This window comes from Artemia franciscana, chromosome 1 (genome assembly GCF_032884065.1).
Source record: "Artemia franciscana chromosome 1, ASM3288406v1, whole genome shotgun sequence".
Lineage (NCBI taxonomy): Eukaryota > Metazoa > Arthropoda > Branchiopoda > Anostraca > Artemiidae > Artemia > Artemia franciscana.
Window position 1 is genome coordinate 68,276,106 of NC_088863.1, and position 59,064 is coordinate 68,335,169.

Genomic DNA, 59,064 nt, shown 5'->3' on the forward strand with positions numbered 1-59,064 from the left:
TGTAAAAAAAAACACAGTAAAAATAAATTTCTGAAATTATACATACAAAACATTTATGAGCTATTTTCGCTTCAGTTTAAATGACTGCAGATACTGAAGATATTTAATGTTTTCTTTTATGCCAAAATCTATTGCCAAAAGCTTTGATTTTGAACCAAAACCGTTGATTTTATCCCAAAACAGTTGAAATCGTGAAAAAACCCTTGAATTCGTGCAAAAACCCATGATTTAGTTTCAAAACCGTTGTTTTTGTGCCAAACCTGTTGATTTAGGACCAAAAACGTTGAATTCGTGTGAGACCGTTGATTTTGGGCCAAAACCGTTGATTCCAAGCCACAACCGTAAATTTTGTTCCAAAACCGTTGATTTAGTACCGAAAGTGTAAATTATGTGTCAAAACTGTTAATTTAGAATCAAAATCGCCGATTTATTGCCAGAGTTGGTGAGCTCATATAGCGAGCTCCATGAGGAAAACTGACGAGAACATTAATTACGCCTTTTTTACTCAGTAAATAAACATAAATGAAAACTGGAAAAATAAAATTGTGTTTAAATCAGCAGATACCTTCCCACCCTAGATTTGAGACTAAATGATGAATGCCATATATTACCCACATGTGAGATTATGATTTTGTTTTTCTTTGGGTATCTTTTGAAAGTTAGCCTAAGCTTTCTCTGAGAACACTCGAACTACGAGTTGGATATATATGATAAAGGTTGGCCCATTAGCTAACACTAAAAGCATTTTAAAAGTATGACCTAATTGACTACTGAACTATAATTGCGTAGATCTTCTATTTACTAATCCAACCCAGCAAACGAAACACAAGTAAATTCTACCTCCATCCAACCCTTTTTCTTTCTCTTTGGCTCTTGTTTATTTATATATTTTTTGTTTTTGTCTTATTTAGTTCCTTTCCTGCCTTGGTATAGACCCTTAGATCATAATTTCTCAAATTTGTATTGTATTATCCTCCCCCTTCCCAAAAAAGTTAAAATTAAAGCCTTACTACACACTCACTAAGCATAATAGCTTCAGCCCAATATTCTCATTAGTTAATGGTTGGTGTCAATTCAATGTATGCTAACTAATAATATTAAGTGAGGCTAATTCAATATTATTTGTTTTATTTTACATTTGAATATTTAATGGATATTTAGCAATTAATGTAATGCATCAATTTAATTTTAATTTATTTTATTCTTAACTTAGTTTATCAATAGTTACATTAAAGGATTTTTCGTTTTTTCAATTTTTTCCGATTGTACCAAAACATTAAAACGATTAAAAGAGACTGGAGTGACATTAAAACTTAAAACGCACATAAATTATCCCGTATATGAAAGTGTCTGTCCCCTCCTCAACGCCCCGCCCTTTACGCTAAAGTTGTTTATTGTTTTAAAAAGTAAAGTTGTGAGAAACTTGTCTTTTGTAAATTTTTTTTGATAAAAAAAAAGCTGAAAAATCCAGTGCCCTTTTCATGGAAATTCTCTTCCCCATGATAAATTCCACCATGGAAAGATCATCCCACATAATTTAAAGGGTTAAAATGAAAACTTTAAGCTAGTAGTAAATTTTTAGCTTTTGATATATTATTATTGTTGATACATTTGTAATGTTTTTGAATTATTATAGTTACGGTTGGTATTATGGCAGAGTTGTTGGCAGGGGAGGGAGGAGGCTGGCCTGTGCTAGTCAAGTTCATATTATTCTCAAGATGAAGGTGTTACGTCTTGATTTCTCTCATCACGTCGTCTTATTGTTATTAGTAAATTATAGGCTACTGAATATTTTACTTTTCATTTTATTTCTCCTTTCTTCCCTGTTTTTTTCGTCATGGAGCCTTTTTTGGAGGGGAGGGGGAGTCAACGTGGTTTTTCACATATTTTGTAACAATTCATTGTTGAATAGATGAGCTCTGAATTCGAGGTAGCTGGCCACTAAAAAAGTTGGGCTACCAGTCAACTAGTCATATGCTAAAAGTTAACTTCCTTCGTTACCTTGGTCAGCTCTATATTAACTAAATGATTATTATCTGGATTCAATTGAACTCTAATACTGCTCTAATACCATTTCTACAAACTAGGTATCGGCAGTTAAGAACACAACCAAGACTTAGGAAAATAATTTTTGACAAGTTTCTGATGGACAGAGCTGAAAAAGAGAGGAAGAGTGAGGACTTCAGAGCTCTTCTTGGAGAGGCCAGCCTTACTGCAAGGTAATTTTTTTTCTTGTTTTTTGGTCTGCAGATTAAAAAATTGCATATCAATCTAAGGCAAATAATTACGTTTACTATATCTACGTAGAAATAAATTGAAAACCACACCACTTTTGCATTATACAAATTTCTACTTGTTGTGTATTGATCGTAATGAATATGTTTTATTTATTAAATAGTTTTTTTTTTCAAATTCCTGCTAGTAAAATATGTTGCAAGGTAAAGAAAAGTTGGTGTTGCTAAAATTAAATTAAATTAATTATTGAAATACTTAAACCTTGGAACCAATTTAGCTCAGGTAATTTGGTTAACGGTTTTAGTACTAAATCAGCAGGTCTGGTACTAAATCTACGGTTTTGGCACAAAATCAGTGGTAATTGATTGTCAGTTTGGCAATTTGTTCAGCAGTTTTAGTTTCAAAATCAACAGTTTTTTTAAAATATAATCTGTTTTGGCGCAAAATCAACGGCCAAAAAATTAGAAAATTTGTAAATTTGATCATTACGGTTAAGAATGCCCATGTTTTGAAGCACACTTTGAAATGCAGATTTTGGTCGAAATTTTGAAACAGTCCTTGTTTCCACTCTTACAAGAGTAAAAACTGGTGCTAATATTGTCGAAAAAACCAGCACCATCTTACATTTGACTTTTCTTAGCCTTTTTTTTTTCAGTTTAATAATACAATGAAGTTAATGTACCTTGCAAAACCTAGTGTAGTAAAAAGTGTTCTACCTCAGTTTCAAACAACATGTAGGAAGTTTGAAAAGTAGTAGTACAATTCCAGCAGTAGTACAAAAGTAGTACAATTCCAGTGTTTCTTTTCTCATGATGAGTAAGAAAGCGGCCAAGTCTTGTTTAGGTTGGAAAGGCATTGCTAATTGGTTGCTAGTCTCTCATTTTATGACTAAAAAGTGCACGGTATCAGTCATAGTAGTATATTGTCTCTGCAGAACCGAATGAAAGGGATAATAGTGACTCAGATGAATATTATTTACAGACATACGATGTTATGCATCTAATACCGAGGTAGAAATACGGTGTTTTTATTAGAAGATTTTAACGCGTAACTACCTACTTGTAACTACCTAGTTACAAGTAGGGATAGATGGTATGCGAGCGTAGGTAAATTTTTTGTAGGAAAAGAAAACTGTACTGGCTACAGACTGCTGTTATTTTGAAATTTTAACAGTATGACATCATAGACTTGAAAATATGACCTGATAAGGATACATTTCGTCATTAAATCTGAATATGAACACTTATATCATCGACACTATAAATGAAGATTATGTAAGGTTATTTCTATTACGTGGACAGAGGGGCCATTCTCAGTTGTCTTTGGAAAAAAGTTGGTGGGAAAAATGAAATTTTTCAATTGGACGAAACGCAGCGGTTAAAAAAAGGTTGATTGATTAAAAGAACTCAGATTTTGCCATTGGGAAAACGTCTAATCTGTAAGAGGGGCTCTTATTAGATTTTTTTTTTCGCTAATGGATGAATCACGAAAAAAATCGTAAAACGCTCCCGCATTATTGGCAAATCTGCCTCAAATTCCTTAAAATTATTAGATGAGAAACTGCTAGTCTAGAAACTCCTGTCAGAGTAACGTAGAGCTTTCGTTAGGCTTTTTTTTTAATTAAATTGCATATACACAGTATTACAAATTTTATATAAAGCCTGGCTTTAAATTTATTATAACCTGTTTAAGAAAAGAGGATACTTAAAGAGAGTAATATGTAGCAGAGTCCAAGTTTCTTTGAAATTAAGAATTTGAGAAATTTTATTTTACTAATTTATTTTAGAATATATTCGTCGGAAGGCCACGAATAGTATTTTCTTGCATGAAGCGCCGTAAAAGTATGGGAACCACCCTTCAATAATTAATTTTTCCTTTTGAAAAATTTTCAATGACATTAGCTAGGAAATTATTAATCTTAAAAGGCTGTTCTAAGCCGTCTGGCAGCATAAATTCTTGAGTAAGAATTGTCAATTTTCCATGCATTTTTCTTGTTTCATACTTTTGCTTAAAATTGCTTCGGAACGTCAGGATGAAGGGAGGGGAAAGCAAGGTCCAGAGGGGAAAACTACCTCCTCCCAAAGCAAATATGGACACTACTTAAACACTTCTGACTTTGAGATGACTGCGTAATTTCATACAGAAGTTTATTTTATTTTCGAAATGTCTCAAATAACTACTATGCATTTTTTGGAAGTCGAGGAGATAATGAATACACATGAAAGCATGTTTTTGAAAAAAGGAACGGAAAAATTGAAGAAAATAATCATAAATGAAAAAAAGGATAGTAAACTTTGTGTGCTTGGCCAGTTTTTCACCTCTTTATAATGAAAACCGCTGTTTTTCCGGAAAAATGCTGCAATAGCACTAGGTTTTCTCAAAGGTGTTACCACAAGAAAAAAGTACCACCAATGGCAAGTGGCAATTCTGACGAGAAGAAACTGATACACTAAATTTTTTTTTTTTTTCATATTGGAGACCAATATATTTTTTGGACTCGATACGAAAAGATCTTTTCAAAGCTGCCAGAAACCGCAATAGAGCATCATAGCGTATCAACTCATGGCCTGTCGATTAAAAAGGTATTTCTGATTGCCGGTTATTTCACATGAAAGCAGCATGTCCAGAAAACAATGCACAATTTTTAAATGGTAAGCTTTAAGGCTTGATCAACTCATACTCTTATTAATTTTTTGATAACAAGCCAAAGCTTATCATTTAAAATATTTAGCCTTTAAGTATTCGAAAAACAGCTGTTTTTATAACAAAAACAACTGTTTTTTATGAAAAAACAGAATAGAAACAGAAACAGGTCTTCTGTTTTTTGTTGACCTATTCTGTTTCCATTCTCTTTCATTCAAGCCCTGTTTTTTTTTTTATCTTCAGAAAAAAGTGCCCATGCTGAATCTTAACGTGCAGGTCGGTAAAAATAGTGATAGATGATGCTCAGCTGGGTAAATCTGGTGTACAAAAAAAAAACTACAATGGCTACAGACTGCTGCAATTTTTTAAGATCAACAGTCTAATTATATAAGTGCAGTATTTGGTTTGGTAAGACAGATGTTCGTGTTAAATTTGGTATTGTAATTTATTTATTGGAGCATGGGCTGATTCGCACTGGTATGACATCATAACTATCTTGCTAAAGAATTAGACATGAAAAGGATACTATGCGTCATTAACGCTAAATATGAATACTTACGTCACCGACTCTATAAATAAACTTGCTTTTAAAAATCGGTTGTCAGTTTTGAAACATAAAGCAATGAGTAATTATCACAAAAAGGATCTAAAGCGAATGAAAAATTGGAAGAGAAATTTTACAGATCAAGGCATGTCCATGCCTATCGAGGCTGAAAATGTTCCCGCCAGATATAAGCCAAGAAAAGGTCATCTAGAAAAAAAGAGTAACCGAGGTCCTAGCAAGATCGTAAGTTTGAGAAAAAAGAAAACTTTTAACCTGAGCTTTGAAAATTCATGCAGGTTAGAACCTGTCAAGCCAGAATGTATTTTTTCCCGATTATGCCATGAAACAGGAGTAAAGATTTCTAAGATTGAACCATCAAGAAAAAGACATTTTGAAGAGATGAGTAACCCATTTAGCAAGGCTGTGAATCGAAAAAAAAGAAAAACACATAACTTGAACTTTCAAAATTCGAGTGCGTTTGTGCCTGTCAAGGCTGAATTTATTCCAGGCCTATTATTGGGCTCATGCAGTTGTAAAATTGAACCTTCAAGAAAAAGTTCTGGACGAGCACCTTTACACGATGCTGCTGCAGACGGTAAACTAGACATGTGTCAGCTACATCTTTCAAAAGGTGTATATATAGACACATTAGACCTTAAAGGTTACACTCCTTTACATTGGGCCGCAAAAACAGGGCAAATATCCGTTGCTAATTATCTTTTAGAAAAGGGAGCAAACCTCCATTTAAGGTCTAAAAATTCGGAGGATTGTGGAAAAACACCTTTACACTTTGCTGCTGCTGAAGGTAAGCTAGAAATGTGTCACTTACTTGTTTCAAAGGGTGCACATATAAACTCTCTAGATGACAAAAGACTTACTCCTTTGCACTGGGCCGTGAAAGAAGAGAAGATTGTTGAAACTAGAAAAAAAGGAGAAGATAAACTAGAAATTGCCAAGTTACTTCTTTCAAGAGGTGCAGATACCAACATTTCAGATAAATATGGCCTTTTACCGTTACATTATGCTGCCAAACAGAACAATCTAGATATTTTTCAGCTGCTTTATTCAAAAACATTCACTGTAACTTTAACGTTTTTAAATTGGGCCGCAAAAGAAGGGCAAATACCTGTAGCTACATACCTTTTAGATAAGGGAGGAATTAAGCTTTTGGAAAACCTCAATTTGAGGTTTAACCTTTACATGGGCGCTCAAGATTCACCTTTACACACTGCTGCTACAAATGGTGAACTAGGTATTTGTCAGTTGCTTGTTTCAAAGGGTGCCCATATAAACATTGGATATAGTCGAACTCCTTTACATTGTGCCGCAAGAGAAGGACATATATCTGTAGCTAAGTATCTCTTAAGAAAGGGAGCAAACCCCAATGTCCAGTGTCGTGGGGACCATTACGGGTACACACCTTTACATGCTGCTGCTCAACGAGGTAAACTAGACATGTGTCAGCTACTTGTTTCAAAGGGCGCGCGTATAGACGCTTTATATGATAATTGTCATACTCCTTTGTATACTGCCGTGATGAATGGGCAATTATCCGTGGTTAGTTATCTCATAGAAAAAGGAGCAAACATTAATTTTCAAATCACAAAAGCAAACGTTGATTTTAAAAATACACCCTTACATTTTGCTGCTGCAGAAGGTCAAATAGACATGTGTCAATTACTTGTTTCAAAGGGTGCTCAAACAGACATTTTAGATGATAGAAGGCGGACTCCTTTACATTGGGCCGTGATTGGACGCGGAGAAGATTATTGTACCATAAAAGAAGAAAATAAAACTGAAATTGTCAAGTTTCTTCTTTCAAGAGGTGTATCTACCGATATTTTAGATAAGCATGGGCATACACCGTTACATTATGCTGCCAAAGCTAACAAACTAGATATTTGTCGGCTACTAGTTTCAAAGGGTGCTCAAATAGACATTTTAGATGATTAAAGGCGGACTCCTTTACATTGGGCCCTGATTGGAAGCGGAAAAGATTATTGTACAATGAAATCAGGAGATGAAGCAGAAATTGTCAAGTTTCTTCTTTCAAGAGGTGCACCTACCTATATTTTAGATGAGAATGGGCTTGCACCGTTACATTATGCTGCCTGAGATAAAAAACTAGATAGTTGTCAGTTGCTAGTTTCAAAGGGGGCGCAAATAGACATTTTAGATGATGGAGGATTGACTCCTTTTTCATTTGGCCTTTGAAAATGAAAATATATCCATAGCTAGTTATCTTTTAGAAAAGGGTGCAAATATCAATTTAAAGTAAGTCAATAGTCCATTCTATAGGTGCGAATATACACCCTTACACTCTGCTGCTGCACAATGTAAACTAGATAAGTGTCAGTTTCAAAGGGCGCGCGTATAGACGCTTTATATGATAATTGTCATACTCCTTTGTATACTGCCGTGATGAATGGGCAATTATCCGTGGTTAGTTATCTCATAGAAAAGGGAGGAAACCTCAATTTTCAAATCACAAAAGCAAACAACGTTGATTTTGGAGGTACACCCTTACACTTTGCTGCTAGACAAGGTCAAATAGACATGTGTCAATTACTTGTTTCAAAGGGAGCTCAAACAGACATTTTAGATGATAGAAGACGGACTCCTTTACATTGGGCCGTGATTAGAGGAGGAAAAGATTATTGTACCATAAAAGAAGAAAATAAAATTGAAATTGTCAAGGTTCTTCTTTCAAGAGGTGTACCTACTGATGTTTTAGATTTTTGTGGGCTTTCACCGTTACATTATGCTGTTGAAAATAATAATATATCCATAGCTAGTTATCTTTTAGAAAAGGGTGCAAATATTAATTTAAAGTATGGCAATAGTCCTTTCTATAGGAGCGGATATACACCCTTACACTCTGCTGCTGCACAATGTCAACTAGATAAGTGTCAGTTTCTACTTTCAAAAGGTGCGCAAGTTGACGCTTTAGATGATAAAAGGCGTACTCCTTTACATTGGGCTGTGAATGAAACTGAAAGTTTTACTAGAGAAAAACAAAGAGAAAAACTAGAAATTGTCAAGTTACTTATTTCAAGAGGAGCGACTGTAGATGTCTTAGATGAAAACGATTTGACGCCACTGGTTATAGCTGTGTCCAAAAGAAACTTTGCTATAGCTGAATATCTCTTAGAAAGAAAAGCAATTCATCATCCCCCAAAAAAAGATTTTCTAGGATTCTAGGATTTCTTTTCCTAGAAATGGCATATTTACAACATAAAGAATCTCATCCCTCAGTCAATTCATCTCTAAATTTTTTTAACGCGGAAAATATTGATGCGAGTCTAAAAAATGGTTATGATGAACAATTTTACCCACAACAACCGCTCACTGAAAACGATCACTTTCAAATTTATTCCAATGAATAACTGTTTCATAGATTTGACTTCCACATTAAAGATTTTCATGTGATTGTCAAAAAATCTAAAAATGAGAAACAAGTGTATCCGAGGGGTTATCCTATAAAAATTGTGTACTGCGCAATTTGTTTAGACAAATCAGTGTCTACATTAACTGAACGTCGGTGAGCAAAAGCAATAATCTTTCAAACTATGGAAGTTATATACAATTCCTGTTTACGATTCCAAAGTTATATCAACTACTGAGAGGTATAGCCATTGGATACGAATATATGCGACAACTAAAGATTTACTCTTGGTTGGGAAAATAAGTAATGAAACATTTAATATACCTCAATAGTTGCATCCAAATGTTAAGATTGATGTAAAACTACAACTTCCTCCTTCCAATATTATTTGAATAGTTTAAATAGAACATTGGGTTTGTTACAAAAAGTACTTGGCACTGCACCTGATGAAACAGTTTCTCTTACCTCAGCAATACATAAAGTAAGAAAATAACAAGTTATGTGTTTAATTGCTTTGGCAGTTGAGAAATTAAAAACTAGTGAAAGTAATATCAAACTGCTCGTTTCGCATATAATTACGAATCAACGACATATTCCGTCGGGTACACGTACCTACACTAGTTCGCCATTTACCAATGGCGAAACATCTTCAAAACCCGCTTTGGCTTTTGTGAAAACTAATAGTCCCATTGGATCAAGGGCAAATTCCCCACATAAATTTGAAATGTTTGAACTTTCATATCTTGTATGTAAAGTAAAATGAATTCCACTCTACAATTTATCCTCTGATAAATCCTTCAGGACTCTATATTAATTGACAATGCAATCCCAAGATCAAAATTCAAAACTACTTGAAATAGTTATATCCAAAGAAATGTTTGCGAAAACTCATAGGATCATTGTACAGGATTTGTTTGGCACTCAAGATATGAGTATTGTCCAAATAGGCACGGTATGTTTAGAGTGTACCTTTGCCAAGCCGTTGGAGCAGAGTGTAGCATTGATCTGGCTAAAAAAAATTTGAAACCTATCGGGAAATTATCCCTGATGGTAGTGTTTTTTTTAGACTTGGCAGAATGACAACAAATCAAATAATCAATGTATTCAATTTAGATCTCTGCATATCCAAATACAAATACTATTATATGACCTTGGATTTCCTTGACCATATTCAAAGTGTTAACAATACCCATATCATTGTTAATAGTCGCCCATCAACAGTTAAGACTGTTTGATAATGATGATAATGGGCCATTGGCTGTGTATTCTTCAAACAGCGAAGAATATTGAATTTTTTTATCCTCTTGGCCAAACCGTATGCTTTCTACCCGTGTCACATTAAAAAATTTTCTTGAGCAAAGTGGAAAATCTATTATTAATAATGAGAAGCGAGTACAAGATTATTTTTCGAAGTCGCTGATATACTTACAGTGAATTTATCAGCATTTATGCAGACGATCCTTGACTGAACGATTTTCTAGTTGAAAATACTCTTTTCCGCGTGTATAATATAAATTTTTCTGTGTCCTCTAGATTTCTTCTTCTATGTGTAGGTAACCAATGGTAATGAAAAGTGGCGGCAGCTGGTCAAGATTCAACATGTATTCATCTTGGGACGTAAAGTCAGGGTCAAATTTTCTGCAATATAATGTAACTTGATTTGTATTATATCTCTTCGAAAAGTCAATAATACTATTTTGATGCATATTATAACATTCAAATGTTTCAATTTGCTTGTTTGAAGCAAGTTCACATACGAAATTATCATATGAAGAATCACTTTCTGTAACAGCCAAATAAAAATAAGTGGATTTATAATGATAGTAGCCGGCATCTTCAGAGTGATTTTATAAAAACTAGACTCTCTTGTTATTCCAGCAATTGAAGCGTAGAAAAGGTTTTTCTTCCCAAAACAATTTAAAACCATGACGATATCAGTCTCTTAAATATAAACTGAAATCCCAATTAGGGTTTTTTTGAAGTCACGCAAAAGTAAATATTTTCTCATTGATCACACTTACCATAGCTACAACCAGAACAGAGGAAACCTCTAGGGTGAGAGTGACGAAGATCTTTAAGACAGGAATTACAGTCTTTAATTTGCGCTCTGTATCCTCTATGCAATTTCCATGGATTGCATAATCTACACTTTTCATTATAGACATCAACAATACTACAATTCTCACATGACGACCAGCTGCTCAATGTATACAAACATAATGGACACACGTAAAACATTTTTTCAACGTTGACTGCCTCGCTGCCAAAAAGAAACAGACTTGCAATCAATAAAATGAATGTCTTGTAGGAGAAGGAGGAATCGAGTGATGTAAAAAAAAACACGTTTAGACAGGATTTTTCGACTTATTTATTTTTGTCTTGCAAACATGGCTGTCTTAAATGAATTTCTAGGTAGTGCTCAAAAGTAGATCTACAATATAATTTTGTTTTGTTGCAATTAATATGTCAATAAACTGAGTAAATGCATCTGGACCACCACGTAAAAGTTTCCTGCAATACCCCAAAGACGGAGACTCATTTTTCATTATATCGTTAGGCGTTCTTTGAGGAAATATTCTCCTCTGAAGAGACTACTCTAGAAAAACATCACCTAGCACCAAATATTTTTCCAAAGTCACTAGATTCCGTAGGATTTTTTTCTCAAATCCACCCATTTTGAATTTTGACACTCTCACTAGCGATTATAGACTAACAGTGAATGAAGATTCTTGCTCGCTAGAAACAAACGAACTCCTTTTTTATTGTTTGATTCAGAGTGATGTCTTCATATATTTCACTAATGCATTTCATCCGTCTTGTAATCTTTGTATATGCATTATATTCACTTTTGCTGCAAAGCATAACTGTTCTTCCAACTTAAATTTGCTTAATTATATTACATGTCGTGCAAACATCTCTTCCCATTGTATGGTTAGCCAGCAACCCCATGCAATTTCTACGGCTACGTTGACACTCTAGCTCTCGTTTTGTCATTCCTAGCGCCTTCAATATCCAATAGAGTAAAATCATGCATTACTACAGAATACGCCAAGAATAATATCTTCAATGTTGATATACTGAACTCTTTTTAAATACTGAGTTGAATGAATTCTAAGATCTAATGTTCACGTGTCCTTCACCGTCAAAACTAGTTTTTACTGAATTCTAAAGGTCCACCAGAACAAAAACAAGTCACGCAAGATTGTGTCATCTTCACCTACAAAAATTGGACTTTATACTGTAATAAATCCGATTACGTAACAATCAAAAGTAAACAGTCCCTTTTACGTGACATCTTGAAGTAAACAAACCCTACTACGTAACATACAGGTGTACTATGCCGTTACAGGTGCACTGCGTAAGACCCAAGTACGCGGAATAATGTCTTTAGGCGCTATTAGCTCTAATAGTATACCCCCTATATGTGCGCCAGAATAGATTGGGACGTCACTTCTCATGGCACCTCTGAAAGGAAATACGATCAATGATGCATTTAAGCACCGAATGCCGGCTATACTACTCGTCAGGGGGAAGCAAACAAATAAAGACTGGGGTAATTTCTAGATTACAAAAGTTATCTATAACTGATAGTGCAGGATTCTGTTGGGTGAACTACGACCTACCTGGAAAATTCTCTTAATTTGAGATTGAAATTACTCGCCAACATAAAAAAAAATGAAAAGTTGCGATACTAAAAGAAAAAAAATCTCACTGCTGAAAATAATGCACCAAGACATACGAAATCAGAATCTTATTAGTTATTGAAGAGCGCCATGCTTCGGCACTACTAAATTATATTAGCCATAGCGGCACCAAGAAACCCGGTGATTCTTGTACCATCCATGCGATTTTCGCACTTATCATGAAACCATACTTCCTACTAGTGAAGCAACCATATAGGGCAGGCATTAGGAGCGTGGCAACAAAAACAATAATGGTGTAGATGACTTTAAATATTAGCATGTTGTATATGAGCTTCGTAAGGGAAGACGCAAGGAATAGAGGGCTCAGAACATATTGAATCACTTCACCAGGATTGAAAAACATGTTGACGATCATCTGTTAGAGATTGATACAAAGATAAATATAGATTGTAGAATTAGAAAATAGCAAACAAACATAATTCATGAAACGAAATCGAAGTGATAAGGACAAAATCCGTGACAGTGTAGCCGCGAAGTACCTTAAAAGCTGTAGAAACACAATGAGATTTTAATAAGACAAAATCGACTAGAAATAGTGAAAAGTTGGAAACAAATTAATATTTGTACAAGCTTTTCAAACCAATTTTTTTGCGATTCTAATTTTCCACTTCTGAAATACAAGTGAGACACTAAAATCAAGAACAACTCCATATCATTCATAAACTGGACTTGTTTGTTGACAGGTATAACTATGATGTGGCTTGGCAATACCCTGCTGGTCCTCCCTTTGACGACAGCTTACTAAACGGGTTTTGGTTACTTTCACAGAAGTGTAAAAATGTCATACAAACTATAGGAGTGAAACCAAAAATATACGCCTGTCGAAAGGCCCATTCCTATGGGATCTTATTAGTACCGAAAATAGCGACTAAGACCAAACTGCCTTTCCATAACAAACAAATACAAAGTAGAAACAATAGGGAAATTTTTTTTAAGACAGTGTAAATCAATTATGTGAATATTTCGGCCCTATATCCAAGGGCCGTCTTCAAGGGAGGAAAAAAATATGTATACATAAATAAACTTACATTAAAATTTGAGAATTAAAACCAGTTACGAAAAGGCCTTTGAGACAGGCTGCCAAAAATGCAAGATTGGCCCTGAGAAATTGCATTTAATAACTTTGTTCTGTTTTGTTTGAATGAATTTATCATCTCACTTCATTCTTTTTGTCATTCCTGATTGAACTTCGTTGAAGTAAGGGTGCTAGGGCTATTCAAAAAAAAAAGTTTTTTTAAAAACATTATTAGTTTTAATTCTTACATTTTAATGCAAGTTTATTTTCATATACATATTTTTTTTTCTGTCTCTTTCTCGCAATGTGTTGAAGACGGCCCTTAGACAAAGGGCCGAAATATTCACAGAATTGATTTCCACTGTCTTGAAAAGATTTTCCCTACTGTTTCTGCTTTGTATTTGTTTATTAATACCAAAATTTAGTTCGAACTGATCTAAGCCAATTAGAATTCTTAAAATAATTTTCCAGCCAATCAAACAATTCTAGGAAAAATTTAATTGGCTCAAATTGGCGATAGCTAAATCTTTTTATTAGTAAAATCTCGTTGTTAATGGACGAAATAAGATTCGGATTTCGGCCGACAAGCTTTTCGTGGAGAGTTTTATTATTAGGGTAGGGATATGGTTCAACTATGGTCAAAGTGATTCATTTTGGATTATTGGTTAACTTAAAAAAAATCTCGTTTCGAAGATACTCCAAAGAAGTATCTTCAGAAAGTGGTTGTGGTTCTGACCTCCTTGCACCAAAAAAGAAGCCATGACCAAGGCAAGATAAATTTCTTGTTGCGAGTTATTGGGGCCAAACCTTACTCCTAAACATTTTTGAGAATATGATTAATAATATTAATTTTTTGTTTACACTTTATTATAAAGAGTAATGGCCTCAGTATGTGGCAGTCTCCCTCATAATAGTCTCTGTTCATTTAAAGCCTTGTCGCAGGTCTTTACTTTAATTGAAAAAAAATGTTTTTCTTGGTTTTATTTCTGCCCTTTTCAGCATCGCATTCTGGTTTTCAAGCCTTTAAATTTTTATTCTAAGCTTCCGCACAATAATGTCCCCTACCATTAACATTGTACTTTCCAATACAGGTAAACACATTAATACAAAATGCGAAATTTTCCCCCAAAATAATTTCATAATTAGACAAAGAGTTGTCACCCCTTCAGCATCCAAAACCAAATAAAAGGGTGGAGGCTATGCGTTAGAGGACTTTTTAAAGCTTCAAATGTCAACTTCCTCCACATCCAGAAGATCCGCTTAACTCCCCCTTAATAGCTGGCGCATAAATATACAATGCTGTATAACTGTGAATATATTCGTCTCATTTTATGGAGACTGCATATGTTAGTCAGACGCACCAACAGGGGGCAGCACAGCCAGTGAAACTGGGAGATAACTTAAATAACTTTTTTTAAGTTTCATGGTAATCACATACTTGTAACTCACTTTGGCCCTAGTCAAGCTAGACTTGTTGTTTCACGACACAAAATCAGCACAATTTCCCAAAAAAATTAGTCCTCAAATATCCACTCTGTCGGAAATTTCTAAAAACTACAAAATTACTCAAATTTCTCAATTACAAAATTTTTCAAATTATAAAAAGGATATATATTGACACTGTAAACGTGCATAATTTTGATTTAAACACTAGGTGTGACCATAATGTTGCCCAACTGTTCTGAAAAGTCATGCAAAATAATTATGTTTGCGACGGCATTATGAGGAATCGCAACAAACAAACAAAGCTATACAACTGCTGAAAAGTAGGAACTCCTGTAAGAATTATTTGTCTAGTTCCTTTTTACATTTAAGGTTAATTTAATCGCATGATGGCAATTTGTAATTTGACTCATTAAAATACAGTTTTGGTTGCAGCGGTAACTGCAACCTAGTAGAGCAAACCACAGCCCCTAGTTAAAAAACGCGTTTAGAAGAAACTAGTGAAAAAAATTCTCCATGCAACTCTGATTCAGGAATGGCCAATATTATTTCGGTTTATCATAAAAGTAAAAGTTTATTGCGAAAAAAAATGTATGGTGATAACACAAGAAAGCCTGAAACCCCTAGGAAATGGCACCAGATCATTACAGTCCCTCTTTTCGAACAACAAGGAAAATCACTTTTTTGCATGGGTAGCACTTATCTGTCTCCTGTCTTTTTTTTCTAGTAGAGCTAGGGGGTGACCAGTAAATCATAGAGAGGTGTGTAATAGTTCGTTCGAACTGAAATTAAATTTGCTAGTACCCTTTTTAAGTGACCAAAAAGATTGGAGAGCAACTAGCCCCCTTCCTTAAAGCTCCCACCTTCCAAAGTTATCTAATCAAAATTCTGAGACGGCCCTTTTGTTCCATATAGTTTAAAGGTCAATATCTATGGTTTCGGTGATGATATGACCCTCCATAGTCCCTCGGAAAGGGCTGTATCGGAATCGGACGTACCGATATCAAACGTATAATATGGCCGTATTGTTATAAGGTGTATTTGTATCGCATGTATCGGGACCGGGCATATCAGTACCAGGTTTTTTTTTCGGTCATGGTTTTCCAATGTTTTCTATGGTTTCCCGATTTCAACTGAAAGTAAGGAGTGACATTAAAACTAAAAACAAATAGAAATTATTCGATATATGAGGGGCTCCCCCCCCCCCCTCCCCAAAAAATAAAATAGATCATGGTAGTGTTGTTTCTACATTAAATTTAAATTAAAAACGGGTAAAAATTAATTTAAAAACAAATTTTTCCGAGGGAGGTAAAGAGCGAAGTTGAAAGTTAAAAGAAACAAATATTAGTGCTTCACAGTAAATCTAACATTAATCAATAAAACTAGTACAAATAAACCTACTAATTAAATTTCCCATGTTTGTAGGATTAGAGAAAACTAGCGTTTTACTGAAAGCACAAAAACCAAGTACAAAAAGCAAGAATATTGATTTATTTGTTAAAAGTAAGTATGCAACATATATATAGAAACTAATCTATAAAGGTTTTCAAAGTCTTACACCAGCTGTGATATAAGTAACTGTAATTGCTATCAATAATTTTCAGTATATAATTAAAATTATCTTAGACATAAGCATAAAATAAATACTTATTTAATAACCACAAAGTCATTGAACAGCATACAGAAATATTGGAATGATTTATCAGGTAACATTCTGGTCTCACCAGCTATAACACCAATAGTGAGTAATAAACAATCTTAAATTGCAAGATTTACGCTTTAGTAATACTCAAAAAGAATATCAAATAAGCCATAATATGAACTCAGGTAATCTGGTAATTTCTCTATATAACAGAGAATTTTCAGTTATGACAAAATTTTAAATCAAGTCTATAGTCATAATAGTATCAAGATGATTTCATGTCGAACTTGTCTACAAACTAATCATGTTGTTCTTATACTATAAAAAGTGTACTTAATCGGTTTACTTTTACTGTACTAAAACTCCTATATTGTTTTGTGTTTTCAGTAAAGCACTAGTTTACTATAATCCTACAAATATATGGAAATATAATTAGTTGGTTTATTTGTACCAGCTTTATTGATATATGTTAGATTAACTGTGAAGCAAAATTTTTCTTCATTTTAAGTTCGAACTTCACTCTTTACTTCCCTCGGAAAAACTTATTTTCTTAGATAATTATTATTTATTTTTGAATCGGAGAATATTGTCAAGGAGAATGTGTCCTAAATACCTCGGAAAAACTGGTGACTTGGACAATTTCATTTGACTGATCCTATTTCTGAGAAAAGAAATGTTTCTGACAGGTTGTAAATTCGTAGCTTCAAAATGTCACAGATGGTCATTTTCTTGGTCAAAATGTCATAGTTGACATTTTCATTTGACCAGCTGAGCACTTAATATGACACAGGTGACTGTTTTTTCGACATGTTTGTATAGACATTATTTTTAACCAAATTTTTAAGAAAAAGTTGAAGCCTCAGTTACGGTAGCACAATTGAAAAAGTTTGACTCCAAGTACGACAGCACAAAACGTGATAGTAAAAAAAAATACTTCATATTTGAATAGTGCCATACAAACAATTAAAGGTGCCATTTTCATAAGTCGTTATTCAATAGATGAGAGAGCATTGATGCCAACTGAAGGTAGAATATTTTTTACACCAGCTCCTTGATTAAAAAAAAAAAAAAAAAAAAAAACAGTTTTTTTTTGCAACTGTACTGTGAGTCCCTTTCTTGGTATTTTCATTGAAAAAAAAATCAACAATAAAACAAAATTGGCCCTCCAATATTTCAAAAATACATTGTATCCCCCCCCCACCCTAAAAGTTTCCGATAATTGGGACCACTGTGATTAAGTAACCGAAAAAAAAATCATCAATCAAAGTACAACAGCGTTATCAAATTAATTATTTCGTCTACAGAAAAACAAATACATACCCAGGAAAAGGACTTTAATAAAACAACATTCAGCAAAGCTACAAAACAAAAGGAATAACAATATTTCTATCTTTTGGATAATCTTCAAATTTTTCCAAGTAGCCTAATATCTGAAAGAAAATAAAAATAAAATTAGCCTTTATAAACCAATGCTCGCTTCAATGGAGAATGACGACATCTCAATTGTGTCGAAAGATTTTATAATTTAATCTTAACGCCTATTGAGCTAAGACTCGTCATAAGTAGGAAAAGAAAGGCAAAAAAGGAAACAGGGTTTACATATCGTGTATGAAGCATCAATTCCGAATGGCTAAGTTGTTTCGAAAATAATAGCAGCAATTTTAGCTGCATAGATGATGTCTGCTAAAAATATCTTACCAGCCCCCATTGCTGCAGGAATTCTTGAAGAATTTGCAAGTTCATGCATATTAGTACGGTCTTTTAGCTGTCATGTGTCTCAAGTTACGAGTACAAGGTCAGATAATATATAATTTGCCCTTATGCATTAAGCTTTATTTAGTTTTGATGAACTCTCTTCAATGCTTGCATGCTATAAAATCTTCCCCCATTTTTTCTAAATTGAAAAGTCTAAAATAATTATATCTATTTCTGTTTTTCTATCAATCTGCATTTAACTATCAAGTTGTTTTTATTTTCAACTGCTATGATCATATCAGTGAAAATGATAAAATCGTGGATAAAAAGTAAAAACTCAAAAGAAGAATATCAAGTATTTATATAAAAGTACTGGAAAGAATGAATTTCTAATTGCACTATTTTTATATACAGTAATGAAATTAATATTATACAAAACCGTCATAAAAAAATTTAACCACTATAATTATCAGCAAACTCATAAAATGATGGGTAAACAGTGGCTTCTCGAACAGAAGAAGAATAAAAGCAAGACAGGAAGCCTTTGAGGCTCCCTTTTGAGGTGCCAAAAAACCTTTGAGGTGCCAAAATTGAAATGGAGTAAAGATAATTGCATTTTGAAAAAATAAAATAAAAATAAAAACGATTATGAAGAATTCAGTGCATCATATTGGCACTTTTGGCAAGCGAAATTGGAATATTTAGAAAATTGGAACTTTGGAAAAGTTAAAAAACTAAAAATTCGAGCTACACGAGCAACTTGAACAGACTATTCTAATGCAAAAGTGTCTCTGTCATCTAATTTGAATTGCCCCTAATAAATCAGCTCCATGTGACAATTTCATATCAAAGTTAAAAAAAAATCTAATTAGTGACGATTTTGAATGAATCTTGTCTAAATAGATAAAATCCTGAATAGAAAAAATTAATATTTGGCAGTCTCTAATCTCTACTTACACAGGCTGTATATTAGTTCAATTGGGTCTAATTAGGCGTGCTCCATTGTAATTGCGGCCTTAAAATGACTAATTGACAAAGGCAAGTCCTTTTAATTTGTAATAAGCAAATACAAATTTATCCTGTTGAATAGAGTTGGCTTTAACTAGAAATCATCTTGGTTATTCAAATAAGAACAGGGTCCAGGAAAGGTCTTACTTCTGTATCACTTTGCCACTTGACGATTTTTTCTGGGGGGGGAGCAACGCTAGATATTGTCCAATGTCTAGGAAGCATAGATCAATGAATTTTTTCATTTGTTCAGTTAAAATACCTAGATAAACATTTTTTAATGAAAATATCCCCACAAAAGTATTTTTCCAAATCTCGGAGAGGGGGGGGGGGCAAAAAGTCTTTTCAAAAAGTCAATCGGGAAGCCCCCTGTCCTTCCAGTTAACGTCACAAACTTATTTCCTTGTGAAAATTTAGTGATATTTGTAGCTTTATAGCAAGAAAAGTACCAGAGAAGTTATGAGAACTATCCATAAATTTAAAAAGACTCATGATTAAATTTTGTGTAAAAAAGCATCTATTTCGTAGCCTTTTCCCTTACTACTCCTACGTTTAAAATGTTCAAGTAAAATCAAAATTTTTACTAAATGTTATTATAACAATGGACGACTCTAAAAGTCCACTCCAATTTTGTATTTATCACCAGATCCGAGGTGAAACCGTAAATAAAGAATGATCTGTTCTGATAGTAACTGAAACTCTAAAAAACAGGTTGTGTTAACAATATATACTATTACTGCTAGTAAACTCACTGGAGCACCAAGCCACCTGAACCCAACACAGCAGCGTCTGCTACTTGTCCATCTCAACCTATACTATACCCAATTTGATGCCACATGGGGATTCTATTTAATGATAAACGATCGCAGATATGAAATTTTCTTTCGTTTTTTCATAACAAAAAGCAGAATTTTGCATATTTCAAAGTTGTTGCACGCGTGTTCGGTCCAAAGAATCGCATTTTCATGAATATGTTAATCAGTGTCAGGAAAAATAATGGATTTTCTTAAAAATAATACTGTCAACTGAATTTTACTTTTTGTGTCTTAAAAACGCGGTTTCAAGACCGGTAGGATGCTCCTCAAACATGGCATAGAAATAAATTATATAAATGCAAAATGCTAGCCACAGGTGAAAAGGTTTTTTGCCCAGGATGAGTATAGAGGAGAAGACCCTTGAACATCTTTTATACAAGTGCTGGGCACTTTTTGCGAAAGAATCCTTTTTTTAGGATAAACAATTATCCAAATTTTTCAGCAATCTTGGAAAAAACCAGGAACAATTACAAAAAAGACAGACGGAAGAAAGTAGTTAATTTTTATCAAGATGTTACCTTTTCTAAGCGCTATTTTTCCTCTTTTTGTGCTAATGCCTTTATGCTAACAATTCCAGTCAATTGGTAACTACATACGTTGGCCATGCTAGTGGTTAAACTCCTGTAATCTTCATACAAAATCGCAAAACTTGCAAGCAGACCGTGCCATGCAAAATTGCATGCCAAGTGGGAACACAAATCTTAACATGATCTGGTTTTTATAGAGTAACTCCTTATTTGCCCTACTGAATACTATTTTGCACTGCCTATTTGGATAAATAGATCATATATCAATATTGCCAACATTTCTTGGGCTAAAATTGCTTACTTATGATGATGTAATGATCCTTGTCCAAGAAAGAGGGCTGCAAACAGAGCAAACACTGCTGCTGTTGGACTCCATGATGCTATGGCGAAGCCACTCCATTCAAGAATTTCACCAAAATAGTTGGCTCTAGTCACGGAATGGAATAGACCTTTATTTGGTATTTTATAACTTGTCTCACCGGGCTTTCTCAAGTTTTTCAGAACATGGTCCGAATGGATACTGATTATCAAACCAGAAAAGAACAGGAATAGCCCTAAAAATAGACATGGATTGGAAAATTGACTAAATAAGCTCAGCATTAGTTGAATAGCATAATATTAAAACTTAAGCTCTCCTTACGAATTTTTTTAATGCTTATTGGGCAGACCCGAAGGAGGAGCTATTTTCAAATAAACTGCAACTAGAACTGAGCCAAAGCACTAAGAAATGCCTCCTAACAGAAAAAGAAGAATAAACTTCTTAGGGACATAGTGACAACATAACTGGATTATCATTATAGTATTCTGAAGGAATAGCAGAAGTCTTCTCCGAGGGTAGGAAGTGGTCTTTCACAATTCTGGTAAGAACAATGTAATATCCGAACTTTGATTTTCCCATGGGAGAATTTGGGTAAACCTAATCCTATGAATGTTGAGAAAATGTGCAGGCGTTTTTAGTAAACGTTTCGGGAAAATTGTAATATATTATTCTATGGGATTTGACTAGATTTCTTATTTAGGGTTTGTTATAGGAATGGGCGCAAATGGAACTTAAAACTTTTTCCAGACTTTTTTTTTCAGGGAATAATATTTTTCAAAGGCCAAAATATTTGATTGATTCTCTACTTTATATTTTACGATTTCTAAGAATAATCAATGCCCAACGGTATGTTTCAGAAGCCAGTTTACTTAATTAGAAGTAAAGAAGGTTATTTGGTCCAATAGGCAAAAAAGAAGCGCAAAGTATATTCTTCGGCAAGGTTAGTTGACTTTACAAGCAATTCTTTATCGCAGGCTTTTCTTTTTCGGTAGCAAAATAGGCTTTAAAAACAGTAGATAAATTGGATAAGACGGACCAAGACTACGCAATACAGTCTAGTAAATTTATAGTTAAAAATAACTATGCAATAATCATATTAGCAAATTATGAAAAAAAATCTAAACAATACTATATTTTTTCCGTTCAATATAATGGGTATCAATTAAGGACATTTGAATGGTAAAGAAAATACTAGTTACTTCCAAAATAAGTCCCAACGCATATGACCGTATTTGGGACAATCTCCAAGAAAAACAAGAGCTAAGAGCTCATATGGCACTTGTGACGAGGCGAGAAGAGCTAAGAGCCAAGAGATCATATGGTATGAGCTCTAACGAGATTCTATGAATCAATAGATTGATTTAAAAAGGAAAATAAGAGGCTTAATGCCGGTCAAGATTTAAAATAAGAGCTCTGAGTCACAAAGTCCTTCTAAATATCAAAATTCATTAAGATCCGATCACCCACTCGTAAGTTATAAATACCTAATTTTTTCTAATTTTTCCTCTCCCTTTTGGCCCCCAGATGGTCAAATCTGGGAAAACGACTTTATCAAGTCAAATTGTGCAGCTCCCTGACACGCCAACCAATTTTCATCGCCCTAGCACGTCCAGAAGCACCGAACTCGCCAAATCACTGAACCCCTCCCCCCAACTCCCCCAAAGAGAGCGAATCCAGTACGATTCTGTAAATCACGTATCAAAGACATTTGTTTATTCTATCCACCAAGCTTCATCCGATTCCTACACTCCAAGTGTTTTTCCAAGATTTCCCCCTCCAAATCCCCACAATGTCAAAAGATCCGGTCGGGATTTGAAATAACAGCTCTGAGACATGAATTCCTTCTAAAAATCAAATTTCATTAAGATTTGATCATCTATTCGTAAGATATAAATACTCCAATTTTCATGTTTTCCAAGAATTCCGGTTCCCCCCTCCAACTCCCCCGAATGTCACAGGATCTGGTCGGAATTTGAAATTAGAACTTTAAAGCACAAGATCCTTCTAAATATTAAATTTCATTAAGATCTGGTCACCCTTTCATAAGTTACAAATACCTCAATTTTCAATATTACCCCCCCCCCCCAATTCCACCAAGGAGAGCAGATCCGGTCCAGTTATGTCAGTCACGTATCTTAGACAGGTTTCTATTCTTCCCATCCAGTTTCATCCTGATCTCACCGCTTTAAGTATTTTCTAAGATTTCCGGTCCCCCCAACTGCCCCCCCCCCAATTACGCTTGATCCGGTTGAGATTTAAAATAAGATATCGGAGTTACGAGGTCCTTCTAAATATGAAGTTTCATGAAGATCCGATCACTCCTTCGTAAGTTAAAAATACGTCATTTTTCTTATTTTTCAGAATTACCCCCCCCCCCCCCCGCAATTGAGCGGATCCGTTTCAATTATGTAAATCACGTATGCAAGACTTCTGCTTATTTTTCCAACCAAGTTTCATCCCAATCCCTCCAATCTAAGCGTTTCCCATCATTTTAGGTTTCCCCACCCCAAACTTCCCCCAATGTCAACAGATCCGGTCAGGATTTAAAATAAGAGCTTGGAGACACGATATCCTTCTAAAAATCAAATTTCATGGAGATCCAATCATCCGTTCGTAAGTTTAAAATACCTCATTTTTTCTAATTTTTCAGAATTAACCCCCACAACTACCCCAAAGAGAGCGGATCCGTTCTGGTTATGTCAATCATGTATCTAGGACTCGTGTTTTTTTTTTCACCAAGTTTCATCCCGATCCCTCCACTCTAAGTGTTTTCCAATTTTTAGGTTTCTCCCTCCCAACTCCCCCCCCCCCAATGTTACCAGATCCGGTCGGGTTTAAAATAAGAGCTCTGAGCCACGATATCCTTCTAAATATCAAATTTCATTGAGATCCGATCACCCGTTCGTAAGTTAAAAATACCTCATTTTTTTATTTTTCAGAAATAACCCCCCCCCCACCCCAACTACCCAAAAGAGAGCGGATCCGTTCCGTTTATGTCAATCATCTATCTAGGACTTGTGTTTGTTTTTCCCACCATGTTTCATCCCGATCCCTCCACTCTACGTGTTTTCCAAGTATTAGGTTTCCCCCTCCCAACTCCCCGCCCCCATCACCAGATGCGGTCGGAATTTAAAATAAGAGCTCTAAGACACGATATCCTTCTAAACATCAATTTCATTGAGATCCGATCACCCGTTCGTAAGTTGAAAATACCTCATTTTTCTAATTTTTAAGAATTACTCCCCCCCCCAACTACCCTAAAGAGAGCAAATCAGTTCCGATTATGTCAATCATGTATCTGGGACTTGCGCTTATTTTTCCCATCAAGTTTCATCCCAATCCCTCCACTCTAAGTGTTTTCCAAGATTTTAGGTTTCCCCCTCCAACTCCCCCCAATGTCATCAGACCCAGTCGGGACTTAAAATAAGAGCTCTGAGACACAATATCATTCCAAACATCAAATTTCATTAAGATCCAATCACCTGCTCATAAGTTAAAAATACTTCATTTTTTCTATTTTTTCCGAATTAACCGGCCCCTACTCCCCCCCCCAGATGGTCAAATCGGGAAAACGACTATTTCTAATTTAATCTGGTCCGGTCCCTGATACGCTTGCCAAATTTCATCGTCCTAGCTTACCTGGAAGTGCCTAAAGTAGCAAAACCGGGACTTTAGGTTTTCCCCCTCCAACTCCCCCCAATGTCATCAGATCCGGTCGGGATTTAAAATAAAAGCTCTGAGACACAATATCATTCCAAACATCAAATTTCATTAAGATCCAATCACCCGCTGATAAGTTAAAAATACTTCATTTTTTCTATTTTTTGCGAATTAACCGGGCCCCCACCTCCCCCAGATGGTCAAATCGGGAAAACGACTATTTCTAATTTAATCTGGTCTAGTCCCTGATACGCTTGCCAAATTTCATCGTCCTAGCTTACCTGGAAGTGCCTAAAGTAGCAAAACCAGGACCCACAGAATTGGCGATTGCTATATGTCACTTCGTTAATACCAAGTGCCATAAAAACGAACAATTGAATACAATTAAAATACTTTTGTGCAATCCAAAACGTGGCTCAGACGAAAGTAACTCAATTGTATATATGCACTGCATAATGGACTGTTATTTTATAGTTCTGTTATTATTATACGATTTCTTTTAGTTCTTTAGCGTTTTCGAGGAACTACTCAATTTAGTAACTACTTGATTTGGCTTTTGAGTTTTGTATACTGTTTGTCTTATTTTTCCCACCGTGTTTAAGCTAGCAAAATATTAGCAGTATACTTTTTTTTTCTGTGAACTAGCATAAAGTTCCGTTTCTGATTATTTTGAGGAATCATAGGCAGCGCAATAGCACTGAAACAACATAAAGAACGATTGCAAAGAGCGGTATTGGCACAAAGTATTATTTATTTAATTTTAGTTTTTTTTCTAAGAACAGGGAAAAAATTATCGAAGGGGTTGTCGTAAAAACTTCAAAAAATGCTCATTCGACAGAAAATTGAGAGGGCTAGTGGCCTTTAAATAGTCAAAAATATCAAAGGGAAGCTAACTCCTCTCCCAAACAGTCATGAAAAAGACAACTGCACGAAAGGCCGATGGTTAGGAAAATGTCGCAGTGGAAGAATGCCAAAGGCAATGTGGACCCAAAATAGTGCCGGTCCGTTTTTAGAAGCTTCCAATTGTCCCAGCTCCTAGTTGGCTCAAAGATTTCTGTATCTACAGAATGAGAAAATTCGTCTTGCTGTTAGCCAGTGAACTGACACCAATCTAGAATCAGTAAGCCATGTTCCTCTACAATCTTCGAAATTCATCATGAGAGCCTTGGAGCAAACAAGAAGTTGGAAAGTATTTTTTGAAATCTCAACCTAATCAAAACATGTCTCGCCACTTGCATAGAAATTGTCAAAGCTGACGAAGACAATCCCTGCCACTGTGTTACGTTCCGTAGTACAGATTTACACTTTTAACACCAAGTCAGGGTCAAGCCTATGTTTCCCCTAAGTATGGACCAAGCTTTGCATTGATTCACGACTGAGCTTATTTTAATACCGAGCCAGACAGTAGGCTAGGCTTTCCTTGTTTTAACACTGAGCAGGGACTTGGCTCATTTTTCGCAGTATGTCACCGAAAATTCCATGACTTGGACTTAACCCATTTTTTTGTATTAAGGCAGGACTTAGCTCTCTGGGGGAATAATGGAAAACTACGCAGTTTCGACTTATTTACGCGCGTTTTTACACAAAAGTGCCACCCAGACTATCTCATTCTGGAAAATAGGCTACTCAGGGCCTGTTTTGTCTTTGTCCCTAGCGCCCAGGGTTACCTATGGTCATATAGATTGAAAATTCTTGTATGATTCCGGTTCAAATAAGGTAGAGAATAACTACCTACTAAAAAGTTGGCAGCGAAGGGTAGAAGGGTGGGTTCGGAGCAGTGCTGCAACAAGTACTCCAAATTTTTACTTAAGTATCAAGTATTAAGTGCTCATTATTTTTTACTTAAATATCAAGTAATAAGTACTTTCCAAATTCTTATATAACGGTATTATATACGTATAATTATTATATACGGTATAATTCTTATAACGGTATATATATATATATATATATATATATATATATATATATATATATATAAATATATATATATATATATATATATATATATATATATATATATATATAATATATATATATATATATATATATATATATATATATATATATATATATATATATATATATATATATATATATATCAAACAGTTCGTGGGAATGAACTGTAGAAAGGAGCAACAAGGCTCAATAGTAACCGAGTTTTTTTCCTAGGGGTGATCGTATCGACTGAGTGATCCTAGAATGTCGCGAGAGGGCTCATTCTAAGGGAAATTAAAAGTTCTAGTGCCCTTTTTCAGCGACTAAAAAATTGGAGGGCACCTAGGCCCCCTCCCACGCTCATGTTTCCCAACATTCACCGAATCAAAATTCTGAGATAGCCATTTTATTAACCATAGTCGAAAAACCTAATAACTACGTCTTTAGGGAAGAGAAGTGGTACTTAAAAAGCAACGTGGCAAATCATAATCCTCCTCCCCTCCCCCGTGTGTGTGCCTGATTGCATTTAAGAAAGGATATATTTTGTCTCTTTCATTTAAAAAGGTGTATTTTGTCATATAATTTCGTTTCCTTTTTTTCAGCTAGCAGAACGTCCAAAGGACTTTGAACTTAGAAGTTTAAATTTGTTAATTTATTACTGTGTTTGTGATACAACATTCTATGTTTTTATTGTTTTGTACTATTTTTTCTATTCTTATTTTTGTAAAAGAAGAGATGGCTTTCCAAATATATATCTCTCTTGGAAATCTTAATCAAGAACCAGAATTACCGTTTTATCGTTTTTAACCGTTTCCCTTGTTCGGCTGGTAAACACCCAATGAAGTCCAAGAAAATAATCTTAACCAATTTTCAACACAACGGCTTGCAAGGAAAAGACTCAAAATGTTTAAGCGCAGTCAAAAAACTCTTGATTGGATCAGACATATCACATGACAGGATTAACACAGTGTACGTAGAGTTTAACTTCTGGCGATTAGTGTTCAATCAAATCTGGCACATTTGAAAAAATACAGGGTTTTTCTGAAACATGTGGGAATGATGGAAAAAATCTTGAAAGTATTGTTTTCCATTCTTTGGCTGGTAAACACCCAACGAAGTCCAAAAAATAATCTGAACCAATTTTCAACACAGCGGCTCGAAAGAAAAAGACTTTCAAAACAATTAAGTGCAGTCAAAAAATTCGTGATTGGATCAGACAGATCACATGACAGGATTAACACAGTGCACGTAGAGTTGAACTTCTGGTGATTAGTGTTCAGGCAAATCTGGCATGATTGAAAAAATACACGGTTATTCTGAAACATGTGGGAATGATAAAAGAAAAATATTGAAAATATTTTTTCCCTTGTTTGGCTGGTAGACACCCAACGAAGTCCAAAAAATAATCTGAACCAATTTTCAACACAGCGGCTTGAAAGAAAAAGACTATCAAAACAATTAAGTGCAGTCGAAAAACTTCTGATTGGATCAGACAGATCACATGAAAGGATTAATACAGTGCACATAGAGTTGAACTTCTGGCGATTAGTGTTCAGTCAAATCTGGCACGTTTGAAAAAATACAGGGTTATTCTGAAACATGTCGGAATACTTACTTACTTACTTAATGCTCTGCCGAAATGCTTCCAGCGTCGAGAGTGATGTGACATGGTGCCTCCATTTGGACCAGTCTCTTGAAAGGATGTGGACATCCTCTTGAATATTTGCCATGACAAAGAAGGCACCTGTTGTGTCCTTCCATCGGGTTGGGGGACGACCCCTTGGGCGTTTCCCGCCGTGTAGCACGGGATCAAAGTCAAAAATCGTTCGTGTGGGAGTGTCGGGGGGCATGCGAATGAGATGTCCGTACCAGTGTAGTGTCCGTTGGGCGAGTTGGACTGAGAAGGGCGTTTGACCAGTTAACGCTAGGAGGTTCTCGCTGGTAACAAAATCGTGCCAGCGTAGTCCTTCAATGCGGCAAAGGTGTTTTATTTGGGCTATATTTACGGTTCTAAGCACAGACTGAGTGGCCGGCCAAGTTTCGGCTACATAAAGAAGCACGGATCCCACCGAAGCATTGTATATGCGCATCTTGGTCCTAAGGCTGATAGAAGGTTTCCTCCAAAGGGCACTTAGTCTTCCCACTACTGCTGAGGCTTTGGCAATTTGGTGCATTAGATCTTTAAGGATTGATCCGTCATTTGAGAGGATAGAGCCAAGGTATGTAAATTTCTCAACAATCTCAGCTGGTTTGTCACCGACCATTAGGACTGGCGGGGGATGCGGCGAATTATGGGGTTCAACAAACATCACTTTTGTCTTCTGCCAATTAATCGACAGTCCTATCTTTAAGGCTTCATCAGCAAGGATTTGTAGGGCTTCTGTGAGCTTCGACGTAGAATCGGAGACAAGAACAAGGTCATCGGCATAGTCAGCGTCTGAAAGTACTCTATCACCGTAATGCAACCCAAACTGGAGGTGGTTTATGGTCCGAGTCATAATGTAGTCGATGACACAGTTAAATAGTTCTGGGGCAGCAGCACAACCTGCTGCTGCCATTGACTTGCACGCACAAAAGATGGGCTGCGTCTGCCATTGACTTGCACACAGCTCTCAGTCCCTTCGCGGAGCCGCTCGAAAAGGTTGCAGTACTTCGCTGGTAGTCCCGTTGTTTTTAATATGAGCCAGAGTGATTGCCGGATGACAGAATCGAAAGCAGCCTTGAAATCCACAAAGGCAACATATGCTCTTTGTTGAAATTCTCGAGTCTTTTCTATCAGCTGCTGCATTGTGAATGTTTGCTCCACGGTGGACCTTCCTGGCATGAAGCCAGCCAGTTGAATTCTTCTTTGGCTTCTGAGAAAAGTGGTACAGCGGTCCAGGAGGGTCATAACGAAGAGCTTCCCGGGAACAGAGAGGAGTGTGATGCCACCATAGTTGGAGCAGATTCTGCGACTGAACATGAAGCCAGCCAGTTGAATTCTTCTTTGGCTTCTGAGAAAAGTGGTACAGCGGTCCAGGAGGGTCATAACGAAGAGCTTCCCGGGAACAGAGAGGAGTGTGATGCCACCATAGTTGGAGCAGATTCTGCGACTGAACATGAAGCCAGCCTGTTGAATTCTTCTTTGGCTTCTGAGAAAAGTGGTACAGCGGTCCAGGAGGGTCATAACGAAGAGCTTCCCGGGAACAGAGAGGAGTGTGATGCCACCATAGTTGGAGCAGATTCTGCGACTGCCTTTCCGTTTCCAGAGAGGCAGAATGATACCCGCTCGCCAGTCTTTTTGAATCCATTATGTACGAAATACTATGGAAAACAGTACTTGGAGCCGGAGAAGGGTCGCTGCCCCACCATATTTCAGCAGTTCTGCAGGGATACCACAGACTCCTGGGGCTCGGCTGTTTTTCATCCGTTTCAGAGAATTCAAGATTTCTGTAGAGGTGAAGGGCTGGTACACACTTTCACACGGGGCCTCAAGGGTGTTGGATGCAACTTGAAGAAGGTCAGGGTCGGGCTGGCTAACATAGTCCAGGGTTAGAAGTGATCCTTCCAGGCGGACAGTTGAGCGCTCTCGTCAGTGATAATATTTCCATCATTAGATATGATCGGGCCTAGAGAGGATGGCTTTCCATCTGTAAGATCCCGAAGGTGTTTGTGCAAAGCGCATGTGTCACCCTTTCTAGCGGCCTCCTCGAGATCAGCGGCCTTTTTCTCGGTGAACAGCTTTCTGTCTCTGTGGAGGAATTTATTTCTTACGCCATTTAGACGTCTGTAGGTAACCATGTCCTTCGCTAGGCGTGCTTTGCGACGCTGTTCAATAATATCTAGAGTTTCCTGCGATATCCAGGACTTTTTTCTGGGCTTCAGACGACCGATAGTACTTTCGGCCGAAAGCAATACGCCGTCCATGAATAGTTTCCATGCTTCTTCAGATTCTGAAATTTGACCAAGACAGTCAAAACGGTTTGAGATGGAGACAGCATAGACCTGGCACGTGTTGGAGTTTGTGAGATTGTTCAGGTCTAATTTGGAAGGACGGTGGTCACTTTTCTGGGCTTTCAGGCGTAGTCTAAGGTTGGAAACGACAAGCCTGTGGTCGGTGTTTCCCAATTCTGCACTTCTGTAAGTTCGGCACCTTTAAAAGGAAACTGCCTCAAGTTTTTAAGTTAAATTTCAGACACGCTATGAAAATGTATGGCATCTATATCCTTTGGCTGGTTTTCACTCAAGCAGGCCGCATTGTGTGTAGTCAATTCAGATGGTCGGTAAAACTCCCTACAAACATATATTATAAAATCACGGGCCTGCAGCAAGTCCGCTGATTCAGACGTATTCCATATGGATGGTCAAATTGCAGAATGAATGAATGAATGAATGAACTTTATCATCCGTGAAAGTATAAGAAAAAACACAAAGTATGGAGTATTATAAATAAACAAAAACGAAAACAATAAAGAGCAAGAAAAAATTCAAACTAACAAAAGACAACATGGACTAATTAACCAGTATCAATATGGATAAAACGATCCAGAGGGTCGTAAACGTGAATAAAGTAGATAGTCTTTTTACAGTGGAAAGTGTTGTGGAAGTAGTGGAAAGTGTTGGACCGAAACACAGACCAAGCCAACTAACTAAAGAAGAACATGGCAGAATTGCCGTCCCAGCAGCGAATGGAGCGACCGCATAAGGGTTATTAAAACAAATAAACTCGCATTTAGACGCATTAACTGACAGTCCAATCTTAGATAGCACATTGATTAATATTGTAAAATTGGAAAGCAATCCACGGCGAGTCTGGGCAACAAGAAGAACGTCGTCTGCATATGCAACAGAAGACAAACAGAATATTACCGTAAGAAACGGAACTTTTAAGGGGACGCAGGTACGATGCAAGCACACATTTAAATATACTAGAAGACAATACGGCAGAAGTTGCAACCTATCTATTTCTAGCAGCAGTTTTCATACCATGAAGTGGCAAAACTTTGAGACGAAGTCGAAAATCTTCTGAGAAAAAAGGAATAAAACAAGAGCTAAGAGTTCATATGGCACTTGTGGCGATGTCAGAAGAGCCAAGAGCTCATATGGCATGAGCTCTAGCAAAACTATAAGAATCAATAGATTAATTTAAAAGAAAAATGAGAGGCTTAATGTTGGTCGGCATTTAAAATAAGAGCTCTGAGACACAAGGTCCTTTTAAATATCAAAATTCATTAAGATCCGATCACCCCCTCACTAGTTAAAAATACCTCTTTTTTCTAATTTTTCCTCTCCCTTCAGCCCCCCCCCCCCTCCAGATGGTTGAATCGGGAAAATCAACTTTATCAAGTCAATTTGTGCAGGTCCCTGACACGCCCACCAATTTTCATTGTCTTAGCACGTCCAAAAGTACCGAACTTGCCAAAGCACTGGACCCCCCTAAACCCCAAGCAATGCTCCACAGAAATCTGGTTCAGTTGAGAAGATGACAAAACACAAACACTAATGTCTGAAATATAAGCCCAAATTGACTACAGTATGCAACATTTAGCACAAAACAAGGGATTTTAGTTCACTGTCGACCCAGTGAACTGTGAAATAATTTCAATTTTCTTTGTTATATAACTTTTAAACAAAAATTAAACTAAGTGTTAATCGTACTATAATTTTTTTCGTCAAAAACAATACCTTATTTCATATCCAAAATAGGGCATGGAGCTATATCTGAGTTTACTCTAAATCTAAAGGGTGATGTTTTCTTGTACATTGCCAAAGCACAGACACAAAAGCTAAATCTGAGTTTGCTCTAAATCTGAAAGGTGATGTTTTCTTGTACATTGCCAAAGCACACACACACAAAATTTTCGAGTCAAAGGTAAAGTATTTGAAAAACAAGTACATTGAAAGTATCTTAAGTAATAAGTATTTCGTAATCTTACTTAAATATCAAGTAATAAGTACACCCTCGAGTTTTTACTTAAGTACAAGTACAAGTAATGGAAAATTTTACTTAAGTAGTGCTTCAAGTAAAAGTGCTTCAAGTAAGTGACAGCACTGGTTCGGAGGAGGTTACAAGGTCAATTTATACCTACAATCATGCGTATTTGAATTACAAAAACGTATATGTGAATTTTTATGTACTATTTTAAGTGAGATGTTTAACCCTATCTGTGAGCTATAGCCACGCCTACTGGAGTAGGGAAATATTAACAATTTGGTGCAATAGCTAGGAGACTCTCAAAGCACAGCAGAATTTTGTAACATTTGTTATCACAGAATTATAATCCCAACAGTTGGAAATCACATAGAGGTCAATCTGTAGGGATATAACATCTGGTTTTCATTCAATACAGCTATGCAGCTTTACAGCATCTACTACCATCGTGGTATTTCAAAACTGTGCTGCAGATGACATTTCACTGATTGATACATTTAACAATACTGGGTCAAGACTACTTCCCTGAGGAACCCCATTTGGTATCAGAATCAAGAACGAATTTTCAGCCCCAGCTAACAATTGCTGGGCCCTTCCTGCTAAATAGTGAGCAATAAGAGACAGTTTGGTAGCCTACGTTATAATTTTGGCATTCCAGCAGCTGTAGATTGATTGGGACGTTATCAATGGTCCACAAGAAATTAATATGTAAGCGACCAAATTTCAGCACCTGATCATCGATTTCTTGAAAGTTGTTGACGACTTTTAGAAGCTTCGTTTAGCAAGAACAATTGTTCAAGAGTCATACATAGTAATAGACAGAGTTCATTCTGCTTAAGGAATCTCTGAAAAAAGATCTCCAATAAGTCTTTTCCTTACATGATAGAAGAGACAAGTATTAGAAATAGGTCCGCAAATTTGAAAAATCGGATTTACATATATTCTTAAATAAAGACTCAACTATTGTTTTTCCAAGAGAATGGACAGAAGGCAGTGACAAGAGAATGCTTGGTCAAAGTAAATGGTTTAGACAAAACATAACCTAAATCTTTAGTCAAAATATTTACAAGACCTTCAGTGTCAGGGGCTGATGCTCTTCACTAAATCAATGCTACTGCACGGACTGATCAGAAGAAACGCAATTTCCCCATTTTCAGGAGAGATGTCATTTCAGTCACAGGTTGTTTGAGCTACTGTTACATAGGAAAGGGAGGCACAGGGTCACCTTCGGCCTCCCACTAATGATTTTCCTGATTTTCACACTTGGCAACTGTCTATTAACTTTTTCCATTGGATTGCTCACTCAGAAAAATAATTTACACCACCTGGCGAACTGGTTGGATGGGGCACCGTAATCCAGGCTATGTTATAAAAAATTCTTTTCAATGAGGTATAGTCAGAGATTTTTTTTTTTTTTTACACATTCAGCACTTTCTAGAGCTGAAGCTTCAATATTTCAACCATTCAATAACTAAAAGTAAAACTCATCTTTTTTTTTTTGCTGTGCAATAACTATTATAGCTTCATCTCTCTTTCATTGTTTCAACCCACTAAAAGTTTTAATCCCCAGTCTTTATTATTATTAAAAACCTTTTCTTTTTTATTTTGCATAAATTAATTTCTTGCAAAAACTAGATAAATTTTACACCCACTTTAAACCATAGATTTTAGCTACTTGTTGTGTTTTTTTAGGCTCAGACTAAGAAAAGAAGAAACTAACAAAGTAAGTAACAGACTAACTAAGAACAAGCACAAAGTAACAAAAGAAAGCATTACCAAGCACAAATCTCAGATCTGAGAGCCAATAATCTTCATACTTGCAATAGTTAACCAAATAGAACCCTTGAATAAAACCATTGAATAGGCAGAAAGCAACTGCAGCAAAAAAAAGGTGAGAGTGGTGTGGCTTTTCCTCCTCTTATAAGAAATGGAAAGATTAAACTCCTACAAAAGAAAATAGTATAATATAAATGACTATAACTGAACATTATAAAAATACAAAACATGTGAAAAAAATACAGGACAGTAAGACAGGAAGCATAAAAAGGTTTCATCCACTATAAAACCATTCCACCCTCAAAGCAAACCTATCAGAACTATCTTTCAGCTCCTTTCATTTATAAAGAAAACATCCCATGCTTTCTATTTTTACAGAAAGTTTAGTCTACTTTATTGGCTACATTCGAATCATCCTTAATACTATACATCTTCAAAATGAACGTTTGTCCTTCAAGCAATCAAATTAATTGGTTGAGATGGTCAAAATCAGGAAAGTAAATCAGGAAAGAAAGACAGGAAGTACAAAAATGTAAGTACAGCAGAACATATATCAATAAAAGGAAAAAGAACCAAAGCCCATTATTTTATCAGCACCTTGTAGTCTTGTCAAATTAAAAACACATCTGTGAAGCAAAAAAAGTCAACTGTCATCTGGCCTACAAAATAAAACGAGTTAACAAAATAAAACAAACCAAAAATTACTTGAATGTCCTTACATTTTTTTTCCTTTTAATGGTTCTGAATCCAAGTTAGAAAAGGAAATTTTCTATCATGAATAACATCTAAGAAAATGATTCTTTAGGAGCTGCCTTCCCTGCTGTAACTCTTTTTTTTGTAAAATTATGAAGTTGAATTGCTAAGGATTCTTTTTTTTCAAACCAGTTAAGCTAGAGCTATTTTCACAACTTTAATGATGTATGCAATATATGCAGTATTTCCATATTGCATTTTTGGCTGTAGATATTAAACAAAACTAATAAAATTACAACTGGATTTTAGTGCTAACTAAGTGAGCAATATTTGTGAGCTTACTAAAGATATTTTGCAGAATTATAGGGCTATTTTGAAAGAGTCTAAATGATTTTAAGGGAAATTAGGTACTCAGATGTTAAAGATCTATGAAAGAACCATATACGCTATAAGAACAATGATATTGCGACCAGAATTTCGTTTTACATTAGTCTATATATTATCCACTACTTCAAACCAAGATTTAATTAGGCCATTGTAATTTTTCATAGGTATGCATTGAATGGTGTAAAAATAATGTAATGATCCTAGGCCTGCATTATTTTTCCATGTGCTCTCATAAAGAGGAATTAACGGACGTACCCAGTCCCTGAAATACCCCCGCCCCTTCCCAAAAAAAATGAAAATCCGATAATTTTTTTGAGCATTCATGATACTCCCCTGTAATAAAAGGTCTATCAAACACATGATATCCATATAAAACGGTTGCACACTTTCTCTCAATGGGAAGGATTTATGCCATATCTGGATATCTTTAGGATAATTCAAGATAATATTTGGATTACAAAAAGCCCATAATGGCTAAATTTAAATTTGCTAACCTTTAAGCTTTCATTTACATAGACTAGAGAAGAAATTGCCACAGTAAATGAATTACTGATAGGTGGAGCTTTAGTTACTTTGACTGTAGTCTTGGACACGTCTCATAATTAAAAAAAGGAATATCCTTTAAAAAATAGTGTTTTTTTGAAACAAGTGGCAAAATTTAGCTACGTCATTGCTTCAAAGACTTGCAAAAAATGGGGCCACTACGACTAATCCTCCTCCATTGACAAAAACAATGCCTGTAAATGTGTTCTTACTCTATGACTATTGATTAAATTAGTGAAATTATGGGATGGTATATTATGGGGTGATATTTTGATTACATATCTATGAAGCTGTTCTGTTGCTTTCCAAAAACAAAAGAGAAACAAAATAACCCACTAAATAACAGCTTAGTTTTATATCTAAAATCTTGGTTTACTGCAATAAAAATTAATAATAAACTGAAGCAAGGTAGGATATCTTTCAATGTGTTTAGATTTGTTTTGTTCAGTAATGTGACAAAAGCTGAAGATATCAAATTCTACTTTTAACGTTAGGAACTTTTTTCATACTGGGCTTCCCATGCCACTGCCCTTTGTAGATAAAGGTGGTGAGAAACATTCCTAATTTTACCAGGTACAGCACAGTATTTACACAATCACTGTAAAAGAAGATAGGGTCATTCCATGTCAAATCACCGTGTAAATAAATAATTTGAAACCCACCTCTTTAGATTTTGATGAAACTTGGCACAGTTATTGCATTTGCTATTCTATTGATAAATACCAAATTTTATTTCTCTATCTCTTATAGTTTTTTTTCTACAAATTCTTTAATTTTCTTAATTTAACGTGATTTTAGGCCTTGGATTTTGCATCTTGCAATGTAGCTTGTAGCTTAAAAAATAAATATCTTGAAAACTAGTTGAGATATCACCATGAAACTTTGCATAATATTTAATGAATATATTTAAAATAAAGAAAAAATACATTCACTAACCTATCTCAACTCCAAAAAATAATAAAAATATTATAATCAAAATTTTTTTTTTTATTTGTAAACCATTGTCGGGATTTACTAAAATCGCAATATCTCAGACCTGGTAGAGTGTTCATATTTTTTTTTACAAGCTTCTAGATACATAGGCTAACAGATAAACAAAAAAGATGTATGGCTTTTTCACATTATTATACGATCTTTTTCAAAAATTATTCAATTCTTTTATTATCTACTATTTTCTCAGGTACGGATCTCTTTTCTGACCTGTCGGCGTATGTCCCATGTGTGGAACTCCTTTCCACCATGTCAGCCCTTAACTCTCCCAATTTGAACCCACGCCCACTTTTGTGGACCAGAACCAGAAAAAGAACTGAAAAAAGCACTCTAAAACGGTGGGTTATATTCACTAAATCAAGGAAATAAACATCAAAGCATGTGACAGGAACTGACCTAGTTTGATATATTTATATATATATATATATATATATATATATATATATATATATATATATATATATATATATATATATATATATATATATATATATATATATATATATATATATATATATATATATATATATATATATATATATATATATATATATATATAGGCTATATAGCCTATATTATACATACTAAAATCCAAAAACACAGGAGATATTTAACACTGTTAAAAGAGTAGCTGTGCAAAATATTTTTGCTAATATATGAGCTAGATATAGTGTATTTCAGACTAAAATCAACCGTATTTATTCAACAATACAAACTGAAATTAAAAGCTTTCAAACAAAAAACAATTTCTCAATGCTTATTTCAAACACATTTTATGCCTGACTATTTAAAATTAAGAGTTTGAGTCAATAAAACAGAAACAAAGAATTTATAAGCTCTTAATTATGAACCCAAAAAGCAAAGATATTAAGACTATTAATGGAAGTATTACAAAATACTTTTTACGGAAAATAGCCGAAAAGGCATAGAATCTTTAATGCAATAATCAGCCGTGTTTATTCAAAAATCGAAAAAGAACTTTCAATTCAATATTTTCTATAGCCATTTTGAACACAAAGAAATAATTAATTGCCACAGGCAAGTTTCAGCTTAGTTTCTCTTTAAAGTGTTGCTTAGTGAACGCAGTTCACGCCTATAAATCTTGATGACTCATCCTATTTGCCTCGTCTCTGGAAGGGATTACGTTGGCAAAAGAGGAGTTGTGATCTCAATTTCCAAAATTTAGAGGGACGGAAGGGGGGTTCGCTGACAATAGCAAAAAAGGCAACTTTTAATGAAAATATCCCCAAGACTAAATGAGGGGAAAATCAGGGGTAAAATTTTCAATGCGATTTTGTGATGCCTCAAGACATTGAGGATGCTTCTGCAAAGCAATCTTTCTTCTTAAAGCGTCTGTTCTAACAAATTCAAAATGTTGCCAAGAAATTGCTGTCTTCTTCTATGAAAAATCAGTTTGTCATTTTCTATACTCTTTAAACACTAGAAGAAAATAGTGCATTTAAGCAGCATCAGATTAGGAATAGACCTTTAATATAAAACAAAACATGTTACTGATGGTTTTGACACAACTCGGCAAATTTTCTAAAATGAACAGAAAATAACATGTTACGAATTATCCACATGCTTCTCTAGCTTCATTATATTTTCTGCAGATATTGCCATTAGATCTGCTTATCAAAAGGTAGTGATTTCGAAGAAGCCCTTGTAGTCTAATAGAAAATGAACAGCCAGAGATATCGTAACTGAATAAAGCAAATCAACATTTTCAACAATTTCCAATCCACAAAAATTTTAACAAGAGCTAAGAGCTCATATGGCACTTGTGACGAGGCGAGAAGAGCTAAGAGCCAAGAAATCATATGGTATGAGCTCTAAAAAAATTCTATGAATCAATAGATTGATTTAAAAAGGAAAATAAGAGGCTTAATGCCGATCAGGATTTAAAATAAGAGCTCTGAGTTACGATGTCCTTCTAAATATCAAATTCATTAAGATCCAATCACCCACTCGCAAGTTATAATTACCTAATTTTTTCTAATTTTCCTCTCCCTTTAGCCCCGCAGATGGTCGAATCTGGGAAAACGACTTTATCAAGTCAAATTGTGTAGCTCCCTGACACACCTATCAATTTCCATCGTCCTAGCACGTCCAGAAGCACCAAACTCGCCAAATCACTGAACCCCTCCCCCCAACTCCCTCAAAAAGAGCGAATCCAGTACGATTCTGTCAATCACGTATCAAGGACATTTGTTTATTCTATCCACCAAGCTTCATCCCGATTCCTACACTCCAAGTGTTTTTCCAAGAATTCCCCCTCCAACTCCCCCCAATGTCAAACGATCTGGTCGGGATTTGAAATAAGAGCTCTGAGACATGAATTCTTTCTAAAAATCTAATTTCATTAAGATCCGATCATATATTCGTAAGATAAAAATACCCCAATTTTCATGTTTTCCAAGAATTCCGGTTTCCCCCTCCAACTCCCCCCAACGTCACAGGATCTGGTTGGAATTTAAATGAGAACTTTAAAGCACAAGATGCTTCTAAATATCAAATTTCATTAAGATCTAGTCACCCTTTCGTAAGTTACAAATACCTCAATTTTCAAAATTACCCCCCTCCAATTCCACCAAAGAGAGCAGATCCGGTCCGGTTATGTCAGTCACGTATCTTAGACAGGTTTTCATTCTTCCCATCCAGTTTCATCCTGATCTCACCGCTTTAAGTAATTTCTAAGATTCCCCCCCCCCCCAATTATGCTTGATCCGATTGAGATTTAAAATAAGAGATCTGAGTTACGAGGTCCTTCTAAATATGAAGTTTCATGAAGATCCGATCACTCCTTCGTAAGTTAAAAATACGTCATTTTTTCTTATTTTTAAGAATTAACCCCGCCCCCCAATAGATCGGATCCGTTCCAATTATGTAAATCACGTATGTAAGACCCGATCCCTTCAATCTAAGCGTTTACCATGATTTTAGGTTCCCCCACCCCAAACTTCCCCCAACGTCACCAGATCCAGTCAGGATTTAAAATAAGAGCTTTGAGACATGATATCTTTCTAAATATCAAATTTCATTGAGATCCGATAACCCGTTCGTAAGTTAAAAATACCTCATTTTTTCTAATCTTTCAGAAATAACCCCCCCCCCCCCAACTATCCCAAACAGAGCGGATCCGTTCCGTTTATGTCAATCATGTATCTAACTCTTGTGTTTATTTTTCCCATCAAGTTTCATCCCGATCCATCCACTCTAAGTGTTTTCCAAGTTTTAGGTTTCCCCCTCCCAACCCCCAATGTCACCAGATCCGGTCGGGATTTAAAATAAGAGCTCTAAGACACGATATCCTTCTAAACATCAAATTTCATTGAGATCCGATCACTCGTTCGTAAGTTAAAAATACCTCATTTTTTCTAATTTTTCAGAATTACACCCCCCCCCCCCCAACTACCCCAAAGAGAGCGGATCCGTTCCGATTATGCCAATCATGTATCTGGGACTTGTGCTTATTTTCCCCATCAAGTTTCATCCTGATCCCTCCACTCTAAGTGTTTTCCAAGATTTTAGGTTTCCCCACCTCCAACTCCCCCCAATGTCATCAGATCCGGTCAGGATTTAAAATAAGAGCTCTGAGACACAATATCATTTAAAACATCAAATTTCATAAAGATCCCATCACCCATTCATAAGTTAAAAATACTTCATTTTTTCTATTTCTTCCGAATTAACCGGGTTGGTTAATACCAAGTGCCATAAAAAAGGAATACAGCATTGAAGGAAAAACTACACTAGCGTAAATAAAATATTAATAGTCTAATTTCAAATTATTGTAGAAGATAGGTTACAGTATGCCACGGTTTCTTAGATCAAATTAAATAATAAAAAAACTAATTTTTTTAACTGAAAGTAAGGAGCGACATTAAAACTTAAAACGAACAGAAATTACTCCGTGTATGAAAGGGGCTGTTCCCTTCTCACCACCCCGCACTCTACGCTAAAGTTTGACTCTTTCTCTCAGTTCTACTTTATTAAACATTAAAAAACTTGCAAAAATCCGTCTTCAATTGATCTGTCTTCTTGCAAAAAATACGAAATTCCACATTTTTGTAGATAGAAGCTTGAATTTTTTGCAATATGGTTCTCTGATAAGATGAATGCTATGGTGTGATTTCCATTAAGATTCTATGACTTTTAGGAGGTGTTTCCCCTTATTTTCCAAAATAAGGCAAATTTTCTCAGGCTCGTAACTTTTGATGACAAAGACTAAATTTGATGAAATAAATTTAAAATCAGCACAAAAATCCGATTCCTTTGGTGTATCTTTTAGTATCAAAATTCCAGTTTTTACAGTTTCGTTTACTATTGTTCATTACTACAGTTCGTTACCACGAACTGTTTGATTCTTTGAAAATTTGCTAAATTGAAATATATTATACTTTCCATATGAAGTGTATTATACTTTATACTTATAAACGAATACTTTGAATGACAAGACTAAATTTGATGAAACTTATATTTTTAAAATCAGCACGAAAGTCCGACTCTTTTGATGTATCTTTTAGTATCAAATTCCGTTTTTTAGAGTTTCGTTTACTATTGAGCCGGGTCGCTCCTCACTACAGTTCATTACCACGAACTGTTTCATTTTTTGAAAATTTGCAAAGTATTGAGCTTTCCAAGGCTTGTAGTGGCAAAAAAAAGAATATTTGCAAAGATGTAAGATACATCCCCCAAGGATGATAGATCTTTCTCCACTGTTCAATGGGAAGGTCATCTCCTACCCCTCAGATTTTTTACTCCCCTACCAGATTAAAAAAAAAAACACCTTTTTTGGTATTTCGCTGGAAAAAAAAACGAAAAATAAACAAATTGCCCCCCCCCCCCTCTCCCTGATTTGATACTTCTTGTTCCCTCAGCCCAACACTTAAATTGGTTGAATTGGCGCCATTGGCTGTCATACAAGGAGTGTTTTTCATACACGGATGGTTGTTCTACAAATGACTCTTTGTCCCAGTGGCAACCACATTTTCAAAAGCCACTAATAGGCTATGGGTCATCATTATCGTCAAACAAAAATCAAAATTCTTGTTTGAATCGAGGTTTCCGAGTCTTATAGTCACAAAAAAAAAGAACACACAAAAACGAAAAGAACACTTATAGACAATGACGTGCTTCAACAATTATCTCCTATATTATTAGTCAAATTATACAACTAAATTACATTTAACAGACTTAGAAATTAGATCTTACTGGGTAGAGGCAGGGTGACTGGTGACCAATTGTCAAAGGAGTGGGCGGCGAGACATTAGGAAGTTGATTTGTAATGTGAGGTGGAAGAGCACCAGATATTGGCTACGCATACATTAAGCGTGTCTGAGACTGCGCCATTGGCTGAATACAATTCTTTGATGGTGTTCCTCTTTGCATCATGTGATAGGAGGGCTGTGCCATTGGTGTTTGATTTTGAGCATTTCCGCCACCTACAAATATCAATTATATTGGAAACTATTTTCAAATAAATGTCGGCAAAATAATTATTTATTAATTAAAAGCCCGTTATAACAAAAAAGAAAAGAGACATATATTTGTCAAACCCTTCATTTAAAGAAGACAAAAACAAAAGCAAGAATAATAAAATATCACCGTTGTTTTGAGAGGGCCTTTTTCAAATTAGTGTTTGCTCTGTTTCAATTTGTCCTTAGGAATATCATTGGTATATTTTTTTTTACTATTTCTTTACTTTTTTGCACTGAGGACGGTCGAGCCAAAGTCTCAACGGAAACATCTGCACATTCATCCTTCCTTTCTTCACTGGCTATAATTATCCTCGTTTTTTTCTTCTTCGAAAGTTTTTTACATTTTGTCAAGAATAGCTGGAGTGGTCTTAGAAATTAGTTATCATTGTAATACTAACGTCAATAGACTAGAGCAATCCCAACCAAGTGGATACCACACAGAACTTTTGATCCTATGTCCTTCAGGGTGAGGGTTCTATTCCCGGTGCTGGTAATCTCAATGCCTAGTGTGTAACGGGTTGGTGTGAATCGGCAAGCCCAGCCTTCTAGGATGTGAAGGCAATGAACCTTTAAGGCTTGAACTTCGATAAACTCGGGTCTAGTCCGCCACAAATTAAGCTTCTTTTTCTTTAGATATCTTTACAAATATGAAAGCCTTCTAATGCATTTTTTTCTTTTTCTTTTTTCAAAGAAGTATGAATAGAATCAATCATGTAAATGAAATGTGTGACTAAGGGAATAAATATTTTCTGATAACTTAAATTTAATTATAGTTCAAGTTTTAGGTAGCAGAAGACAAGAAAAGGTGGCCACATGAGTGGTAGGTGGTGAACATCAACACAAAATGTAAGTCTAAGGGAATAGATTATTGGTAATTTGGCATCAGTGTAACTATAGTTCTATTTAAATGCCGCATCACGCCACACCCACTGATCATAAAACGTGGTAGGTTGTAAGGTGAATAGATTTGTTAAAAACTTGGCTTCAATTTAATCATGGTTATATTTAAATGCCTCATCAGACCCACCAGTTGGGCATAGGAGGTGGTAAAAATCCAAGCCACCAAATCTAAGTCTTGAAGATAATTGATTACATAATTGAATTCATGGCGAAAGAACAGATTTAACAACGTGACTCCAATTTAACTTTGGTTTTAGTTTAATGTAGCAACAGGCCACTATGGGTGACCGTAGAATGTGGCAGTTGGAAGGTATTAAAAATCTAAATGGAAGTCTTGGATGTAAATATTAACATTCAGACCCCAATCTCTGCTTTCATTTACAGATATATAAGCTTCTTAGACCAAACTTGCTATTCATTTATACTTAAAACAAAATGAAAATATATTAATGGGTAAAACCTTTAATTAAGACGGAGATATAAGTCTTAATTAAAAGGTTTATCCACTGCTGTTTGATTTTCATTTCACTTTAATTAGTTTTTAAAAATAAATACTTCGCAGTAATGTTTATAATTAACAGTTCAATTTAATGATTTATTTAAAACTTTAAATTATCTACTACTCAAAAAAAGGATGTCCACACATGCTCTATTTCAAATGGAAATAAAGGAATTTCCCTAAAAAAAAAATGCCCAACATTAAATGTTATGCTATGTGACGTTATTTCATTTTTTATCAGACTAAGACATAATAAGCAAAGATTCCACATAAAATGAGAAATATGAAGAATAAGACATGAGAATGGAGGATAAGAAGAGTGATAAATATGAAATGAGACATGAGAATGAAGAAATAAGAAGAATAAGCACAGAAGAATTCGAAAAGTATAATAACCTTGATTAGGACCAGCAAAAATAGTTGAAAAACTTTTCAAATTAGTTTTCAAAAGCTCAGGTCTTCCAGGTTCATGCACAGCTCCCTCAGTCCCGTCATTTAGTTGAATAGCATTGGCGGAGGCCAAATCCACAGCCTGAACCAGCTGTTGATTGTCCAGAGCTTGACAAATGTTTCTGAGATCCTTCCCCAATCCGTTGATTAAAGAGAATTGTCTTCTCTATGGAATGAGTTGTAACAGCTGTTGTAAGTGGAAGCTGAGGCAGTACTGGAAAAATTAAGAGACTAATTACTAGAACCTAAATTTACTGTTAAGATACAGACAGCTGAAAAAGTTTAAGTTGCAAGGGACTTAAAAGTGAAGTTGAAGTTTAGGCAGTACTGGCAGCACTAAAAGATCAATTACTATAAACTAAATTTACCAATAACATAGAGAAAGTTGTAGAGGTTGAACTTAAGGAACTAATTGAACAATTTTAATGATTGATTACTAAAACCTTAAAATTGCTCGTAAGTTACAAATATTGAAAAAGTTGTTGAGGCACTACTGTAAATATTAAATGAGAAATTACTCAAAACTTAAATTTGCCAGTAAGATACAGAAAGTTGCTGAAGTTGAGGCACTAAAAGAAATTAAATTAATTACTAGAACCTCAATTTGCAGGTAAAATACAGAAAGTTGAATAAGTTTAAGTTGAAGTTAAGGTAGTACTGGAAATATTAAAAGATCAATTACTAGAGCCTTAATTTGCCAGGAAGGCACACAAAGTTGAAGTTGACAGGGTCTTGAAAGTAAAATTAAATAAAAAAAGGTTTTTTTTAACTGAAAGTACGGAGCGACATTAAAACTTAAAACGAGCAGAAATTACCCCGTATATGAAAGGGGATGTTCCCTCTTCAACGGCCCGCTTTTTCGCTAAAGTTTGACTCTTTCTCTCAACTCTACTTTTTAAAAAAGTAAAAACTTTAGCGCAAAGAGCAGCGCGTTGAAGAGGGAACATCCCCTTTCATATTCAGGGTAATTTCTGCTCGTTTAGGTTTTAATGTCACTCCTTACTTTCAGTTAAAAAAAAAAAACTTTTTTTTTTATTTAATTCCTGAACATTTTTTAGTTAATCCATGTTTTGATTTCGGCTCCCGCAGATGAATAATTAAAGCAAAATTTGCATATTTCTTTATTTGGCTAAATGGCTTTCCCATAGTTTTGATCGAATGATTCTGACAAAAAGGAGGGGAAGGAGGCCCGGTTGCCCTCCAATTTTTTTTGTACTTAAAAAGGCAACTAGAACTTTTAATTTTTTAAGAACGCTTTCATTAGTAAAAGATATACGTAACTAACGAATTAGCTTACGTAACAAACTTCTATATTCGTAGGTTTTTATCAAGGAGGCACACTCATGCCTCTATAAAGAGGCGACACACGACAATGTTAAGCGATCTTCGGTTCCAGTGGTCGCAGAGGGATGGGGAGGGATGCATTTCGTAGCCCAAGCTCCAACTAAGAAACCTGCAAAATTTCATCCCCCTCCAACTTTTCCTTCATGGGGAAAATCTGGCCGAAAGTTTCGACCCGTCAACCCCAGCCCCCCTTTAACGTTGTCCGATCGGGCTGAAATCCACAAGTTAAGGTCCCCTAGGGCCCAGGAGCTTATCCGCGAAATTTCAGCTCGATCCGATAACTCCTTCCCTGTTTTCCAGAAACCACGCATAGCCACTTAAAATTCATGTTCTTTTTTTTCCTAGACGCCTACAGGTCACATCCGACATCGGATCTGGGTGTACGAAGACTCATTCGATGCGGAATTCTCCGAGTAATTTTCCTGGAAAGTTTCGTAGGAAACTCTTAACCCCCCGAAAGTTTCGACCCTCCAACCCCCCCCCCCTTTTAACGTTGTCTGATCGGGCTGAAATTCACAAGTTAAGGTCCCCTACGGCCCAGGAGCTTATCCGCGAAATTTCAGCTCGATCCGATAACTCCTTCCCCGTTTTCCAGAAACCACGCATTAGCTACTTAATTAACGATTTCTCTCCATAAGAGCCCATGTTAATTTGAAATTTTTAAAATTTATTGAGAAGTTATATTTACACACATGCAAGTGATTAGCTCAGTCGGTAGACCGTGGGACTTTTAATCCTCGGGTCAAGGGTTCAAGTCCCTTACGGGCGGTTTTTTTTCACAACATCAAAAAATTTTTGATAACACCTGGACAGCTTATCATTTGAGAGATAACAGAATATTAGCTTCTTATGAGCAAAAGAAACATTTCGGTCATTCTATCTATTTTTTTTTCTATTTTATACAATGATTTAAAAGCGGGGGGGGGCGGAAGCCACCCAAGTTCCTCTCCTAATTCCTGTACGAGGAGTACAGGAATTATTAAATTACATCCACCATGGATTGTAGAAAAACGTACAGAAATAATATGAAAAAAACTTCGTTTTCTTAAAGAGTTAAAGAGGCTGCGTCCCAAAGTCGAACCTTAAAACGTACAGGAATTAGAAGAGGCAGTTGGGGGGCTGCCGCCCCCCAAACCCCCAGCTTTTAAAGACTCTTTTGTACAGGTTTTTTGTTTTTCTGCTAACCCCCCGCTCTTGGCTTCGGAAAGGCCCTCTTTTAATTAACAAAAAATTGAAATGAATGAATAATGGAATAGCTTCGAAAAATGTTAAACACAAGAGGACAGGAGAACCATTGCGCCGAAACTAGTAATTAGTAACAATGAAGTCCCCCCACAAAAAAAAACCTGTACAAAAGAGTCTTTAAAAGCTGGGGGTTTGGGGGCTGCCGCCCCCCAACTGCCTCTTCTAATTCCTGTACGTTTTAAGGTTCGACTTTGGGACGCAGCCTCTTTAACTCTTTAAGAAAACGAAGTTTTTTTCATATTATTACGTATATGAGAGGGTTCGCCCACTTGTCAATACCTCGCTCTTTACACTAAAGCTTAAATTTTTTCCCCTGAATCACAAAGGCCATATATTAAATAGTTGAAATTACTAAAAATACTTTAGCGTAAAGAGTGAGATATCAGGAGGTGAACCCATTATATGCGTAATATTTTCTGTTCGCTTTAAGTTTTAATGCTACTCCTTACTTTCAGTAGAAAAAACTTTTCATATTTATTTTTTCATTGTTTTTTTAAATAATACTAGAAAATGCTGCACCCCCTTCATGGAAATCTTCTTCTCCCATGACAAATTCCTCCATGGAAAGTTTCCCCCACATAACCCCCTCTTCTCAACCCCTCCTCCCAACCAAAAAATCCCCCTGAAAACGTCTGTACACTTCCCAATAACCATTACTATATGCAAACACTGGTCAAAGTTTGTAACTTGCAGCCCCTCCCACGAGGACTGTGGGGGAGTGAGTCGTCCCCAAAGACATAGTTATTAGGTTTTTCGACTATACTGAATAAAATGGCTATCTTAGAATTTTGATACGACGACTTTAGGGGAAAAAATGAGTGTTGGAGGGGGCCTAGGTGCCCTCCAATTTGTTTGGTGACTTAAAAAGGGCACTATAACTTTTCATTTCCGTTCGAATGAGCCCTCTCACAAAACTCTAGGACCACTGGGTCGATACGATCACCCCTGGGAAAAAGAAAAAGGAAAAGAGAAAAAAAAGAAAAGACAAATAAACACGCATCCATTATTTGTATTCTGGCAAAAAAATCCACATTTTTGTAGATAGGAGCTTGGAACTAGTACAGTAGGGTTCTCTGATACTCTGAATCTGATGGTGTGATTTTCGTTAAGATTCTATGACTTTTTGGGGGGTGTTTCCCCCTATTTTCCAAAATAGGGCAAATTTCCTTGAGCTCGTAACTTTTGATGGGTATGACTAAACTTGATGAAACTTATATATTTAAAATCAGCATTAAAATGCGATTCTTTTGATGTAACTATTGGTATTAAAATTCTGTTTTTTTGAGTTTTGGTTACTATTGAGCCAGGTTGCTCTTTACTACAGTTTGTTACCACAAACTGTTTTATTAAAAGTTGAGGTAGTACTGAAAATACTGAATAATACATTGCTAGAACCTCAATATAACAATAAATTAAAGAGGCAAAAATTTATGGATGTGACCAACCAATAAATTTTTTATAACATAGATAATATCAGGTAGTCCTTGACAGATATGTACTCTGGTTTTTCAGGCAAGGAAAGTTAGGAAAAAATAGAGGAATTACATAAATATGTACAGAAAATTCAGGAAAAAATTCCAACAATCTTGCAATTTCTGGGAAATACACATTTGGGGGAGAAGGATACATGCACACGAAAACATTTAAGAGGGCAAATAAAAGAAATGGCAACAAATTCCATTCATTCGCAGATAAGAAATTTCAATTAAGAAGATATACATGACATACTACCAACCCAAGGATAAACATACATTCCAAGTCTTTCCAATTTATTGTCTCTTATTGGGCAGTAAAAGAGAACTGGTTTTCTCTAAAGAAATTTTTAGTGGATGCATATTCAGCAATCACAGAGGAAGCAATCACATCTGTTCAGCAATCATGTACACATAAATTTATTTTTTTGGGAGAGCAGATGGGATTAAAAACCAAGAGGCAAATTAAGCCTTTGTGAAATGTCTTATTTTAAGAGAGTTACAAACATCAATTTCTATCTGGGTAATGTTGTCTAAAGAGCTATGTCCTTTTCAGAAGCCTGTTTGTTCATTGGGAAAGAGATTATTGACTACAGCAAACCACTCAATTCTCGATAGGACAAGCCTTTCCAGAACTTTACGGAAGGCAGGTAAAGCCAATATAGGATGGTAAGACTTAGGATCACTAGATGAGTAAGACGGTTTTAAAGCTGGAAATATCTGAGCAATCTTCCGAGCATCTGGGAACTTTTGGCTTGACCAAATAAGATTATAAAGACTTCAGAGGGCAGTATGAATCACCTTTGGGGACTCAATAATCCACTTCACATAAATACCATCAACACCTGGGGAAGACTTGATATTAAGAGTTAAGTGCAACACTGAATTAATCTTGGGAAAAAGGTTTCATAAGGGCGACTTTATATGAACAGGTAAGAGGCAGAGTGCAAAAAGGAGGTCACCTGGAATGAAAATCTGAGCAGTCATTCTTATAGATATTAGTAAACATATCTGACTTCTTTTTATCTGAGACATTTGGATAGCCACCATGAATGATATCATATTTACAGTCATCAATTGACTTCTTCCCACTATTTAGTTGGCTAATGAAATGGTGAACTTTTGGAATTGGGGTTCTAAAGCTAATACTTGAGCTGAAATTCAACCATGTACCCTGATTAGGTTTCTTACAAACTAGTGTCACCTTAGCACATGATTGCTTATAAGAGATTACTGTTGACTGAGATGGGTGCTTTTCTTTTTGCCTGAACTTCAACCCTACACTCGTCATTCCACGAGTTCTTGTGTCTTTTGGAGCCATTGTAAAAATGCAACTTAGTCGTTGGTGTTGTCAATTTAGCTGATTGCAACAGGATTGATTTCAAGTTAGACTCAGTGGCATTAATACCAGAATTGGAAGAAACAAAGTAAAAGTCTACTTCCTTTAGTATCTCCCAAAAAAGGGACCTAATGCCTTTGGAGTTATTAAAAGTAGGTATGTGGAGTTTGGAGGAATAGTATAAATCTTGAACCAATATAAGAATTATAGAATGATCAGATTGCAGAGACGGGACCTATACTGTCTGAACTAGAACATAATATGAAGAAGGACCCAGAAGCAAATCTATAGTTGAGAAAGTTTTGAAAGAAAGAGTTGAGAAAAATTATTCAAAATGTACTCTATACCTCTTCCTGCTTTGTTGCTACTGGCTGATTGTTCCCTGAGAGGGATTTGTACAACAGTTCAGATCCCGAGACACTTTGGACGTCCTTGCTCCCAAATGGGTTATACAGTGATTTTATGGCAAGATGATTACCATTAGCTAGGGTAATTATTATACCTACAACATCAATTTCATCCATGTAGATAATTAAAGGTTGAGGGCAATGTTGGATTGAATCATGAATGAAGATGACAATCCCCTCTCCTTCTATCAGTTGATCTATCTTTCCTGTAGCATGTGTACCCAGGCATGTTGATTCTCTTGAACTGATGAAGATTGGTCTCTTGTAGACAAATAATCCCAATTCTATTATTATTTGCACATTAAGATAAGATCAGCAAGTTTATTTGAATTTGAAGAAACACAATTCCATTGTAGGGGTCTGCAGCTTAGCTACCATAGGAGAAGTAGAATACATGACATGCATGGTACTTTGGGAGAATTGATAATTCTGTTCCTATCTCATTGAAAATAGAATTGGAAAAGAAGTATTCTACAATTTCTTTTGTTATACTAGTTTTTTGTCTTTAGACAAATTTGATTGGAAGATTTGGTCCACCAATACAACATATTTAATTAAATTTGTAATATGACGTCCAACTCTATCTTGCATAGTGTTGACTTGAGTAGATATATTAGAAGAAGCTACCACTCTTTCAGACCAAGATTTAGGATTGGTTCTAGGATTGTGGAGGGCTGGACTTGCTTTGACAACATTGGGTTGCTCCTTAACCAACTGCAGGAGAGATGTCTCAATAGGAGGTAAGAGTGCCTGTTTTTGGGACCTGTAGCCAGGGGTTTGGAGGAAGGGTTAAACTCACTTCCTTGGCCACAATAGATCTTGGACCTGATGGCATTTTGGAGACCTTGACCAGCTCCATTGCGGTTATAGGGAAAGGAATATTTTCTTGATGGGCAGTCCTTAAAACTTTGGCCAATTGAAAATATTTTGGACATAATTCATGATCTGCTGATTGATGACTACCATTGCAATTGGTAGGTTTAGGAACTTCAGTACATCTACTTTCTGTATACAAGGAGTGATTACCAAGGCAATTGGGGCACCCTAATTCAGAGCAAAGACAGTACTTAGATGAGTGACCAAGCTTAAAACATTTTGAGCATTGGAGAGGCTTTTCCTGGTATATTTTATGAGCTTTTAGCTGACCAAAAAGGAAGACCAAGTCAAATTGGGAACTGGCAGGTATGATAAAGAAGACACTCTTACTGCTTAGTAGTCCCTTAGAATCTGACTTGCCCATACAATGAACTTCAAGAACCTCTAGCATTTCCCCTTATTTTACATAAGACCATATTAACTTCAAGAACCTATAGCATTTCCCCTTATTGTTCATAAGACCATCTTTTAAGTCTTCAGTTGATAATTTTAATGGCATCTTATACAATACTATTTTCTTTGAACATTTCTGAGGTGGTCTCCAGCATTCTGACATTACAGAGATATTGCCAATTTTATATAGGTTAAGAGCCTTGCAGGCTTCATTTCTGTCTAGGAGCATAACTGTTAGAGAACCATCTCTGTTTACATTCATAGTGAAGCTGCATCTAAAAGATTTGAAAAGGTTCATTCTATTGTTAGCAATTTTCTTGATAGGAAATGATTGCTCTATTACTGTTGGAGTAAAAAGGATAATGGGTTTGTCCTTTATCTCCATAGCTGGAACTGAGTTTGAGATTCCGATTATTTCAGGAGGACTTGCAGAAGGCTTTTTACGTTTCTGTTTTCTGTCCACTATCTGAAAATCATCATTTGGCAGGGTATCAGTTTTGGAGATTGGGGTCTCTGAGATGGTGATCATGGTATCATTCTGGCTGTCATCACTAGATATTGAAGATACAAAAATAGAAATACCAGCTTCTGAAAGCCAATTAGATGATTCCCTTCCTTGAGGGGGGCTAGAAGAACTATTAAATATCCAGTTAAGGAAAGAAAAATTCAGAAACATCCAACCACACAATAAACTTAGAGGAAAAAGCAAAAGAATACTTCTCAAACGAAAGGAATATTAAAAGCTTTAGTAACTTTCACTAAGAAATTAAATGATATCAATAATATAATTTTTCATCAACGTCCAGGATGCTTCCAAAACATTTACTTATTTGAAAATGGAATTCTAGGTCTGGAAGAGCCACTGGTTGAACATAGCAACAGAGAAGCCAAAGGCAGCTATTTTGGCTCTCAACAGCTGTCAGGAGCAGATTTTCCCAAACATCTTTGCATTGCTTGCAATCCTTGCAATGCTTCCAGTTTCAAGATGCAATGCAGAAAGAATTTTCTCCAAGGTCAACATAACATGTTCGACACTCAGAAGCACAACATCAGAGAAGAGGTTAGAGGCAATGTTGTTTATGCAAGTATACAGGAACAAACTGCCAAAACAGAAGATGTAATAAATTTGTTTGCCATCAGATAAGCTCAGACACTAAATTTGATACTCTAGTATGGACTTTTTTTCAATTTTTTGCACCTAGAATTTGATAGAAGAAAGGAGAATAGCCAGACTGCAACTCTTCTCATCCCAAGATACATACTAGATCTACAGAAACAAGACTTACAGACTAACCAACAAATTTGTCAAGAAGAGAACTGGATCCAAAAAATAAGGAGGTACGGGTGAAACCGTCCCTGCTATTACTAGTAGTAGTGACATTTAAATTAGTAACATGATTTAGGTGATCTACAAAAGTAGAGATAGGATAGTATGATACAGATTAGTAGAGCTGGGATGGTATGATATAGATTAATACAGAGGGGATGATCTAGATTAGTAGAGGAAGACCTATTACTTAGATTTATATGTGTGAGAGAAGGGGGGAGTGAGATAGAGAATAGAGTGACATATAGTAAAAAAAACATTAGTGAAGGAGCACACCCACATAAACACAGAAACACATGCGCAGATACATACCCACACACATACACAAAAAAAAAATTTAAACATACATATATACATACTCACATCTACACTTTTTTTTTACTCCACTAATACTACTAAAATAAATAAAAAAAAATGTTTTCCTACTTTAGTAATTAAGACAGATAAGCACTTGAATAAGGGCCTTAACCATGCTCACTCATCCAATTACCTAGGACAAACAGTTTTTCATAATTCATATCTTAGAATATCACATAGCTTAATATTACCATAGAAAAATGGCTAGGTGTTGGGGGTTGGTTTTATTATAAGGAGTGCAGGGGTGGTGTTGGAGAACCTTCACATTGGTGCCCCTGTTACTAATAATCCAACTCAAGCATTTCATTAGAATTTATTTTTTTATAAATTCTATATATTTTTTAAATCTACATACTTTTTTAAGGAAATTTAAAGGAAAGAGAAATTATATTTTCAGCTTACAAATCATACAATGTAAAGTAATTAAGGGCTATTACCCCTTAGTCTAAAGCCCCCGCCCCCAAGAGACACTGTTTTTTTTAGCTACTCCTTAGTACCAAATACTTTCAGAGATGGGTAAATTGATCTTCCTTCTAGTTTACATTTCAGATTAAAGAAGGAGATGTACAAGCTCAAGATATTATATTAATGTTATTTCATCAGAATTCTCCAGCTAAAAACATAACTTCAAATGGCTACTACATTGCCAGCTGTAAGATGGATGGAACATCAAATTAAATGAATTAACAAGCATTCTACTGACATATGATTATAAGAGGAGGGTATATCTAGAATGGCACCTACAGGTACCTCCAGCAGGCGGATCAGAAGCTGTTCACTTTCTCTCCCCACCAAAAGCAAACACGAGGACTTTCCAAAAAGCTGTTCAAATCCAGCGTTAACACCAAAGTCTGGCTAGATTTTTTCAGCCAGCGAGTGGTGAATGATTGGAACCAACTAAGCCAAGAGAGAGTCTCTGCAACCTTGCCCAAGGAATTCAAAAAGAGGCTTGACAAGGAATGGGAGGCCAAACCATGGAGATTCCAGTGGGAAAACCCCTCCCAGCCCTCACTACCATAACAGTTGTGGATCCAAACCTATACCTACCATGTGATCACCATTACTGAGTGTGCTTAAATTGCATCTCTCCAGCACTCTCTAGTCCCTATGGTTTGCTGCTTGACTTTAGCACAGCAGCCAGATATATCAACATCATCAACTACAGAGCATCACAGTTCTTGCAACTAATTTGCTCTGAAGTGCGAATTAAGGTAATTATTAGACTTGTATAGTTTTTGAAGAAATTAGGAACTTTAAATATAATTGGATATTAAACCCTCCTGCACTAGGGATAGGGTTTATAATAAACATCATAATATAAATACTTTCCTTTTTGAAAAAAAAATCAGCTTTGACAGGGGGGGACACAACCCATTCCATGTTTTGGTTCTGGTTAAAGATTCCTCAAAAAATAGAGCCTTTGACACATGTAAAAACCGAATATTCCTTTGCTTGTAGTGGTATGTCTTCAAAACTTTTTCTAGCTGCCAAGGCAGGACCCCCACACTTCAAGTGCTCCTCATATATTCCACAGCAACCAGATATGTGGTTGGTTTTCAGTCTCTTTATAGAAAATGTTGGAATGTTGTAGCAGATCAAGGGGCTGCTTTACAATTCTCTACCTCTTGTAAAAAAAACAGTTGTATTTCCACTCTTAAAAATTAGAGGTTTCTCCATTAATCAATTTTTTTATCAAGCTGTAAAGAAAAAAAATAAATAATTAGTCTGCCCTACACATTCAAAAAGACTCAAAGAAGCCATAGTAATTTATTCATCAAAGAATCTGCTTGCATCTGTTGTTAATATGCATTTTACTGTTATAGGAAAATAGTATTGGCTTTCAAAACAGTTTCTTTGTCATTTTACATCAGCACCAACCAGATTCACACAAATGAACTGGTCTGACAAAAGGAATATCTACACCCTTCACCTATCACTGCACTTGAATCACATTAGCACTCTTGGTAAAGTGCCCCCCCCCCCAAGATTTTTTTTTCTAGATTCACCCATTATAGAACCTGTTATCACCCACATAAATTATACTCTTCACTTTCAAAAAGGAAAATAGGCCAATATTCATTTTACAGCTGGGCCTGGAAGCCATAGAGTGACCTTCTGCATGAAACATTTCTAACAGATAATATAAATACATTCAAAATAAAACTAGCAGAAACACATTTTTATAGTACATCATTTTTAAATCTTTTGCAGTATATTTGTCAGTGTTTGTTGTAGTTGTCAATATATCTGTTGCAACAAGATTATAGCTTACCATATTTATGGATTAAAATAAAAGTAGTTTGGCCTCTGCCAATTTCCATACTAGGTCTTATCACAATCCATTTTGAGGATATTTTTTGTGTGAGTTGTTTTGTGATCTGTTTGTTTTCATAGTGTGTAATTTTTCATAGATTTGTATGTGTGTATTATGTTGTCAGCATTGTCATAACTTCTTTTTTTTATTATGTTTAGTGTGACAAGCTTGATAAAACTTACTGTGTTTTGGTATTAATAATAGAAGTGTTAAACTAATATTTGAAATGATTTTAAAATAAAGACAAAAATGAATGAAAACATAATAATAGGATTAATAAAAAAATTCAAGATTACATTTTAAAAATTAAGAATTTCATTGTTTTGCATTTTCTTGAGGTTTTTTTCTTTTACATATCCTATGGCTACATCTAAGACCAATGGAAGGGGGATATAGTGTTGGAGAAGTAACCATGATAGTTTTGAAAGCCAGAAAAAAAGGAAACCTACTAGGCCTACTAGTTTTATTTCATTTGTATGTTTTCTCTATATGTGGTCAACAACAGTAAATTTACCCCCCCTCCCAAAAAAAAAAGAAGACAGATTTTGTCAGTAATGCAGAGTCAAATTGTAAATGAGAAACTTTTGTCTATCTTAGATAGTAGCTAAAAAAAAAGTAAACAAAATCAGAAATGAATCAAGATTTGATGATCCCCTGGGCTAGAATTTTGAAATACCTATTCTCACCCATCCCTTCAAAAGGCACTGACCTTTTATAGTCAGTTATAGACCAAGTAGAAAACCTTAAGATATGTACACACTACTTATCTGATGTATCCAGAAGGTGTTTTGGGCCATACAATTTTGTTCAATCTTGAATTGTAAGGTTTTAGTGATTTGACAATCAATTTTATTAAATAGAAAACAATAATATGGATGAAATCCTCCTGAAATAGCAAGAATTGCATTTTCAGAAACTAGTCACAATGGAAGAGACAAAAAACAATTAGGGTTAAATTCCAGTTAATTGACTACTAGCTATCTCAGAAAGGGTTAATGTTAGGAAAAATTAAACTTTCAGGGATGGGTCTACAGGCTAAAGTATGTCCTGGGAAGGTATTTTAAGGTACCCACCTCCATTCATTCTCCCTCTTGAGGGCCCTGAAATTTGCCTACATGACAGGTCTATACCTATTGAAATTTTGATAAAACAACATTGTACCTTAATTTTCAGTTACTAATTGCTTTTTCTCTGCCTTTAGTTCTGAAAATGTAATTCCTGTTATTTGAGTAGAATTTTGAGCCATATATATGTTTTTGTCAAAATTTAGGAAATGTATTTGTATATCTTTAAAACCTTATAAAATGGAAATGAGAAAAGTTATGAAGCTGAAAACAATTCTGTTGTACTTCAATTAAGCAGGAGATCTATTTTGCATGGTTTTGCTTTTATATCACATATATTTTAAAAGGTCATGGCCCTCTAGAGGGAGAAGGAGTGGAGGTAGTTGCTTCAAAATACCTTCCTGGGACATACTTTAGTCTGTAGATTCATCCCTGAAAGTTTTATTTTCCTAACCTAAACCCTTTCTGATATAGCAAGAAGTCAATTAACTAGAATTTTACAAAAATTAGAATTAGACCTAAGTGTGTTTTACCAATACTAGGTAGGCTATAATCCTATCATCTAGCCTGGGCCAATCCACAGAGATAAGGAAGGGACAGTGATGGTAGCTTGAAAACATTTTCCAGGGTTATATTTTAGGTTACTTCTGGAAGTTTTCTTCATATAACTCAGCTAGGTTTCTTTCCAAAGCAGCAAGAAGCCACATAACAAGAACTTTCCTGCAGTGTAGGTGTAGTCAAGGGCTATATCTGGCCCATTAAGTCTGGGGGGCAAGGGTTTGCCATGTTAGGGTAAAATTCTAGTTAATTGACTTCTTGCTAACTTGGAAAGGGTTTAGGTTAGGTAAATAAAACTTTCAGGGATGGGTCTACAGGCTAAAGTATGTCCCAGGAAGGTATTTTGAAGTACCCACCTCCACTCTTTCTCCCTCTAGAGGGCCCTGAAAATTGCCTACATGACAGGTTTGTACCTATTGAAATTTTGACAAAACCACATTTTACCTTATTTTCATTTACTAGTTACTTTTTCCCTGCCTTTAGTTCTGAAAATACAATTCCTTTTATTTGAGTAGAATTTTGAGCCACATCAATGCTTTTTTTTTCAAAATTTAGGAAATGTATTTGTATATCTTTAAAACCTCATAAAATGGAATGAGTAAAGTTATGAAGCTGAAAACAATTTTGTTGTACTTCAATTAAGCAGAAGATCTATTTTGCAACTGTTTCACGTTTATAACACACATATTTTTAAAGGTCATCAAAGGTCAGGGCCCTCTAGAGGGAGAAGAAGTGGAGGTAGTTGCTTCAAAATACCTTCCCAGGCCATACTTTAGCCTGTAGACCCATCCCTGAAAGTTTCATTTTCCTAACCTAAACCCTTTCTAAGATAGCAAGAAGTCAATTAACTAGAAATTTACCCAATGTTGGTATTATAAGCACACATGTAGGCTAATCACTGCTAGGGTCTATTAGCCTATAGGCCTATTTGAGAGTAGCCTATAGAATGAGAATTCACAGAATGAATTTCTGTTTATGGTAAATAGCCTAGGCCCAGCCTACCACAGATTCTACATGATTTAATTAAAATATTAAGCTTAAAGCCTTGAAATAGCCTTGATCATAAATTAGTATAGGCTATAGCCTACTTAGGCTAGTTATTTTTTGAAAACCTTCTTAATCAGGAAATTAGCCTAGGACCCACATAAACTTTTTTATCAGATTCTGTTTAGGCCTCAAAGTAGCCTTACCCTGACTGTTAGGCCTATGGTATCATGTAAAAGTGCCTGTTTGGTTTGAAAACAATATTTAATAAGGAATAGCCTAGGCCTATTATGCTATTCCTTTTTTACCAAGAGGCTGGATCTATCCTATAGCCTGTCATTCATCTCAACAAAAGAAACATGTGCCAAGATTAGATTAAGAGATATACGACAAAAATGAGCTAACCTAATATGAGAAAAAATTATCACTCCAAATTCTGTTGCAGTTCCAAAAATTGTAGGGAGGTATCCTAGGGTCTATATTGACTAACAACAAGTCCTTTCACCTCTTTGACTTCCTCTTCGGAAGCACTATTCTCCTCCGGTCAGCAAACAATGGATACATGCAAATATATAGCCTACTATAATACACTGTTATTGATTGTGGGAAGTGCTGGTGCCAGTGCGGGTAGGCTAATTCTTTTATGCCGCCATTTTTATTTGAAAAATGAGCGGTTTTAAATAAAAATGAGAAATTCTTATCCAAAGTAATAAAATCCCTATCCTTTGTACGCTCTACTATAGACGAAAGTCGTGTGTCCTGGAAAATAAACCTTTTTAAGTGAAAGATTTATAAAAAAAAAAAGAAAAAAAAAACAGATAGTACCGGGTAAAATAATGGGGCTTTGTGCCACTGTCTTATAAGCTCAAATATTTTTACCGAATGGATGAAAACATTGAAGTAGGACACTCGGCCTCTCCCCATACGTGAAACCTTTGAATCTCATGTGTATATGCTTGAAAATGTATTTTGCACCATGATGACAAATTCGTATGATTTTGGATTGAATGCCTGTTTAGGCATCATCACGCTATTGGCTTTAGTTGAGTTGCTATTTATAGTGCTACAGTAACTGCTTTGCTCAGTGGAAGAGTTCTTTCGGTCGTTTCTTTCCCAGGAATCATGGAATTGAAAAACTTGATCATTGGATTAAAACAGAGAGCCCAAATAAGTTATATTATT

General features: G+C 35.5%; 3 protein-coding genes across 3 annotated transcripts; 2 read left to right on the forward strand and 1 right to left on the reverse strand.

The window, feature by feature from the left end:
• The first annotated feature begins 5,500 nt into the window (after window positions 1-5,500).
• LOC136037642 (ankyrin-3-like) lies at window positions 5,501-7,375 on the forward strand. Its single transcript, XM_065720391.1, has one exon. It carries the CDS (start codon window positions 5,501-5,503, stop codon window positions 7,373-7,375), a length of 1,875 nt encoding a protein of 624 aa, XP_065576463.1.
• Window positions 7,376-7,843: 468 nt separating this feature from the next.
• On the forward strand, window positions 7,844-8,623 carry LOC136037705 (serine/threonine-protein phosphatase 6 regulatory ankyrin repeat subunit A-like). The gene has a single exon (XM_065720500.1). The coding sequence runs from the start codon at window positions 7,844-7,846 to the stop codon at window positions 8,621-8,623; it is 780 nt and encodes a 259-aa protein (XP_065576572.1).
• Window positions 8,624-17,930: 9,307 nt separating this feature from the next.
• LOC136037771 (uncharacterized) lies at window positions 17,931-50,126 on the reverse strand. The gene is made up of 5 exons (XM_065720618.1): window positions 49,950-50,126; window positions 44,149-44,368; window positions 34,261-34,401; window positions 20,955-21,210; window positions 17,931-18,087 (listed from the first exon to the last, which is right to left on the reverse strand). The coding sequence occupies exons 1-5, from the start codon at window positions 50,124-50,126 to the stop codon at window positions 17,970-17,972; spliced, it is 912 nt and encodes a 303-aa protein (XP_065576690.1). The 3' UTR covers window positions 17,931-17,969.
• Window positions 50,127-59,064: the final 8,938 nt, after the last annotated feature.

Coding starts and splice junctions, on each gene's coding strand:
- LOC136037642 (XM_065720391.1), top strand. CDS start 5,501: ATGAGTAATTATCACAAAAAGGATCTAAAGCGAATGAAAAATTGGAAG.
- LOC136037705 (XM_065720500.1), top strand. CDS start 7,844: ATGAATGGGCAATTATCCGTGGTTAGTTATCTCATAGAAAAGGGAGGA.
- LOC136037771 (XM_065720618.1), bottom strand. CDS start 50,126: ATGGATGAAATTGATGTTGTAGGTATAATAATTACCCTAGCTAATGGT. Junction 34,402..44,148: donor TTTTGCTGGTCCTAATCAAG/GTTATTATACTT, acceptor ATTTCTTATAAG/AGGAGGAAAAGCCACACCAC. Junction 21,211..34,260: donor AGATCTGAGATTTGTGCTTG/GTAATGCTTTCT, acceptor GTCTATTTTTAG/GGCTATTCCTGTTCTTTTCT.